Below are 72,089 nucleotides of genomic sequence, written 5' to 3'. Positions count from 1 at the left end.
AGAATGTTCCAGATCCCTTCTACAGGTTATAAGAGCATCAATCAAAGAGCAAACTAGCTGATGCATTGGTGTGATGCATACACACTTGGACACCCACTGCAACAATATCTAGATTGTCTCTGTATTGAACATGAACAATGTAGGTGGTGACATGCAGTGTCAGGTTATTGAAGGCAGCTATTCACATTTGTGTTATGGTCATGCAAGCAGTCAAGAACAACGGCATTAGACATTTACTAATTAAACAGTCAAATTTTTATCATAAATTGCATGAAATGTCATCATTCTACTTAACATTCGGCCTGCAGGGTTTACCCACACATAATATATACACATTTCCATCCACACTGGCATATTTGGTGACCTATTTTAGCTTTGTCTATTCTATTATTTTATCCATCAAAAAGAATGACCCCATCTATCATTTAACTAGTGGAAACCCTTATGGAAATATCAAGCAGAAATGATGAAACCTTTTACCAAACATGCATTTGAGTCATTGTCCTTATGACAACAAAGCTTGGTTTAGCAGGTCTCCGTTGTTAAGCAATGTCACATTATAAGAAGCACCCTTTCCTTATCTATGGCTCAGGAGAAAGAGTATCTGGCATTCATGCTCTGGGGACTGGAGAGTGGGTGGGAGTGATAGGAAAATAAAAAGGGAGAGGGCAGCTGGACTGGTCCAGACAGAAAGGCACTCAACTGTCACATTAACTGATATTGGCTCATCTATCTTCCAAACGGTGTGACCCACCTGAGTGCTTCGAGACTTAACGCTATCATACACAATTAATAAGGACTGTCAGGATCATCTGTCTGATTTTGAATAAAAAGGTGGGACAGGTTCAGGAGCAGGGTGGGAACAAAGAATGGAGGAGCTATCGAGATGAGAAAAGAGAGATTAGAGTAAGGCAAACATTAGAGGTGAGATTAATAGATAGAAGATAATTAGAAAGATTAAAGAGAAAGGAAGCAGGGTAAAAATTTAGAGGCTCAGAGCAGAAAAAGGGGTGTGATAAAGAGAATGCAGGCAGTGTAAAGTTTAATACAACTAGGTCAGAGAACTGTTGCATTCGGTTCTATATATTATTATTATGTTTGTTATGATTACATTCCTTTTTTTTTTTTTTTTTACAGTTTTAGGTGTATTAAATTGGTTTTACCTCACATGGCATCTGCAATATTTCCATGTATTTTTTTGCACATTTTTTACATAATTTATTTATCGTACCATTTTATGACTACGTATTCTAGTTATGCTGAGTTGCTAGTTATATTGCACTATTGAGTCAAATTTATCCTCAGGGACAAAATATATCTTGTGTTTATGGGCTCTGAAAGGGGCTGTGCCGATCTGGGCTGAACCCAGCACTTTTTCCACACCCCTGCGTGTTTTAAAAGCGTACGCTTTATGCAAATAAGAGCGCTTGCAGAGTCATTTAATGATTTCAACTGCAGTGTGGGAGTACACTAAATGCCCTGCTGACATGAAGCCTGTTTATGTTCAGAGAATATCTAGCACAATGGGGCTAACATGTTTTTGACAATCAGCTTCAACACTAGATGAGAGTAGTTTTTGGTAATTGCAGGAACTACCTTCAAATTGTCCTTGAGAAAGGCACCAGAATTGTTGGCCAATAAATTGGTCCATTCAGACCATGGAGTTTTACTTTATTTAGACATTCTAATCCCAATTCAGTTTTTCACAATAAGAAAGGTACAGCCTGGGATGAATATGGAGCCGTGACTAAACCTGCTTGTGGAAGCTTACTCTTGAGTAGAAATCTTCTTTGCATGAATTCATAGATTTTTCTCCATTTTGCATAGATTTGCATGTTTCAGAGATGTATTTGCATTTTGTTTTGACAACATAATGACCCACCCACATGCTATAAGAACCCTATGAAACCTGTGAGCCTTCTACATCTGAATACAACATTACTCTAGGTCTAAAAAGGCCTGGCCTCTTAGCAACACCTCACTCATGTGCCACCACATTCAGCTACAATACATCTATCAAGGCAACCCAGCAGGTAAGACAGCCCAGTGGGTCCAGTACACTGTGTATTACTGGATCCTGATACATCAGTCCAATCCACTAGCATACACACCTGGAATTTTTTAAATTGTCTAAAAAGGTGACAAACTTTTCCGTGGGAAAACCACTTAAAAGTCAAATCTGCAAGAAACTGATTTTTGTGTCATCACCTTTTCTTGGTCAAAAATGTGCACTTTGGGTTAGTCAACAAATGCACACGTTCTGTGCCCATACGGAATGAAATAATTTTCCATACTAGCAGGTGGCGTAAGTATGTATTCATCATTCAAAGAAGGAAAGGGAAGGGCAGGACTGCAGACACAGACAAAAGATCCAACCATTTTCACATCCCTCTTGGTTGGTTTTGTGATATAATATACTTCCAATCAGCCTGATTTTATGTAGCTCTGGTGTTGGCAGGCCTTGGTCTTCTGGAAATTACAGTACACGTATCAAAATAATCAGATGTGATGAAATTTTCTATGTGCACTGATAAAACTCATTTGTTGGTTTGACTATTTGTTTCTGTTGTTGTGGAACAATTCACTAAAACTAACCAGCCAGACTCGCTTAGGTGGTCAAGTGGTTAGAGTGCGTGTCACATACCCAGCTGACCCTGATTCGAATCCCAGCTTGAGGTCCTCTGCTGCATGTCACACCCCTCCCTCTCACCCTCTTTCTCCTTGTTTCCTGTCTGCCTGCTATTCAATAAAGGAGTCTATGCCAAGAAAAAATTTAAACTGACCAGCCAATCAGAGGGACTTCTCTCACCAACAGCCTCCACTGCAAATGCAATGGCTCAGCCCTAACCTGGAAAAACTGCTAACAAGGGGCAACTGGTGCCAACGTGTTGGAGACACTTCAGTGACTGGGAGGCTATGGTTGCTCACCAAACCAATAGATATTGACCAATGACCAACCATCACCCTGAGGTGACAGGCCCTCAAGTGGCACTGGTATGGAAAAGATCACACTTTTAAGTAGTCAGCACATGGTGAAAGGACACAGTGACCTCTGTCATTACTTTGTAAATGCTATGACACACAGTGGTGTTGGGCCATATGACACTATACACAGTTTCTAGCATGGAGCCATGTTCCATGTTTGGTACCAACTAAACTTCACTTGACTGGATCACATCTGATCTAATCTGCAATTTAAAAAGAAATTTTCAGAGCATCAGAGTTCAGATTAAAACAGGTAAATCATCTAGATCCACACCAGCTCAGCTCTGACAGGATATTGGATCAGGAATATTGGAAAAAGATGCATTTCCTTGTCCACTTACAACAGTAGTGAATTCCCATCATCTTTGTCTCGAGTTTTTAGGGCTCGGCTCTTTACAATCCGATTGGTGCTGTAGTGCTAAAGCCATCTGATAGTGATATAAAAGCAAAAGCACTGTTATACCTGTGCAGGGGAACTTCACCATAGAGCACTTAGTTTAGGTGATAGAGAGACAGGAAGAAGGAAATGATATCAAAAAGAGAAACAGACCACTATCTCTTCAAGGTCAGTGAGCTAGGTTCTCCAACGACTTTTCAGATGGACACAATACCAAACATGTCGGGAGATATTTTAGGGTTTATATGGCACTGAAGGCCTGGAGTATGTGGTACTGATGAATCATTAGCTAGTGCAACTGCAGCTGAAGGTGCAACCTTATGGGGTCCATAGAGCTTGGTTGAAAGAAAAGAATGCAAGTGGGGTTGTTAAACAGGGGAGGGAAATGGATGGACCTGAGGTAATTTACTCACACAGATCTAACAGTTCACAAGAAGTAGTGATGAGAAGATTGAGGCTGGGAGAGAAAAGATGCTCAGAAGGGCAATGAGGGGGAATGGAAGATATATAGCGTGTAATCAGCTTGGTGTATTTTTCACTGAGAATGGCCAGTGTTCCACAACCATCATTGCTGCAGGTAAACAGGGATGGAATGGTAGATGAGGTGAATCTGTCAAGTTACCAGCTTGCTATTACAACCGGATGACTTCAATCCATACAGCCAGGCACAGGCTTATGGCATCCCGCACTTCCTTGTCAAACTCAATACCTTGGGCTAGTACCCACACTCAGCAGTCAGATGAAGATCTTCCTCAACTCTAAGGTCACTTTGAAGCTGACATGTCAGTATCTACCATTAAGTTCTCATAAATAACAGTGGGAATTTACTTTTTTCGCCCCAAGGTTATTGGTCTTTTTTTCTGATTTTATCAGCTCATGTTATGAACACTGTTGTTACTCTGCTGAATGATGATATGTTTGATAGGACAGTGCCATCACAAAATGACAAAGCCTTCTTCAGAGGTTGCTGTCTGATCAATATCTGAGAATTGGACCAAAAACTGTGTATGCAGTTTTGCAACCTGATCATTCAAAAGGATGGTTAGGGTATCTCCACCTGTTTGTTTCTTTGGAGGCTGCAACAAAGGCATCCTTCACAATCAGACACAAAGGCATCCTTCACAATCAGACACCTGCCTTTACGACATCTTGCTAAGCAAAAATCTCAAGGTGACTTGTTTTGAATAGCCTATAGAATGTAATATTCTGGTTAAATACATTTTTACATTCCAATATTAAAGCATTTCCTGAAATTGAGGGTTGGGACGTAAAGACTCCTCTATCAGTGGATAATCTGCATGCACATACTCACGCTAATGCATCAGCAAAAGCTGGTTGTATGGCTGGTGGTGGCCACTGGGAATATTTTAACACAATAATGTCTAATACAGCGTCTGACAATTGCTCTGTAGACTTCACCCAGGGACTAAAAGAACACCAAAGCCTGCAGACTTGATTGTGCCTCTGTATGTGTACAGTATACGGCCATGATCTCTATAATGTCTTTACACTGAAGCCTTTGTCATGACAGACACTGTGAAATCATTCTGTTGACTTATAATTTGCTTTGTAGCAGGTGCTATGAGGCCGACTATGTCCTCACACATTTCCATTTAACTGCATCCCTCTGTTTGAAATGCTGGAATACAATAGCCAGGCCGCTGACTTTATACAAAGTTTACAGAAGACCGTTCTTGCTAAATGTTAGACTCTGCCAAGCTGGACTGAAAGGATAGTGTAATTAAGGAAACAAACCCCTCACTAATCAGTTTTTGTTGCCATGTTAATATTTTTCCTGTGTTCAAAGAGAACTTATCAGAATAGTACAAGAACCCATTATGGGAGCCACTCAGCACAGAGAAGTGGTGGTATTGTTTTACAGTAATTATACATGTCAAAGTGAAAATCTATGTCCATTTTAAATATTGTCCTAACCATTTATTTAAATCAATGCTAAAATAAGGTTAAAGCCAGCTCAATACAAACCTAATTGAAATTTGTAGGCATCCAACTTTAATGATATATGTATCCTTTATGTCACTAAAATGATGTCTTCCAAATCTAATCCTACTTAAGCATCTTGAATAAACAGTGCAGCAAATAAGCATGACACAGAACTTGACTGCATTTTTCTATGGAGAAACTTACTGTGCCACCGACAATCCTTCCCAGGGGATACCACGCTCTTTCATCAAACCAGTTGAGAAACTCGTAGAAGCCATTTGTTGTGAGATGGTGCGTTGATCTGTAGTTGAACCTAAAGGAACAAAAGGAAAAATAGAAAAGGCAGGGTTAAGATAGGGAAAAATAACAACCACATATACAGAGGGAAACTCTTTTGCTATTTATTTTGCAAAAGTTTAACAGCAGTTGAGATAACTATAGGAAATGATTGATCATTTTTTACCCCATGAAAGCATTTCACCATCGGCTGACATTAATTTAGAGTGCGTCCCTATGCTGGTTTCAGCCTGGATATAATCCTTCCATTTGCTCGGCATGAGAGTAAGAGAGAAGCTAACATGATATCAGCTACAGAGTAGGGCTGCAACGATTAGTCGACGCTGTAGACAAAAATCGATAATAGAAATAGTCGACAATGAATTCCATTGTCGACTATTGTCGCTAGACGCGTTTTTCCAACAGAGTGAGGCATCTCACTTGATTATAATCTCTGCAGAGATAACTCTGAGCGGTAACATACAGAAATGGCAGCGTCAACATCAGGTACGCGTACCAAAACTTCTTAAGTTTGGGAGCATTTTAGCCTGGATACGGCGAATAAAAAGACTACTTGCAAAGTTTGCAAAGCAGACCTTGCGTATCATGGCAGGACCTCGGTGATGCACGAACATTTAAAGCGAAAGCACGTCGGGCAGTTCAACGAAACGGAGTCTGACTCGCCTCGGTGAGATTCAAGTAACATTCAAGCCAATACGGTTTTTATGACATACATTGTACATTTTATAAGCGTATTTTCACTATAAAAGAGAGCTTGAGCGTTATGCCAGACTGTGCCTGACAAACGTATTTTCAATTAAATGCATGCATTCCAAACACTGTGCCTAATTGGTTTTAGATAGGACATTTTTATTTAGTTTTTGTACAAATCTGCAGTATGTTCAATAAAAGATGTATTTTTCATTGTTCCCAACTTTCTTGTGTTTATTATCATTTGCCACATAATTAAATCAACTTCATGCTAAATTTAAGAAAAAATTAATAATTATCCGATTAGTCGACTAATCGTTTCAATAGTCGGTGACTAGTCGACTATTAAAATAGTCGTTAGTTGCAGCCCCACTACAGAGTACGGTAATTTTGTATGCAGACCATACATTCAGAGAGAAAATCAATGAAAATGCAGCAACCCTTTGATACAGAGTTCTTTTCAAGACTTCCATGTTTTTATGCAAACAAAAAGTTCATACTGCTGCCAGTTATTCATTATAAAACTTGGTGTGAAATTGTTTCAGTGTATGTATCAGTAATTTAAGCCAGTTTCTAACATGAATTATATTGTTAACACTTGTTGGTCACCTAAATTATGATTGGAAATTATCTCTCCGTTTCATCTTCTCATAACAGCCCCTTAACTCAGTGAAACAATTTTTTCCCCCATCTTCAGATCTCCTCAACACTGCAGAAAGGGTAAGCTGTCATAGATACGGTGCCTTGTTAAAATAAGGAAGATAAAGGCTCTCTTTGCTATGTGAGCCCTTGTGCTGATGCCAACAACTCTCAGGTCAGTCCTCAGTAAAAAACTGGAGAGACAGAGGGCTCACACATATAACATGGCTTATTTCAGAACAAAGCTTTCTTATTGTAGAGATAATTCCAACGGCAAACACTGGCTTGTGTGGAGGTGAAAAAGACATAAAATTGATCAAAGAAAAGATAAAAACAACAACTGAGTCCAAAGATTAAACATAAGGAATATCACTGCAAACAGGCCTGTATTCACACAGAAGATGTGCTAAGCCGAGGGGGCTGGAGCGTTGTCAAACAGCAGCACGAACGAGCTGATACTGTTGAGAAGACTGCTGTCAAAGAGAACAAAGCACGCGTATAGTAGAGATACAGAGGCCTTTGGTGCACAGCTCATTCAAGTGGGCTTCTCTGGCTTGTGCTCAGATGAAGGCCAATGCACCTCATAGGCCACTTCATGCATAGTGAACTTGTAGCCCTGCAAAGCAGTTTACTAAAGGGCAAATGCCTGTTGTGACATGCTCTAATGGAGACTTCCACAGAAGAGGACAGCAATGATCATCACCACTGATCTCATTGCACATCGTTTGACTCAAATGTGGTCAATATCATCTGCTCACAAGCATAAGGATTTGCTAGCTAAAAACTTATTTAAGACTGCTTTACCCAGAACTCGACATTCAAATGAGACAGCTGCATTGTGATTGTCAAGACAAAAGATCATCATTTGTGTTTTCTTCAGATTGTAAAGCCCACCCATGATGATATAGTGTTAGTCAGACGGTTCATATTATCTTATCACAAAAATATTGTGGTATTGTTGCAGATGTTGGCCTAAAAGTGGTAAGGACTTGCAGAGGAGAGCGCTTGAGGTAATTTAAAAACTGTCACTGTTAAACAGTTTACCCTCCAGAGAGCACTGACAAGCTTGTGTTTGGATGTAAAAATTTAGTATATCTGTTGATCGTGTCTTTGATAGCCAAATTAAAATTACCTCATGGGGATTATGCAATCATAACATTATTTCAAGGCCAGCGCTACTTTTAACATGCACACACAGTCCAAATTTACTTGTATTTAATTAATCTTAATCTAGAGCTGCATCAAAATGCACTAAACAGAAAACTGGAAAAATGTTAATAGATTCAGCAAAAGTAACAATTTCTCTAAAACTCTCATTTTTTAGATAATCTAGTGATTTTACAGACCAACAAAAGGGATTAATACAAAAACACACACTCCATGGAGGGAAGATTCCATGTACCTGAATTATTTGGCTAAAATTGAGTAGAAGTATATTAAATCTTTTTGCCTTCAACATTTTCTCTAACAGCTGTTAGCTGATGACAAATTAGATATACAATCTTCTATATTCCTTGATGAAAATCCAATTCAAACTCAGATGTTGGTCAGGACATTCTATAAGTCTTATAAACTGATGTGTGCAAAGAACTTATATTGGAGTGCAAAGGCAGCCAGGTGTGAGAGAGTTATACCACAGAGGGACTTTCATTGCAGGTGGAATTGGCTAGCCACTTCTGCTTCATTGTTCTTTGGCTGTCAAATCACCGAGGCAGAAACAAAGTGAATTCAAAGAAAGCATTCTTTAAGAAAACTCTGCAAGCTGCCAAACCATTTCCACAAACCCATTTTTGAATGTTCTTCTGGACAGCCGAGCTCCACCCCAGCAGAGTGCTTTATCCTTCCCCTTAACACTTTGACAGGACGTTTAATGTAGCTCAGTCTGGCACATTAGAAAGTTAATGCAAAGGTGCCAATATGGTTTAAAGCAAGAGAGCACTCAATAACTAGTGATGCACCTGCAGCAACTACAAAGCAAGCTCCTCAGCAAGCAGCACACCTTTGACGCCATACAAACACGCTCCAGGTTTCAAAGCTGGTTAGGCAGAGGCTGAAAACGGGCCCTTGCTATAACTTCTCAGATAATACCTCAAAGCAACAATGAAAATTACCAGTGACATATTGTGCACTTTAGATAACTCGAGCCCCCCCGAAGGGATCATAATTCATTTTAATCAAGGTCCATCTCACTGATTACCAGTTTCCTGAGCCATCATCATCAGTATGACTAAGTGGGCTTCATTGCTGTTTACAAGCCAGTAATGCCTCATTCAGTATCGACTCCATAATCGGATGCATCATTGCCTTTCCCCGCAGGTGCATGATATGGTCAATGTCTAAATAGACTTTTTGTTCCAGGGATATAATCACCACCTAGACTAATTAAGCACCTCTGTTCAAACTCTGTATGGATAATGAGTGATTGCTTAGGGACTCCACGTATAAGCTTCACTCAAGGGCAAACATCACCACCAAGAACATCACACAGAAATTGCTTATTTATTTTTTAAGGCAGCAGAACAAGAGCAAGGCACACCAACAACCGAGTTGTACATCAAGGGGGCGTTTATCAGAACTACAACATACAATCACACATCAACCCTCTCTATATGTAAATAAACATCTACATGACTTCCATTTGTAATGATCAAACTCATTCTTAGTCAATGCTCCATTGAGCTGCTACAGTCTTTATATTACAAGCAGCACACAAAGGTGTACAGCTCAAACATTCCTGAATGGTGTTGTTCTAACTCGTAATACATCAGTTTTGAAATTCAAGTAGGGTTGTTTTTTTTTTCTTTTTTTTAGTTATTTCTTCAAATAAATAAAGAACAAGTGCAGAAGATCCCTGGTGCATTTGCTCCATTTCTGTACTTCATTGCAGCTGTATCTGCACTGAGGTCAGTAGCAGCGTGCATGTGCAGCACTGGTAATACACAGGAGAAGATAGCCTTTACATGGTGGGCATACTCACAAAAGGGACAAAATAATAGCAGTGAAATGCAAATTCTGCTTCATGTTAGGTCTGTCATCTGCAAACAACTCTACTTCATCTAATTTGAGGAAGCACCTGTAAGATAAACACGGCTTTGTAAGCAGTAAAGGTTTCTTGTCAGCAAGAGGACTTCTGCAAACACACAGAGGTTTCCCTAGAAAACGAATGGACCTCCAGTGTTTTATACAGTTAGTGACTCCACAAATCCATATGGACTTTCTGTCCCACTTTCACATGTACACATAGCTATGCGGTAAAATAGGCCAAAAGCTGTCACTTTGTGGTAAATTAATGAGCTTGTAGCTGATTGCATTGTGCAGAAGATGCCACCATCAACTGTGGAGTCTCCTCAAGGTAAGGTAGCACAGTACCCTCTTGATTCTATGTTCACTTTTATCACACATGACCGCTAGAGGGGATCTTGCCTCTGCCATAAGCTATTACATGCCCGGCTTGCTGAACAGCGTAAGCAACATTTGTGAAGAACGCAAATCCAACTCGTATTTAATGGTGGAAAAAGAGTGACTTTTCTCTGTCGGTACCACTTCTAAAAGTAAAGCTACTCACCACTGGTACTGGGTCCCTTAACACCTATACACAGATCTGTCCACTTGCGATCACATAACTCTGGATGCATGTAAATACCCACTGATTTGGCTTCTCAACAAGCCCTTGTTCTATAACCACTTATAGCATAGGATTACAGGAATCTACAACCGATACATTTGCCTTTTAACAGTGTGTAAATTGGATTTTCTGGTTGGATTACCTGAGAATGGCATGATAGTTTCCAATCACACTGAACACTTTCCCCTCCTAACCCAAAATAATACCCACATGCTGGTGGAAAAGGTCACACTAACTGGCTCATTGGACAGCTGCCAAAGCTTTAGTAGTGCTGAGTGTCCAGCATGGCTGCCATCACCTGACAAGATGAGAAATCCTGCCATATTATCCTGGTGCTGTATCACTTCATGCAAAATGTGGTGTGTGCGGGTGTGTTGTTCAATGACCCGGTGTGGTAATTGCATTCTGTGAGTGTGTGATGGGCAAAATTGTGCATGTTACAAGATGTGATTTAGTAAATATGAAATGACATTACTGGTCTGCCAACATATGTAGTAGGTTCAATGAGGCGCTGTCTGAGGTCTGTTAGTAGTATACACTACAAGTCAAAGTACTACTAATTTTATGGTGACTTCTCCTAACATAACATTGAAAAGTATTATGCCAGGGAGACACAGGAGACAGACACACTGGAAAGAACCTTAGTGTAAATCCTCCCAGTTGTTTCTCCGCACTGGTCAACAAGTATTCCTGCAAATCTTGCTTGAGCTTGTTTGCCCACCCAACCCCCACCTCGTATATTCACTTCACTCCCACCACTGTCTCGTTTGTTCACTCTGTGTGTGAGTGTTTGTCTGCCTGCAACAATTGTCCCTCTCTCTATTTAGACACCACTGACACACAAGTATAGATGTTAGACAGCCAACGTCATCATCAACCTGAGCATTTCCTTTCTTTTTTTTAAAGTGTGTTTTATATTGGTAATGATTTTCCATGCCAAAACTTCATAAAAAGATTCTGGATATAAACACAGAATATTTAGGCAAGAGAGACAATATCAAGACAGGGAAGGTTTCTGTTTGAGTAGCTTTGACCAATCAAAATTGCATCCACGTGTCCACAGTTCATGTGGACAAGAGTGCAAGAGAGGGAGCACATCAGTTGAAATGCAAGGTCAGAAAAATGGCTGCTATCTAATGATTTAACAAAGCCGTTGTTGTGGTTTTAAACTATTAACGGAGTATAAACTGGTTATTTTTGAAACAATCCACTCATATTAGTTGTCATTCAACTGGATGCAAACACCTCAAGTTGCACTAGAGACTGTAGACAGAGTGGCGGACAGATCAAGAAGTCTTGGTCAGGATATCCGCTGGCTATACCAGAACCTCCAAATACTGGCCCTTGTAAGTTGCAGACATAGCAGATAGGTTCAGAGTTCGCCTGGTTTGGCACATCAGCTTGCAGATTGTGAAAAAAAAAAAGAGAGAGAGAGAGAGAGAGAGAGAGAGAGCGAGCAAATTTATTACTGCACAACATGAGCCTGATGCAGAGCTCCACACCAGGGTGCAGCCGGGATACACATACAAATAAGTAAACATGGACTTTGCTGCAACTCTGCTTTCTGTGTAACCCCATATCTTCTGTCTCTTTTGAGAAAAAAAAAGAGTAATTACAAAAAGAGTTGATTAGAATGTATAAAACATTTCAACAGCAGGGCTGAACGTTTTAGGGAAAAAATCTATTTGCTATGTTTCTGACAGATATTTAATTTGAGATTTTTCCCCCCGCAAAAATCAGTTCAATAGTCACTGTGTAATAATTTTAAACCGTGATGGAACATTACCATATAATACCATCAAACTATTATCTGCTCTATACTCTCGTGCAGACTGAGAATTTATGATTGCGATAGCAACGATCACTTTGATAAAAAAAGTAAAGCCAAGAACACAAATTTGAAAAAAATGAACAGGTACAATGTAGAAAAGAGAAAGTAATACAACAGAACAAATCAGTTTTTGTAGTTTGTCCTCATTCTTGCAGGCCACAAGGTTCATTCCATTTATAATGAGGGGGATTGGGTTCAGATTTATCTATCATCACATGGATTGATCATATCTAATATCTCGTACATTTTCTTTTCAGACATGCACAATTTAAGTGCATGACACAAACAGGTACTTGGTCGATTAACCACTCTTATCTACATGTACGTTTGGCTTCAGCCGCTTCCCAAAGGTGGGTGACACCTCTCGTGTCCTGTTACGTTGAGAGCGGGCAGTCGCTGCAGCTGATCTGTTGAACCTTCTCACGTACTTGTCTCATTTCTGGAATTTTCCTTTGACTTGTGTCTGCCTCATCTCTGCTCTCTTCCTGCATGCTGCAACCAGGTAGGGGAGCCCTGAATCTCCAACCCCCACAGCTGTCCGCGCAGAACAGATCATATCATTCAGAGCTGGTTTATACAAAATCACACAGAGAAACAGATGTTTGCTCTATTAAACCAATCTCTTTAATAAAACAAGGAAATGATCATTTCGGTATTCATGGTGTAACACCATCTTTTGTTTCCAGCTGACTCAGCACCGCTTTCTGCACTGTTGTTGGTGGGTGTATACGCTGTCGCCTTGCGTCTCTTCTGATTTGTAAGAAACAACTGATATATAAGGAGCACACAAAACCCAGATTAATCACACCCTTTGGGATTGGCGAACTGCGTTGTCTAGAATTCCAATTTGGATTTAAAAAGTGATCCATCATTAATCCCAACTACTGAATATGACAAGACAAAACTTTCTGCTTGACATCCTTCATGCTTATGATCAGTCTCAATACTGTGACTCTATTTGGACCCACAACATATGACTTGCTTTGACAATACTGAACTGATTTATTGTACATTTGGATCCACACTAAAAATTGGGTTGATAACAAATGCGAGTGATCAAACCAACAGCAACATGCAACTGGCTCTTGGAAGGGTATGCATGTTGACCTGCCCAAAGGATTCAGTACACACTGCTGTATTTCTGCTTTACCTGGACAAATCATGACAGACAAATAGCTATAAACTTGCATTGTCTACCTTTCCGTTTTGTCTGTGACAGTTAAGATAAGGAGTCACACATAAAACAGTTTGAGCAGTAATAAAAGAGGCTGCTGGGAACAGTCACCCAGTTCTGAAAAGGAACATAAACTGATAAAGACTCGTCTGTGCCTAGGTGGTATTTAGCAAATGCTGAGATACTTTGTCTCTTACACTCACCACAGTTGTATGAGGAAGCTTGATGAGTCTTAGAATGCAGTGCTTCTTTGTGTGAAATACTCAGAGTCAGTGTTATTTGAAGACAATTAGGCTATAAGCTCACATTTTCTTTACATCAGATTTATAGAGAACAGTCACCACTATTGACATCCTAATTACCTTTTCACAGACCCATAGGCCATTATTCAGACCTGTGTGAAAACAGCTCTGCAGCAAAAGCCATCTCAATGACACAAAATTAGAATTCCTTGTGGGTCTAATAGAACATTTGATCTTGATTTAAGCCATTTTCTCAGCCAGAACAGACAAGAAGCTTACATAAGCTATACACAGACAAGGATAGGCATGGGCACTGGTTAATAAATTACCCAAGCAGAGTAAAGAATGCACAATGACATTTCTTAATGCATATATTCAGTAGTGCTAACACTGTCCATCTGCCAGACCCAAGGCTGGTGCAAACACAGGGGGACAGGGAGGGCTGGGGAAGCTCTCAGTAACTCCCTTATGTTTAGTCTTGAGATCCTACTGGTCCTTCAAGATGTACATTTGGTATATTTTTATGCTAAAAGAAATCATAAATCCCATTTCAACAATGCAATAAGAAATCTTAGCCCTAGCACTTATGGTGCAGAAAAGCTCAATAGCAAGAACTAGATGTAATATTAACATAAATATTGTTGCTGACCACATGGTGCACAAAATGTTAATGGCAACTAAGCTAATAGGTTTGACTGACTTAACTTTGATAAGTCTTCAAGCTTCACCTGTATTACTATGAAATAAACCAGCTATCTTAGCTTTCCATCTCAAAAGAATGTCTCTGACAGCAGATGTCAAGGATGTAAAATTTAGTCAAAACACAGGGAAAATAAGCAGTTTTCACATTTCTATTTCCCAATGGATGATGGTCCAGAAAAAAAAAAAAAATCACACACAGACTTTACCTTGACCAGAGAATTCTCCAGTAAATGTAATTGGGTCATATTTGTATTGCTTTCAGTGAAAGAAGAGATTCAGCAGGAGTATACAGTTGTCTATGCAAGAAAGGATGAAAATATCTCTCACTAATTCCAAACTTCCAAAATAAGATAAGACAGAATAAGACACCTCCTTACAGAGACAAAAACCCTTTTGCACAAAAACAAGCACAGCTTGGTATATTTCAACCTACCTTCATATTAAACAAAAGTCAGGAAGCAGACCTGATAAATTGGTGCACTTCAGTGGCAGTGGCAAAGACTTGTCATTTGTAATGGACAATGAGGGGCAAATCCGTGATCTTGTTTCAAGAAGTGTAGCCATCTGTAATCACATATGACTCCCCCAAAGAGGATGTCAACAAAATCCCGGCTGATGAATATGTTGGGCTGACAACTGACGAATGGGCTTCAATTGCAACAGATGTTTTTGTGACAGCCACTGCACACTACATGGATGCCAGATGGAAAATTAGAAGCATGGTTCTTATCATGGGAGATTAAGAGCAAGCATAAAAATGAGTGTGACTAACTGCAAAATATGGACACACTGAGTAGGTACAAAGGTATAAGATCTTTATACATTCAACATCATCGAGCTGTATTGACCTGAACAGATAATGAGGGGTGTGGGGAGTGTAATGAGAAATGCCACTCAAACCTCTAATCGTTCTGTGCCAAAAGACCGATGGCAAAAGCCTCTGAAACATATTTTCTGGCCTGCTGCAGACCTTTCCAGGCAATTAGTCAACTAGTTATCACATCTGGGATATTAATATACAAATAAATATTTTGGGGATATAAGAAAAGGTTTGAATGGCATGACTGAAAAATTATAATATAATATATAGAAAGATTGCAAGCCTTTAAAATATTAAGAAAAACAAACAGAACAAACAAAACACACAGTTTAGGAGTACATACTAGCATTAAGGGCAGCAATGGCGGTTAACTATCGTAACAACACTGGTTGACGTTAAGAGCGCCGCTTGAATACGATGGGTCAGATTTGTGGCCAAGATGACAAACAAATAAAAAAAATCATGTGAGTGGGTGGTGGGGAACATTTACAGTATTTATTTAAACAGTTTACATTAATGCTGATTGGAGGCTGAGCCAGTAAACATCCGGATCTACTACAGGATCATTTGTCCTGGTAGTGAATGCAGATTAATCCTATTTCCATTGCAGACAAAATGCAAACTTCTGTTCACAAGGACATGCAGAGATTTTATTCTGAGCTGAGCATGATTTTGTATGTGTAATATTTGATTGTGAGGGCAAAAAGCACTTTTCTTCAAATTAATTTGCTTTGATATGGACAGAATGAATGAGGAAGTGTAATATTTTGTCTCTGTAAGAGGGTGGAGAGAAACTTGGCGCTTGTCCCAACAGACATAACATTTACATACTAATAGAGGACGGAAATGCACATAAATTCGCATTTTTTTTTACAGATTTTCTGAAAATTCTATTTAAATCTACATTTGAATGAAAAACCGACTAATGTCTAACTTTTCTTTAATCACATTTCCAAAGCCAGTCCCTTCAGGTCACAAACACCCTGATAAACTCTTATAATGCTCTTAAATGATTCAGGTCCAATAAGCCAAGCTGTACAGAATGATGCCTTAAGAATCATGGTATTTGTCTTTAAAACAAGAGTAATTCAAAGGCAACTAAAGATTTGTATATGGAGTCAATTTAGAAGGCCAAGAGGGGGATAAGAAATGAGACTTTTTAAAAGCACAAAGGCACGTTTCAAAATGCAGAATGTGAATCAAAGGAAATGGATGAAAGGCATGCCAACTCCACATTTAGCCAATGAGTCCACAGGGGCAGAGGATTCGCTTTTATCATAACCCACTGTTACAATTGAGCAAAAATAGGGAAGGCATGGGGAGAATCAGGCTGAGACTGGAGACAGCCGTGAATCTCAAACATAGAGAATCATTACTGGTACAAAGAAGGGTTTGGCTATCGTGGTGGGCAACTAATCAATTGGATATCACTTTAGCAAACACCAAGGACAAACAGCAGCAATAATTACAGGCTAATCATCACAGACTGGGATCTCTATTGAAGGCATTATCAAAAGAACTCGAATCTGAATGCTTCATCATGATTTCGACAAAGAGCACCAGAGCTTTTCTCCAAGACTTTTAACATAAGATGTACAACTGTTGATTAGGTGTCTGTTTTGGTGCCACTGGGTAATTGTGTTTCTATGTAACTGTTAAATGAATTTTAAGCAAACTGTGGACATAGTAGCAAAAAAAACAAAAAAAACAAAACCTGTACTGGCTGGTTTCCATCAACTGCTTTGGAGTAAAACAACACAGGCTACATAATACTGCCAGAATATGACGCTATAAGCAATGTTACAAATGGTTTTGATGGAATCAAGTAGCAGAAGAAGAGCCATCCAACAGGGATTTACAAATATTGTATCATGAGAGCATCAAAAACTTTTGTTAAAGTGGGTCGGGAGGGGTTAGAATGTAGCATTTTGCATAAACCTCCATTTTCCATCAAAATACATTGATGGAAAGCCGGATTACTGGTGTGAATGTGCACATCAGGAGAAAGACTGCAATGTTTAGAGAGAACAGTACATTTTGCAGCTACACACAAACAAGTCACCCACTGTGAGTCTCTAGGATAAAAATCCTGCTGTGAGGGTAAACTAAGGGCAGCTGCGCACAGACATCTACAGTTTAGAAATCGTCTTCTCTATGTCCAAACACATCCACCTGCTGCTGGAGAGCAGAGAACTGTGAGAAAAGGCTCTATTAACAAACGACAACAGCAAGAAATGAGACCATAACACAGGATGTTAAAAACACAGCTGTGGACAATCAAACTGTCTACATACAATCGATTTTCCTGGACGAAAAGTTGTTATTGCTCTGCCTTTGAGCAGAATAGCTTTTCTATGTACGGTCGAGTCACAAATAGACAGTCGGGGAAGCAGGGTACACCTCATTAGCTTAAACATCAGGGCAAGGCACCGAACAAGGCTACAGTCAAGACGACACTGACCCCCTTACGTAACCACCCTCTTCCAACTCGACAATCATTAAGACAGTGCACCTAAATCATAACAAAAGTTATTGCGGCCCCAAAGCTGCCATATCTGCATGAATGGGCTTGCCATTGAGGCTACAAAATCCTGTGGGGTCGCAATTTACTGCCAGGGCTGAGTAATTATACCGCTGTGGTCCCTTCCTTCATCATTATTTCCTAACACATGACTGCTTCTGCTGCTCCATATTATATGGCTATGAGATAATGGAAGGAAACAGCATGGAGTGCCACTTCTTTTCTCTCTCCTATAGTGTTGACAAGTTAAGCAATGCTTCAGTCTTCTGCAGCAGTGTCTTGGACTAAATATGAATTTTCAAATCTTACTGCCTCCAAAGCAGACGGAGAGAACAAACGTGAAATCTACGATAGCAAGCTGACACTGCCCCCCCCCCGCATTTCTACACCACATATGGCCACCATTGTTGCATCTTTTTTTTTCTAACGAGGATTGGTGAGGAGATGAGGAGATGACTCCCTCTCATTCATCTTCATAAGCAGTTTAAATCATACACCTGAGTTAACCATATTAACAAGAAACTTCTCACTTAGGTTTGAGAATGATAATAACAGAAAGCCCCAGTTTAATGCCAACAATTAAAAGCACAGATTGAGGATTATCATTTGCTGTTTCCTCTGATGTATATTTTAATAAAGAAAATTTATTTTCACCATATTTTTCACAATTATACAGCAAGGACTAAAAGTAGAAAGTTGTGTTTATAGAAGCTTCCAAAGTGTAGATTTCTGGCAAGGATGATGAAAAAAGTACTTTGTTCTTACAATTACTGAAGTGTCAATTGCTAATACATACAGCTATTGTTTATTTCCCAGGCCTGCGTGTGCGTTTGTATTGTTTCTGCTTACCTGACAGTGTAAGGACTGATAACAGGTAAATGATTTACAGTTGCGATTCTAAAACATTTTTTTCCAAGACGCATCATTGAACATTCACCCTCAGGAATCTGGGCACTCAGTAGTTCTTTATGCACAATGAAATGATCGCAGACATGTTATGGTATCTACCAATATTCTCAGGTTGAATGATTTAATGATGCAAAATCAAAGGCAGCTGCGTTTGCTGATGAATTCTTCAGATTCTAATCGAAAAATATGCTCCACTTTTCCAGACTGATGGGAATGTGAAGTATTTCGCTATCAATATATTGCCTTAGAGAAAAAAAACACACTGTATGTGAGTTTGGATGAACAAGAATCGTCTACTTGTTTGTTCAATAAAGGCACGATTGCTTCAGTTTCTTCTCATTTGATTATATCCCATTAATATTAAATAAGAGGTATTTGCCCAATTGACAATAATTTTTTTCAGCTGCAGCATGTACATCTATTCAGATGGAGAGACAGCCTTTGAGACTCTCTCTTCTGTTTGCTGAACAAACACAGGATATTTAGATAGTTAGCTTTGAAGAGCTTCGAAACATACCTGTGATTCTTTTGCTTGTGTATTTTTACATTGATAACTGTGAAAAAAAGGGATTACCTGCATATTGGGTGTGGTGTTTCTCTTGAAGAAACAGTCGAGGTAAAGACATAACGGGCCAATGTTCCATGCTGAGCCATGAGCTACTGTTAACAAAATTCACTTTCATGCAAATTTGACTTAATCACATTGATTAGTTTAACCTAATAAATTACTTACACTTAACGGCAAAGACCTAGAGTAATTTGGGAAGTCACTTGGTCCAACACTATCAGGAATTTATCTTCCTTTGATGGCTTGTTAGGAATTTTTTACACTACAGACAAATGATATCATATTACTGCCAAACTATTTATTATTCCTCCTCATATGCATTCATTTAACTGAATATGTATTTCAAATGAATGGTTGTTTTAAAGACCCGCTGTCAAGTCTTCTTTGCAGAAACTGGAGTAACATAAACACAGAGGCGACGTGAGCCCAAAGCATCCAACCCCAAGAAGTGCTTTAATGTAGCAGCCCTTAATGATCCACGTAATCTAATGAGCAACCATGCTGAATACAGATATCACCATGGGGGGCTTCCAGACTTTGTAAAACACACAGAAAGCTACTCCGTTATAACTGTGACTCCACAAGCATAATTGCAGTGGAGGAAGAGGACATTGATTTGTTTGGGGGGGCAAAATTGATGTGATAATTTCCGGTAGCAAAAAGACAATGAGCTTTTTGATATTTCTTCCCAATTAAATGTCACCCCAGACTAAAGGTGTGGAAAATAATCTATATTAATCGATGCATAGATGTGCATGTGCGTGATGCGAGTGCATCGGCTCATTCACTGGGTATGATGCAATTGATGGGTGAAATCTAGATTCATCTCGATGCGTTGGTGTGTATCGGTAAAATCCGATGCAAGCGCCGTTTTCTTCATGTTAAACTTCACCCCATCTGCTGTTCCCCAGGAGCTATGAATGCACCATCATTATTTTGCGTATTGTATTGAATACGGACGGAAGCCGTGAGGCATAAACAATACACTACTAGTAAAACAGCATGGACGTTCGCGCGAACAGCAGCGAGGAAGCTTCTATATTTAATGCACCCGCAACGTTTAAATCATATGTTTGGAAACACTACGGATTCGCAAAGAAAGACGGAAAGCTCGACAAAACGTCCGTCATTCGCAAAGAATGCCGCGTTAGGAAGCCGTACAACGGCAGCACGACAAACATGCAGACCCACTTAAGAAGAGTACACCACATCACCGACAAGTCTACCGCCACCTCCCCGCTTCCCCGTCTAGTTCCTCGCCGGACACCGGAGAAACATTGATTGCACTGTTGAAAAAGTCACTTTAGGTTACTCATTGAGTGTTTTGTTGTTGCTGTGTACTGTACTTTTTACAGCAGTAATTATTGTTTAATTGTTTTTCTCTTTTATTGTTGCAGAACTCACTCAAATCACTGATTCTCAGTGGCCAGTTAGAAAGTCAACTCTAGCAGTTTGGCAGACAGTGTTATGGCCATTGAATGGTTTATTTGCACCATGTTAGGCCATGCATTAGTTGTTTAATAATGTGTACTGTAATATGACCCGACTAGGACAGAGCACTTGTGTGATGTAGGTTTGGGATTGGAATCCTTTAGGATTTTATTGATTCAGATTCCTTAACAGTTGCAGGTCTGTCTAATCCGTGTAACTGTACAAAACGGAACCCAAAGGACACTTATGGGTTCATTTGGTTCTATTTGTAGACTCAGAATTATGATGGTCCTTGAAATTTAAAAGTTAGAGAACCACTGCTATTGTGATTGCATAGACGATGTGAAAGTGTGAGGAAAGTTGTTGCTGTTTTAAGATGGCAAAAAGAATTTGCATGAAGTGGTGCATAGTAAAAAAGACAAACAGCACTTTTGTTGAATTTACTGCCAAGTGCCCATAAGGAATAAAGCCAAATCCTTTTTGTCGTACCATACTGAATTCCATTTTTTTTTTTAGGGCCTGAGCCAGAGGGTACTTCATTTAATTTCTTTTTTTTTCTTTGCTTATTTGCATCATGTTGAATCGCATCATATCGCAACAAATTGCATCATATCGTATCGCATTGATTTGAACTAAATGATTATTGCATCGTATCGCATTGTGAAGAGGGTAAATCGTATCGCATCGTATCGGCAGAAAATTATAATCGTTAAAAGTATCGTATCGCTGGCAGTGCATCGAGATGTGTATCGAATCGTCCTCAGTGCTGAGATTCACACCCCTACCCCAGACATGTTGTAGCTGCCACTCTTTAGAGCTTTGGTGCCGAGGATGAAAGATTGCTGGTGGCTACATGGATACTATTGCAGTTGCGTGTGCTGCTACCCATCCTCCAGGACGAGGCTTCCCAAATGAATCCCAGCACTGGGATCATTTTTTTCCCTGTGTGACTGAGACCATGCAGTGGAGTTAAAGGTCTTTTTTTCTTTTTCTTTTTTTTTTTACACAATTGTCATGTAGCGTCTGCTCAAACAGATGTGACCCATTTTGATCTCAAGGCATGTGAAGATACTACATGACTGAGAAAGCATTAGGGGATCTTCCTGTAATGTGTAACAAACTATAATAGTGCTATAAAAACATTTAAAATCAATGACCAGGGTTTGGTTTCAAAGTTTGTCGTGTCATGAACACAGACCAGTTTCCAAAAAATATGCAAAAAAGAGGAGAAAATCATATCTGTGACTGCATTTCCTTTTGACTTTGACCTTTACTTTCAAATGGACAACTTGCATGCTTCCGATGAAGAATGGTTTCAAGGTAGAATAATGATAATTTTTTTTTTTTTTTTTTAATATTCTGAATGCTCCGGTGGAGGCACAGAAAATGATATTCTGATCATAATATAGAATTTAAGGCTTACAGTAATGGGATTTTAACTGTGATTTTTTTAAGTCAGCATGAAGCCACCAAGCAGTTGTGGGGCAGAATTGGTATCACTGAGATTTTATCTTTATCTGATCCCTGTCTAACGTAATCTACCTTTATATCACTGGCCACTGGCAACCCGTCCAGGGTGAACCCCACCTCTCGCCCAATGTCTGCCCCCCCACACACACACACACCCCTCGATCCTTAACGGATAAGCAGTATATAAAATGGATGGATAGATGAATGGATATCAGTGGCCATCTGTGCCAAAACAAACATCATCATTTCATATTTCCATTTGTGCAAAAGGGTGATATTTTTAGATTTCCGTGGGTGTATGAGTCTATTTTCAAATTTCAATTTTCACATTGTCGATATTTTATGTACAGTTTGTTACCTCATCATCATCATCATCATCATCATCACTTCTCCTCACCTTTATATTACATGCTTGCTAATTTATCATTTATCATGTTGCACTACTTTTGCAAAACCTTTTGCTGCATTAACACCTGAAATGTCCTTGTCTGTAAGCCCAACAAGGGATTATCTCATCTTTTATGTTACTGTTCGCCTTAAATTTTCATTTCATTTTATTGTCCAATCAGAGCAGATTTTTATTCTCTAACCACTATGGACACGGTTATCAAATTGGGTTTTTATTCTTGTAAGCCTTCAGTTAAACAAGCAAGCTGAGAGAAGCTCATGTGACTATAAATGACAAAATATGATGAAGAACTATCAGCATTTTTTCCCCCTTTTTATTCAGCACAGGTAAAGTGAAAACTGAGTAAAAACCTGATTACAGTCCCCTGTCTGTTGTCAAGCTACCACAGCTGCCCTACCGCCTAAAGTTATCACTAAAATAAACTTACAAAGCAAATGAAGGTCAACAATGAGAGGGTAAACACATTGATACCATGCATGGCAAGGGATCAGCCGCACTGCCTCCACCACAACCTCCTGATATATGGACTGAAATTTAATCACTCTTTCTACGCTCAAAACACACAGTTGCCCTAATCCAACTTTGAAACTTCAGCAATGATTAAAAATCAAGCAGCACAAGCACTCCCAGATAAAGTATCTGTGTGAAATGCACAGTGATAGCATCTTCGTAGAAAACGGGGCTTGGGGCAAAGAGAATACATAAAAGGGAACAATGAGCTCATCCTGGATGAACCCCTCTGCCCCACCCCCTCGCGCATGCGTGCGCGTGCGCACGCGCACGCATGTGCACACACACACACACACACACACACACACACACACACACACACACACACACACACACACACACACACACACACACACACACAGCAGATTTGGATGTTGAATGAGAGCAAAGGCTTCCTCTCCCTCAAATCTCCCAATCTCAGACAGAGTGGGGAACAGATCCAAGACCTTATTACAGGGAGCATGAGAGATGTGGTTCATTTGCAGCCAAATTCAGTTTTTGTCTTGCAGGTCTCATCAAATAGGGCTCACCTTCACTTGGGGTGTCATAATGACATTTTGCCAGCTCTGGCTGCAACAAATAAAGGGAAGAGGTGTGTGTGTGTGTGTGTGTGTGTGTGTGTGTGTGTGTGTGTGTGTGTGTGTGTGTGTGTGCGCACTTGCAAGTGTGTTTGAAAAGAAGGGGATGATGGAGATGAAGAAAGAGACAAATGATTTTCTCAGCCCTGAGTCTCCTGATTGAACTGAAGCCCAGAAATGCAGAAGGGGGAATTGACGCGCTCAGTGCCAATTTTGGAATGCCCCCTATTAAGTCAAGGAGAGAGACATCTTAGTTTAAAGATTAGAATACTATCCATATTTAATCAGTCCCAGATGTTATAGAAATTGCATGGTAAAGAGGTATAAAACCAAACTCACTGGGAAAGTACGATCAATCGATACCTAGCTAAATAAAAATGTTGAACCAAATATCCCATATATGTTCCTTCAAGAAATCTGCAGAATACCATGCCTAAATCATCACTTCAGCACAATGAGCCCTTGTGTGTTTCTAATTTTCTGTTAATTTATTTATACATTTATCAACTGTTTCAACTGCTCTTCACGAAAAGGGAAAATAGACACATATACTAATGAATACAATTTTTACACTTAAAGCGGTTTCTTTGCTTTACCACAATCCAAATTTGATGATTCCCCCCAAAAAGCCATAGGTTTTACAAAACTGTTCTGTTTGTCATTTTTAAAGCTTAATAGCCTCAAACCCCTGATAAAAGGAAAATAGATTAATTTTGGCAGTTAATCTCACAGGAATTCGCATCATATTAAGTGCCAGATGGCAATGGTAAGAGAATGATAAAAAAAAAATACATTCCTTAACAACCTCACTGGCACACTGACAGAGAGTAAGGAGGTTAGTATGCCATCAATGAGAGAAAAAAAACCTAAATGCAGCTTTTATTGTTATAACACAAAGGTTTCAGGATTATTTTTATCACTAGAAAGGCACAATGACTTCTAAATACAAAGAAAGGTGACACAGGGCCTAAAGTAAATCTTATTTTGACATGAGCTGATTGGCTGAGAGGACTGGAGGGGAGTTTGATCAGTTTGAGTAAAAGACTCACTTTCTACTTCACTCAGACATTCTCATGAGAAATGAATGGAGGCATATAAAAGAAATCAAGGAAACTGCAAACAAGGTAAAAGTGACAGAAATACAAGCGCCTCTGTCAGTTTGTGAGCAAGATTGATTGGAAAAGTGTGTTTCAAGGTCAGGATAAGCAGTCATGGAGAATGAAAGTCTAATGACTGTGGTAATTGTTAAATTGCTGGAGCTATCGTGAACGGGAAATGTCAAAGTCTGCGGTCACTTATCTCTCCTGAGTGAAATCATATCTAGTGCCTAATGATCTCCTTCATATATTCCAATGAAGCTTAAGCAATACTGTTAATGGAGAGGTGCAGCTGCCATCATCCACGCTGGATTCATTCCTCGAGTATCAGAAATAACCTCCATGAAGATATCATGACTGCAGTGCATCTGCTTCAAAAGAAAGAAGCTTTGAAGGTCAGAGGTTTAGATGATAGACAGCGGAGTAGAAGATGTCTTTGAACTTGAAGTTATATGGTTGGCCCAGTAAATGAAAAGCAGGAAGGTAGTGCCAGTTGTCTAAAAGTAAAACATTAGCGTTGATAATAATCGTCCTGCCATAACCGATGCATATACAGTAAGTAAAGAATCAGAATCAGGACTTTTGTTAGGGGCTGAAGACCAATCTAGATAATTAACTACAGCTGCAATTTTTAATGGACACTTGAGGAATTTCCAGGAGCCACGAGTTGCTCTCTAAGACATGCACTCTAAAACAGCACTGTAAAAAAAGCATCCATCATCTCATATTTCATGCTCCAGGAGCCCTTCAAGCACCAGCTATCGCTTCTAACCAGAGAGGAATGAGATAACGGGGAGAAAAACAAAAGAATGTTAGAACAAAACTAAAAGGGACCTTAAAACTCTTAATGGGACTTATCTGACCAACAGTGCAATCATCCTTTTGGTGAGACCGGACCAACTGGCTCTATTTATCAGCCACAATATTCTTACTTCCCCACATACTGAACTTTGATACTTTTATGGCACCGACAGTTGGCTTTGTGTTTTCACGCTATCAGACTGTAGTGAATGTGTGAAGATGCCAAGAACCTGAAAGCTACAACTAAAATTTCTTTATTTGTCTTTATCAAGAGGTTTGATGAGAGGTTAATTTCAAAATTTGAAGATGGTGTCAAGAACCGGACAACAACTACTGGAAACAGCCTGTAACGCCACCCTGCTGCTTTATATCTTGTTTAATCACAAGTGCATTGACTCTAACATGTATGCGGAGCAAAAATACACCCTATCTGCACTCTCTGAACTACACCTGGCAAAATGCTTGGTGTTTTACCACTTCTGGTTTGCTATACTTGTATTTAAATAATTGGGTTTATTTACACATTAAAAACAAAAATTGTGGGGATGGTGGGCAAGACCTCTGTGCTCTGTTTATGCCCAACAAGTCCATTCAGGACAGGGAAATAATCAACCTACTTCACATAACAATTGGTCAGGTAGAAAAATCCTCTGTTCCATATGAAACCTCTCTGAAGATTCCATTCCTTTTCTTCATCACATAGAACCACTTCTTCTCTGACATTTCGCGGAACAAGTGCACCAACACTAAGAACACTTTTGAGGATGGATTGACAGAAAGCCTGTGCAATTATTTCCAATTGAACAGTTATCACATCTCTCTCCTCTCTATAGTGACAACGACGCGCCTAACTCTGCTCCCTTCAGACATGATGAGAGCACCACATAGTACCTAATAGCTTTAATTATTACCCAGGTACGTGAAAATGATGCTAAACAGTTAGTGGCAAGACTTCCTTTTAGCAAACATAAAAGCTTTTTGCTCTGTAAACTCAAACACTGTTTCTAATCAAAAAACCTTTTATTTCCATTTTGGCCTTTCACCTTCATAGAGAGCCGTTTGCTTTATCTGTCAAAAACTATTTAAAAAAAAAAAAAAAAAGAAATCTATGATAAACCTGTAATATTTACCAGAATCAAAAAGGTTACATCTAGAAATTGGAGATGTCTTCAAGCCTGCAAGTGCACCGATGCCTACTGTCAGTTGCCCAGAGCTACAATGAGTCACGCTATTCTCAAAGCACTCCTTAGATTTGTTACAGCAGCAGGTTAGCTGCATGCCAACAATACCCACAGTTTCCATGAGGACAAACCTGGTTTCAGTGCACACTCATATTACATTCTGCCTTCTGACACTGACCGGCATGGAGAGGATAGTGGATGACTCTGGGGCTGAAATAACACTGGCTTTAAGGTTCTGGTGAAAATAAAAACAACCACAATATCACTGGAATTTATTGGTCTTTCCCTGTGGATAAACAAGCGAATCCACTCAAAATATGACAAGAGAATATTGCTTTGATTGCAAATGACACTGCAGCTATTACCATTTAAATGACTGCTTTGTTATTTTGATTTTGGACCTTCATTCGGTGGATCATAAAATCCATCAGACCTTTTAATGGTGTGAACTGATAACTGTTTACCTGATTACTGTGTGCCATGGATCAAAATATCTAACACTGGATAATAGCTGCCACTGATTATCATAGTCATACTGGTGGTCTCACAATGTCACTTTGTGGATTTGGTGGCTCTGGCAATGAACTCACCATCTCTTGACCTACATTCATCAGAGAGTGATCTGCACCTCCAGCCAACTGAAAAGCCCCGTTGGGGAAAAACTTTGGATTTTGGGCAGAAAGACAGTGGAAAGATGGCGGCAAGAGGGCGATGGCAGCTCCAGATAAAGTTTCATGCAAGCTATGTTAGTGCTGACTCTGTTTAAATCATGCGTTTCATTTGATCTTGCTCTGAGAGGAAGCACATACAATATATACAGTTATCATTCCAAACAAGGCGCGAAAAGAGCAAGAGAGGGTTTTTTTTTTTAATCAGAATGTTAAAATGTCACTTTCCTGAACGATTTGACAGCTGTAATTGACATCACAGCGAGAGAAAAAAAAAATCAAAGAACTCTGAAGCACTTTTCCCACTCACAAAGGAGCAACAGAACTTATGAGATGGCAAACATACTTGGACTCATCCCTGTACTTTCACATTCCTTTTCTCTGACCTTGCAGATCTACGCTATAATCTAGCCATTTAATCATTTCTTTCAGCATCAAAACAATAATTGCCCTCCAACACTTACTGTTCTACTTCCAAGACATTCTCAACCACAAAGCAGGAATACATTAGTAGGTCAATTTTGATTTTCACCGTCTTTCTTCTCCCTAATTTCACTCTCTCACTCAATCCACCTCTTTCATTTTCTCACAAATTCTCCTCCTGGCTCCTCATCACACATTTATGTCTTCCTTTACTCTCCTTAAGTTTCGCTTTTCTCTCCTTCCTACCCCTTCCTCACCACCACCCCCCCCCCCCCCCCCCGGCCTGCTGAGCCCACACTTAGCAACACAACCGTTGTTCTAAGGGCACGCTTCTGAGAAATCACAACACGTCGCGGTTACAGTCCAGCCTGCTGTCATTTGTATTTACTGTTATGACGTTTGAGCGGTTAAAAAACAGAGGTGGTCTCGTACACACAGACCGTCTTTGCTGTTGGTGTGCACTGAGAACACTCTTATGAAGCCAGATTGAATCAATTCAAATCACATTTCTCACCTACTGTATCATTTAAGTTTGACTTCAAAAATTACATTTTCATATTCTTGATGTAAATTTGAACACATCTTCATTTTAATGAGCACATAATAATGAAAGTTAATGCAACCTCATTTAGTGGCTAACTAGCTCTTATCCTGAAGATTTCACCATGGATTTGACCATTGCATTAATATTTTTAACTGGCGGGACTTGCTACAAAGTCTCAGTGTGCTTACCACAGCAAGCACTGCTGCCTTGAGTGGATGATGATGAAGACTGTGTGGGCTCTGCCTCCGCAGGCTGTCTCACATGCTTTTTTTTTGGCAATTAGGACTATCCTTCTGGAAGAAAATTTAGTCTGTGGATATCCCAGTGCACAGTGCAGTTTGACTCATCAAGTTCCTCAGCAGCATCTTGGTACCCAGGGAGGGCTCCTGTAGGGGTTAGGATTAGGGGGTTAGCATCATCCATATTTCACAGCTGGTGTGGCTCTCCCAGACTACCTGCCAGCTGCTGTACTTGATAACCACAATGATAGCACAGCCGTGTGACAGGCTCATCTTTCTCAGCCAGCCAAAGATTGCCTTCTCCAAGTGTCATTCTGTCCTGCTTGACACTACTCCATTCGTCCATCAGTCATTTCTCATCCTCTGCCCAAGCTGTCTCCGACTCTCTCCTCCCTTCAACTACTCCTCCATTCATATGGGCTCTACAACTACAGAAAGTAATCCTGGGCCGTTGTCTGGTTGTCAGATGTTCTGCCCACCTGAAACAAAACCACAGCCTTAGATCATCACACTCTGTAATGTCACACCGGGTGGACCTGCCAGTGGCTAGAGTGTGAGAATGAAGTAATAACCTCTCAATGGTCTGATGACAACACAAACACAGCAGGTGAAAAATGGTCGCATCTACGCCCAAGAAACAATAGAAAAAGAATGACCAGCAAAAACGACAAAAGACCATTAGTGGGTAAACCGGGAAATATCATGAGATGAGGGCTGGCGCTTCAAACAAAATCCAGTTTTAACAAAGTTTGCACACATTTACTTAAAACTACAATGGCTTGCGCAGTAATCATAACAGAGGGATATCTGAACAGACCATCATCATGCACTCATTAAAAATATCACTCACACACAAATGAAGAGTCACATATGGGATTCTTTTAGTGGTAATCTTGAGCCCTGCTACATTAACATTAGCTTAGTCTACTGATAGGTTGAAAGGGTGTGTAAAAAGGTAGGTACAGCATAAAAAAGTGATAGTCCAAAACACCATAGTCTGACCTCTTTCTGACAGCAACGATTGAGAAAATCACAGGCAAAATCACAACACATTCTGAATATAAATTTCTACATCTTGGTACAAAAAAAAAATCGTGCCTCAAATTAAAAAAGTACAATCTCATGAAAATTATGTTTTTGTCGGGTAAGTCAGTAAATATTTGTTTTAAACCGAGATGCTCAGATTTATTAGCAATATATCAGTATCTTATATCAGCTGATATTTATGTAGTTTATTGCCATGGACGGCACCTGCAAATAAGATGACATAGATTGATGACAGTGGCCGAGGTTCAACTGTTGATGTGAAAGAAATTGAAGGTTGAATGAATTTGCATCCATTCAAAGATTCCAATATAATACCTAGCTTTCGTAATAGTCTCTTTTTGGGGATTTGATTGATTAAGTCAGCTCTTAGCAAGCTACCTTGAGATGCTGAGGATGCTTGTCGGAGAATTTCTAGGGAGTTTCTGCAAAATGTTGGAGGGATTAAATTGAAAGGAGAAAAATACTGAAGAATAAGCTGAGTTGAGCTATTTGAACTATTCAGTAATGCTTTAGAGATGCTTTAAGCAGCTGATCCTATTAAATTGGCCCTGTTGTAAGTAGTCTATCAGCTACAGAAGACATTCAATTTAACCTGAGGCAAAGGCTGACAAAATAATGAATCCCCCTATCTGCCCTGCATAAAAACATAAAGCATACACATATGTACATACAAACGAAATGATGAAGCAGCTTTTGGAGGAGCGAAATCTCTTTGGCTCCACCACCAAAACCTCCCTCAGATTAGATGCCTGGCAGCCATTCATTCCTTTTCTCCCTCTCCACCTCCTACTATCCATCCAATGTTTTTCTCACTCCTCTTTTCTTCTCCTCTCTGTATGCAGGTGCGGTCGCCCACAGAGCTGCATACTGACTCCTGTCAGTAGGACAACAGGGATGATAAGCACAGATTCATACTGCCCCCCCCCCCCCAACCTCCAATGACCTTGTGTATTCCATCCAGAGGGCATCATGGACCCCCTTCAAAGTCAATGTTTGGAAGACTAGATGGCAACGAGGCATCTTAAGCCATGTTCTCAAAGTCTCCATTCTACAATGACAGTAAACATATAGTCACCAACAGGGAGAACCAGGTCATCCCACTCTAACTTCATTTTTTTGTCCCACAAAATGAGTTCCAAATTTAGAGGTGACTCTGCACATCCATCTTCTTCAACTGTTAGTGTCACAATACTATTTTTCTACTGTGGTTCTCAGCCACCAGTAACATAAGTCTGACTTTGCAGCCACTTCCCCCACTGATACAAACCCAGACCAACTATAATTGTTCTATGTGTCTTGGTTTTCTAATGGAAGACAGAGAAGAACTTCAAGCATAGACCCAGACTGCTGACCTGGCAACCACTTGTGCTACTCATGCACAGAACATGGAAACACGCAAGAGAAAACACTTGCACAGGCATTCAACAGGAGTGCACCCAATTACAGGCTTGCATATGTTCAGTACACTCACTGGTCCTTCCGTTTTTCCACAGACAAATGGGTTCTGTAGAGCGGGTGGTCAACCACATCAAAGCGGCCATAACAACACAGCACAAACAGTCTAACAAAAGCTGCATGAACCATGCATCTCTACTCTGCATGACACATTCAGATGTGTGCATTAAGTTTATCCAGTGTTTCTGTTTGTGTTCAGCTACATTGTTGACATTTAATGAGAGCTTTAAAGTCCTGCTGACAGCCAGCGACTGTTCTCACTGAATGGCAATGTACACTCCCCTTTTCTCTCATTTATAGAGTAGGTTTGCAGAGGTGAGGGATGTTTCTGGCGAATTAATGGGAAAATTTAGAACAAATTTCCATTGGAAGTTTAGCTTTGTGCTAATCTTGCTTATTTGTATTCATTTATGCAAAGGTACATATAGTTTTACAGTGTATAGATTACCTCCAAATTTCCAGTTTATTCCTATAAAATCCCATTTATTTCGATAGAAAGTTTCCAGATGTGAATATTGTGCCTATGACTGACAGGTCATATAGCTAGTGAATTCACATAAATTACTTTTACAGTTTAAATGGGAACTATAACAAATTCAATCCTCTAATGAAACAGAGATTGTTGTCAACTCGTAATACCACTTTGCTCTTCAGGAGGTGACAGGGAGTCACTGTAGCATGAAGGGTGCTACTCAGCTTTGATCTCTCCCTGGAGCACCCAACGGTAGCGCCACAGCTGTCCAGAGACAAAATAGTTATTAGTTTTGGTGTGACAGTCTTCTGTGAAATGGCTTGTAGCTCCACTCTCAAGTATTAGAAAAAGATTGGGCCAAAATGAAAAAGCACCCGTAATGACAGAGGATGACTTAGTAGAATTTTGTTTTTAATGCAGAAAACTGGACACCATCTCGATGCATAATATTTCATAAGCTGTTGGACAGTCAGTCATCAGGGTTCACATCTTGAGCCAAGCGTCTGCTAGGAAGATCAATCTTGACTTATTCTCCATTTTCCCACACTACTGCACTAGCCAACATGTTGCTGTGCCAGCAGCCGCTCCCAGGATGGCCTAATCTACTTTGAGATGTGTGTCATGTTTTTTGCGTGTGTGTGTAAAAGAGAAAATACACATAAAAGCTGTTACCGTCACTAATTTTGATAGCTTTTAAGAGCTGAGGTGGTAACATCACTTGGTGTGTGTGTGTGTGTGTGTGTGTGTGTGGGGGGGGGGGGGGGTTCACAGCGCTTAACTTTGCAGCAGCAAAGACTAGATTATTGAGGGTCCAAGGGACTAAAACACCCTGTCCTATGCAATAACTGATATGAAAGTGTTTGAGATAATAGATAGTGGAAGGAGGTATCCACTAATGTTTCAGGAGTTGAATCACACTGCTTTTATCAACTATCAAAAGCAGGTTCAGTGCCTCCTAAAGAGCCAGTAGATTTAAACACACACTAAACAGAGCCTACTTCAACTCCTTTAAGGATATTAAGGGAACCAATGAGAGTAGCCATTACAATTTAGATTCCTCAGGGAAATTAAAATCTTGTTCAAGGAGAGAGGCAGGTGAGAAGGCTACGTGGAGACAGAATAAATAAGGATGTGTTCTCAAGGTTTTAATGTATTTTAGGCAGTTTGTTCAGAGCTGAAATTGTTATCCTAACCTGGTTGTGTTGCTGTGGTGATGGATGTGTGAACAGCAGCTGGTCTTATCGATACTTCTTCAACTCTTTCCTAAAATGCACATTCATCTCAAGGATTGCCATTTTCAGCTTGAATAAAACAGTTATCCCAAATCCTTTGTCAAAAATTCTATTCTATCTAGCATGTTACATACCAACTTTGCATGGCTACCATTGGTACTTCTTTATTAGCAATGCTATAACAGCTAAGTATTGCACCTATTACAGCATTCCAACCACATTAACAACTAACAGACAGGCTATTATTTGACTGAGCGATTAACACTGTGGGGTTTTTTTCTGTTTAAGTTATTCTTCACCGCCAGGTGTCTCCAATCACTGCATACACTTTAACCATGCAGTCCATGCCATAAGTCAGTAGAAGTGCAGCAGAAGTTGCACCAGGGGATCGTAAAGTTAAAGTTGATTATTTTCTGACAGTTAAAACTCTAAGTATTCAACTTCAAATGACATTAAGCAGCAAGAACTCCAACCAACCGTGGCTACAGACTTTACATTGACAAGATGTGAAAGTAAACAAATCGCTCTGTTGCACTATTGAAGCCCAGCATTCTCCGCAAGTTTGGACTGAAAAATGCACAAAACAAATGGGCAAATCAGAGACCTTAACAGTCAACGAATGTAGTGCTGCAACTGTTTACTTCTTGATAATTTCTTCTGTCGATCTACAGATGTTAGTTTTTTGCCATTTCTACTTATGTACTTGGTTGAGAGCAGCGGCAGCACTGCCGGGCTCCTGTGCTCTTTGAGGTAGTGTATGTGTTTTGTAAAATTTTTACATGGTGGGTGACTGAAAATGATGGTGTCTGGTGGAAAACAAGTGATTCATCAGCATTTAGTCAAGGTGGGCAATAAAAGCCAACATCCTGTAAGACACACAGCATGCATCTCCCTCGACCAGTGATGCAACGCAGCACTTCTGATACTGACAGGACACAGCGAGAGGTCTGTTTGTGTGTGTATTATACCCAAGTACCCAGCTCATTATTTGCTTGACAGAGACAATGCCTTCCCCCTCACTTCCCTGTCAGAAAGTACAAGAACTGGCAAGGCTTCCCCTCCCATACGGCCATCCATCCAGGTTTCCGTCTACTTCACCTTCAGTCACCCGTGTGAGGAAACACCACCAGCGGCTTGGCAAATATCAATACGAATGTACTTGTATAAGCAGGGTTGATGACTTACAAAAGGTAAAGTGCAGTCTAGTAGTAAAATCTTTTACAGAAACCAACAACACATTCATTGCCTGAAGGGCTCAAGAGTTTCTCAGACAGGAAAAGCTTGATCAAAGAGCGTGTAATGCATTTTTAAGTTTTGACGCAACATTTCTATTGCTGTTGAGAATGAAGAGGATTAAAAAAAAACTAACCGCCATCTGGCCTTAAAACTATCAACAAATATTAGGAAACCAAGTGAGCACATCCAAGTTTACAGGCATGCCATAAAGGGGGCTCGCCAATAGAATTAGCACAGCTTGTAATGTTTGTATATTGCAGAGTAAGCCTGACATTTAGGCACTTGGAAATCCTATCTTGATTCTTCAAATTGCCAGTTTGTTTAACATAACGCTAGGCTTTGGATAATTTCATGCTCTGCACATAATAAAATCAATAACAGCATCCACACATTCACTCTGATGACCCCAATTATGTGCGTCTAGGAGTGACAACTACTTCCAATCAGAATCCTGTGAGTCTGCAGTTATAAAATAAAAAGATGTGTTTATGTAAGTGTTTCTTGTGGTCAAAAAGGTTCAGACATAAGCATGCACAATGCAATATGGAAAGCCAAGAAGGCGATGAGGAAAATACAGGAAGAAAGAAAACACCTTTAAATAATATGTAATTTGCTCACACAGGGGTCAGTTTTTGTGAAATTAATCTACTCTATATCAAATTAGAGCTATGGTAGTGCTATACACACTGAAAAATAAATAAGATAAAAGATCAGTTCTTGGCATCCTTATGAGGACTCAAGCAAGACAGAACTTAAGGTGGCTCAATTCAAGTCAAATACATTTACGAAGTTCTGGTGCAATCTGGTTTAATTAATGGATTTTTTTTTTAAACGATTATGTCTATTTTGCTTGCTAATGTTTCGTCATATAAAATGTCACTTTGTTACTATTTGCACATTTAAGCCTCCCACCGCTTATTAAAACCGCTGCTTTGATTTAAGGGTCAGAGAGAGCGTTATGGAGAACAACAGATGTAGACCAGTCCAGCCCAGCGAGGGCTTTGGAACTTTCAAATATCAAAGACTGACTCCCCTTTGTTTCCAAAATGCTGCGCAATACTAATTCTCCGTAAGTGGAAACTGATGCCACTTTACACCCACAGCTCTTACGAAAGCTCAACTATCGTGCATTTATCGAACTTGGAATACGACCTGGTGATATGTCTGGATCACAGAAGGCCCAATACTTGCTCGGGGTCAAATGTGTGTCAAAGTACCATTGTAGTTTAAACATTGTAGTGTTACAGCGATATCCCAGCATGCAAGTGGTACGCCAAAGACTTCATAAAACATCTTTTTTTTTCTTTTTTTTTTTAGTACATATCCTCACAAAAATCCCACCTTTAGCTTTAAATGAGTCTTCCAATTAAAACGAGAATAATGACACAATTTTGATAGAAAAATGCAATGACACTTGCTATATTGGTCAATCAGATTACAGCTTATACCTACAATATTTATCTATATAATGACACACACTTTTCTTCTTCTATTCATTTTCTTTTCCTACATACACCTTGCTAATACACTTATATATATATATATATATATATATATATATATATATATATATATGTCTATAATATTTTATTATTATTTCCTAAGGTTACATATTTCTGTTCATGAATGGGAGCATTACAACAGATGAATTTACCCTCCATAGGACTATAACGTTTTGGGGATTGTGACAATCATTAGGGAAACTGCAATGAAAATGATCACAATTTTTCCGCCCCTAAATCTCAGAGCCCTTAATCTCACCATTACTACACTGGTTTGCAAAATATCATTATTAAAATACCAACTGTGTGACCACCCAGGATGATAATCGGATATATGGAGGCTATAAAGAAAGAATGCAGCCCCTCACGGGTCTTGGACCACTAGTTCGCAATACTAAGGTAATTCTTCAGAGCAGATTCAAATATCTCAACCCATGTCAAACTCGACCTAAACCTGAGCCTTGGCCCCTGGCTATTAAACGTAATCAAGTCACCAACAGAATTTAAGACACAAATATTACCCTGAACTAGATGGAGTTGTCCTTGGAATTTCATAAATGAATGCATCAGTCGCGCTGTCTGGTTGAAGCCACAGTGGAGGGGATGACAGTGCATTGTGATGACAGTCTCACCAGACCGGATAAGTTGGCTTCCGGGTTACAAACCGTCTGCTGCCATGATGAGCATGCAGCACCGGCTCTTACACGCACGAAATTCTTACTCTCCAGCATGGTTTTACACCTTTTATATATAAAATTATCAACTCATATGGTCTCAAACCAAACTTGTTAAAGTAGCATCAATCAGTCTTACATATACATGATACGGGAAACACCACTCCGAAGTGATTATCATGCCTCAAAATACTCTGGAAGTCCAGAGAAAGCACGTCCTCCTCACTTCTCCACATGCTCACCTCCTGCGAAATGAAGCTGTGCATGCGGCTAATAGTTTAGTCTTACAAGAGTGGTCAAAGCACACTCCACACTAGCTAGCTGAATGATATCAGGGACTTTAAAGGTCAAGGTCCCTGTGACAGTCATTTGATTTGGTCAGTGACCTCCTAATCTGTGTGTTTGGTCAAGGAACGGCAGAGATACTTTGGTCATTATCGGGAAAACGACCGCTTATCTTGGGTAGAGGAGCTGACAAGGAGAGCTAACAACTGTCAGTTGTTTAGTAACGTTGGTGAAAGTTACATTCACCGTGCTGAATTAATGACGTGACAACTATGAAACGTTATTACTAAATTTGTAAATGACCACCAGGAACCATTCAACCGTAATAAAAAAAACAAACACCTATCACTGCAAGTAGTTAACCAGAGAGCGTCATCTAGCTTAATGTTGCTTACCATGGGTCAAACTCGTGGATGATGCTCTCGAACCGGATCACCGCGAAAAGTCTGGAGCTGAATCCAGCCAGGCAGGCCAGGAAGAGAATGCTAAAGGAGAGTAAAGACTGCCACCCTGCTGGCTGTGTCAGTCCACCAGACAGGCCTCCTTTGCCCCCTCCTCCACCCGCGGCGCTGGGTCGGCTGTTTCCGTGCACCGAGCCCCCGGCATTGGTGGGCGCTTTGTGCTTGCCGTCGCTGGCTGCGTGGTGCTCCGCCATTTCTGCGTGCAGTGTCGGTTAGGTTTGCTAGAGCGTCCCTCCGGCCACGCTCCGGTATCTCCCTCCGCCCCGTGCTGGTGTTAACTCCTTAAGTTGGCGCCCGTCTCCCCTTGGTATCCTATATTCTGGGTCCCCTGAGTATATATATATATTTTTTAATTCACTACAACCACTCCGAGAGACAGCCGTTACATCCCGTGATGCCTACTTCTGCGCCACATCGAGTCCAGTCCGCGACAGTCAATCCGCTGGTGGTGTAATGCTGTGGACGAGTCTACCAAAAGAACAAATCTTTTGGGTGAACACGTTCATTCCTTGAAAGGACCTGTCAACTTTATTGTTCATTCCAGCTCTCCACGGTTGTCAGGGCAGGGTACCCAAACTATCTGAACTATGTCACTATTTTAGTCTAAATGAAACATTCTGCATGGCTTTTCTTTGATTCTGGAAATATTGTCTTCATAAACCACCAGCGATACTGAAATAAAACCCATATTCAGAATTCTGTGAGGAATGAATTGCATCTTTGACTTTGGTTCTGACTTTGAGGACCAATCATCCAAACATCTTTAAAAACAGCTCTGCACTTTCTTGACAGGACAGCAGTGCACACGCCAAATTCATGTGATAATTTAGCACCATATATGCGATTAGCATAACGGAACTGGATGGTGTTTATATCAACTTCCTGTTAGCAAATGCTAACCATACACGGCTCACTCTTTCATCTTTCTCAAACATCGCACCGTGCTGACCGATGTGACCGGAACATGTCTCGTTGAACGAATCTTTCTAAGCGAACGGACTCTAGTGATTCATTATACCCAAAGGGACGATCATTCAGCTCACTTCTAACCGCTTCGATTCAACACCGGCGGAAAAAGGAGGAATGGATGCGATGGGCGGGGTGTCACGAGGCTCTAGCGGCCTCTCACAAATCGACAGGTACGAGGGGGTGGAGCCTTATACCGTTGAACCAATCGGAGAGTAGCATTGAGTGGATTGACAGATGAATACACCAATGGAGACGCAGTAAAATTTAGACTTCAACTGATTGAAATAAAGATTATCCTGTTATGTATGATTTTATGTCACTCTGGCTAGCACTATATCTACGATAATTGTTTCTGAGTTTAGAGTGGAGTGAATTAAATTGAATTTGTTACATTTTGAGCGAATAACACAAAGAAGTGCACATAAAGCAAAAATCTTTGAATGAATCTGTCTCCAAGCTGCCAAAAGCTATAGACAGGTGTGTGAAGATAAATGATCTCTGTGAGAGCAATATTTCTGTTGCCCTTGGATGTTCTGGCCTGGGTGATAGAGTGGTAATAAAGATTGATGTGTCTCATCATTATTATGTCCCCCAGCAAAGACACGAGCACAACATTCATCACTCAGGATCGCACTTTCAGAACTTCCCCAAAGCCTTGAAATGGACTGTAATGGAATAAGACACCTTTTTTGAACATTTCAAATAAATGGTGAGATTTTTTTGATTGATTATATACATTCATTTTGTTCTTGCACTGTTTCATATAACCATAAGACAGGCAGGCAGGATTATTGATTTATCTGAGATGTGATTCAATCCTCGAGGGTGGAAGAACAATAGTCCAACAGTCCTCCGCAGTGTAATATTATAGAGAGAAACAACTTTTTTCCCCCTGTATACAGCAGGTCGGTGTGGACAAAAAAATTCCTCCTCCTCCTCCATAACACTAGTTGCTTGTGATGCTGTTGCTTCTGGTTCCCTCAGAGCAGTGTGTAATCAAAAAAGCCTATGTCTAAACAAACACCCTAATTGCTAATTATGGAAATGTTCAAGCAGATGCTGTGCATTTAAACCGTACTACACTAAACATCTAAGCTTGTGTTCTTTTGCCATTAGTTTGTTGTAAATAACCAATTTTCATCAAATTGATCCGAAATTCCTTCCATATTTTGAAGCGATGACGTCGCAACCCCTTCACCCATAACTTAATGATTTAAAAAATATGTATATAAATGAAATATTCATGTAGGAGAAATGGACTGAAGTTTTAGCTGCCGTGGATCATCTGGGGAGTGGAAGAGGAGATAAGAGGAAGATGAGAATGAGATGGGGAGATAACAGGGAGATGAAAGGGAGATAAGGACGATTACGAAAATTGATGGGGGTCATCATGGAGAGTGGAGCGGAGGAAGTGGACTGTGAGTTCATGACAAGCTCATGCCAGCTAAAGCTTCACGAGCGTCGGCGATGTACGAGGCATGTAGAGCTGAGCCTCAGTTCTAAAAGGTAAAAGGAACTCAAATACATATACGCCCACAGAAAAACACACATATGTGTAAAGATACAATACATGCAAAACATGTATTCCCACACAAAGGCACGTGCACACTGATGAACATATTTGTGTATGTGTGAGGATAAACCTCCATGTGCTTTTACGCTGACACATACACACGTGTACACACAGCACCTCAGCCATCCATCAAGACCTGCTTATGGCACGATGAACACTCCAACCCTTCGCCCACGACCACCCCTTTACATCCAAATTATGAATGGATGACCTTTGAGACAAATAGAAATGTAGACTGTGAAGATTGCTTCAGTCTCATCTCTTGTCAAAAGGCCAAACCCAGATGAAAGCCAGCCAAAATGAGAGCTGTTGCCAGGCAGGGCAGCTTTGCTTTCCTCTGGCTCCAGAGGCAGATGTTTGTGTTTGCTTTGTCTTTCTTTTTCACTCTCTTTCTTCCTCCCAAGAACATTAGGGAATAGCTGAGTGTATTCTTGGCATTCTTAGGTGTCTATACAGCTTTACTTTGCCAAAGGCCAATCTGGAAAAAAAGAAAAGAAAAGAAAAGAAAAGAAAAATCTTAAGATGCCTGGCAAGAAATGCTCTTTGCACCTTTATCTTTGTCATTCTCATTTTATCGAGAGCACATGTGTGAAAGCATACAAGAGAGAGGTGCCATAACAGAGGATGGTAAATTCTGTGTTTCCAAAAATATTTCTTTATGCTTCGTTTATGTTGTTTCTCAATATGCAGTGTTGCCTTGAGCTGCAGTGCACTGTGACTACCTCGGTGTACTGGAGGCACACTTGTATCTATTGCAGTCCTGTTACAAGACCTTTTATTTTTCTAAATCCAAGCTTGAATTGAATAGGTCTTTGTTGCGAATATAGATTCAATGAATTCTAGTCTGAATGTCCCCTTCCCCCATGCCAGTAAAACACAAAATACTTGTTATTCTCTTTTTCCTTAACAGCTTACAGCAATATAACCTGGCTGGCAAGAAACACTCTTTAAACCTTTCTCTCTGTTATTCAGTTCAGAGACAGATATACTGAACAAAATGTGAAAACTACACAATTCTTTTTTTAAACATTTCCTGTTTTTGTGATTCAAAACCAAGTAAAGCAAGTACACTACTACAATTCCGTAGTACACAACAAATCACCTTTTGCTAAAAAAATGTCTGCCAGTAAGAGTTAAGAGTGGTGTGTGTGTGTGTGTGTGTGTGTGTGTGTGTGTGTGTGTGTGTGTGTGTGTGTGTGTGTGTGTGTGTGTGTGTTCAAAGATTTCCTCTCAGTAGCATGTGCAACCACTGTGTACATTTCTTAGCGCAGGTCATCTCTTTCACATGGAATGAATGAGATTATTGATGGGGGCTTGTGGAATGTTGTCGTCTTCTCTTCCTCCACAAGAGCTGTGTGGAGCTGATGGATATTCCCAGAGAGAGGAACTCACTGACAGACCCGACAGTCCAGAACATCCCACTGAAACTTAGCAGGGATCATATCTGGTGTGTAAGGTGGCCACTGAAAAAAAAGGGATGTTTCCAGCTTGCAGAATCTGTGAGGACAACCTAGCATCATGAGGCTGAACATTATCACACTGGAAAGTGACATTATATTGATGGACAAATGACTCAATGGCCTTGTTTAGACTGTTGGCCCAAATCAGATTTGTGGCAAATCCTGATTGTTTTCCAGACTATTCTAAATAATAGAAAAATACAGATAACCTTTTATCTTGCAAATCAGTTTCAAACCATATTTGCAGGCGGTTGGAAATATGACACCGATCATCTTTCATGAGATGTCTCTCAGCAGACTGCATTTGAATTAAGAAAATTAGATGCCCTGGACCCTGAACTAGGACTTCAAAGTTTCGCCCCATGGATATCAGCTACCATAAATTCGTGTCTTGCTGAAAGGTCAATGTCAGAACACAAAAAATTGAATCTCTTCACTTGGAAATAATAATGCGGACAGACAAAAAAAAAGATGTGATAAGAGAAGAATCAGATTTGCCTGCAAACTGAATAAAACCAGAATGAGGTTCTGCATCTAACTGGCCTCAAACTGCACTCACATTCCCTTTGAGGATCAGGTGAGAGTCAGCTTCTCTCAGCTGGTCAAAAACTCTGCGGAGAAATCCTCAGTCCTTCATCTGTATGAGTACCTGGTCTTGGGCGGTGGCACAGATGTAGCAGATGAGCGTTCAGATTCCAAACTGGTGATGACTCGTCCTCTCATGGCATTTGGTCGGTTGGCTGTGCTGCCAAACTGCTGGAAGTGATTTCTAAGGCTTCCTATTGTTGAAAAATTAACATCAGCGGCAGCAATTTGATGAACTGGTATATCATCTTGCAACATGCCAACTGCCCCCTCTCTGGAGGATCTGTGACCAGGGGCTGAGCTTATGGCTCATTACAGAGGGTGCAAGTACCAGCAGTGGGCGCCTGGCAACTGAGCCGACTTCCCTACAGTGTGGGATCTTTGATTGAGCCCCCCCATAAGGATTCTATCTGTCCTGATCGTGACTTTTAAACAGAATCCTTATATTCAGCATCTGTGAAAGAGATTAATTATCTTGGCAAGGAAGAAGTGCTGTCAACCAGGCATATAAACAAATTCATGGGCAAATTCTGAGACAAACAGGTTCTTTGAGCACGCAGAATAAATCTTTAAGGAATCACTTAAACAGACTAAAAATATCTGCAAAAATATAAATGTTGCATTAGAACTGTATATTTTTGTTCAATGTAGAAGGCGAGAGAACGGTACAATAACTGGAGGGTTTTAGTCATTATGCCCACTTTCACACTTTTTGCCTAAACCAATGTAATTAAATACGGTGAATCAAGTCCTTCAGCCTGTCTAAAAATGCATAATAATCTCCAATCTCTCAGTCAATTGTTCATGGTGTTATATAAGCATCGGGGCATAGCAAGAGGATCCTCTGTGAATCAGTGTTTTCTGATGAAGGCAAAAAGTTGCCGTGCATTTGATTGCAAGTCAACACAGAAGGAAGGATTCTGATGTTGTAATTTGGGTTTCAGGCTCAGCCTGCAGTGTGGAGGGTTTCTGGGAAGCAGGCGCATCATCACGTAACAATAATAGCAGAAAAGATTCTCACAAGAGAATTCAAAATCCATGTAGCGTTAAGACCCACTGTTTCAATCTAGGGTCAGTGGTCATAGCTGGAATGCTTCCCATCATACACTTGGACCATGACAGAGAAACATTCTAGATTCATGGCTAATCCATCATGGAGATTACACGGATGCATTCACAAATCCCCCACCAACATCATATAGAGATTTTTATTTACTTGATTTGTGTCTTGAAAACACACGATATTATGATTTTGAGGCTAGGATACGTGTTGTCAAGAATTTATTTTACTGTTACTCAATCAGCATCTTCATCTTCCTTCCACAAATTTAGAATTGAGACTAAAAATGGGTCACAGACCCCATTTGAGTGTTCTTTTTTAACCCTTGTGGTGCTGAGACTGTGCGATTCCCTCACTCTTGATCACAGGCATGATGTTGAAATAAAAATAGGGGAAGAGTTTACAAATGTTGGTTTCCCCGCAACCATTTGAAATGCAGAGGAGAGGCATGGATGCGTTTCATGAGGGGAGCTACAAAGGAGGAGAGCATCAGGGCTACTCAAAATGATTTTTTTTTTCCTGCTCAGTGAAGAGACTTTAAAGAGAAAAGGAATGACGGCAGAAAAATAAGTCAGTCAGGTGTTTGTTATTGTTTATGTACCTTTGAAGGATAGTTGCACACAGGGTATTCTAGTACCCCAAAGAAGACTGTCACATCGAAAATGTACGCTCTTGTTTGTGTACATGACCATTTGAATATGAGCTGAAATATCTTCACTTTCTGTGGAAGGCATGGGGGGTTGTTGGTTTTGTGCATTTTTATTGTTTTTGGCAAAGCGGGAGAACTGTTGGAATCATGGTCTGAGGATGAGCATGCTAAACTCAGTTTGTCTGTCTTTAAAATCTTACAAGGTTTTGCATGTGGGCCAAGTCTGGATCCAGGGGGAGCACCAAATGTCATCTCTGAATCTCCAGCTGAAAATCTTGGGAAAATGGGAGCAAGCAAAATATTGATTCTGAAGTATATCTGAATATTTCCTCTTGTGATACTTTATTGAAACGTTGGGGGCAAATATTATATTCTCAAATGTGTTTTTTTTAAAACATCAAATTCAAATATGTTTTTGAAATAGCCAACATACAAAAAACACAATACTGAACTCACTACATTTTTGCTTTGTGCCTTTTGGGGGGTATTTTTTGTCAGGAACACAGACATTGTAATAATTAACTGTTTTGCAATTATCACAGAATTTCCGTATTGGGATATTACTATTATCATGGACGAAATATGGAGGCATCGAAAGAAATGCCTTGCAATTTCCAAGAATTGCTGTATTGTGATATTGCCATTATCATGGACGAAATATGGAGGCATTATCGTATGACTGCCGTGTATATTTAGAAACCCCTACCCTTTGCTAGTATTCTTGTGTGATCATTTGCATGTACAAGCTTACACAGCACAGCAGAACAGGATGTTTGTTAATTTTCTCCATAAAACTCTCCTCCAAGTCAATCCGTATGGTCCATTGTAACAGGATGATTAGCCAGTGCTTGGGGATTTCCATGGCCCAGACCAACCTGCACTGCAATCATTACCAGAAATGAGAGCACTTGAAGAAAATCACTTAGCATCCCAGGGAGTTGTTGCATCCACCTACCGCGAACGATCTATTTACTTGTTGGTAACGGAGAGTTAGAAAGGTGGTTTTAATACTCTCCAAGAAGCTTTTTAGCATCACGAAAAGTGCCTAAAGGTCAAGTCCTTTGTCACAAAAAGAAATCCTCTTTTCATTTTGAAAATATCTAAGTTTTCAGAGTTGTTTTTTTTTTATTTATGACAACACATTTTAATGACATGGAGTCTTGATGATGAGTCAGAGGATGAAAGAAATAATGATGTGGGGTCTTCCACTCCGAGTTGTGCCTGTGCGTACTCATCAGTGATACACCATTTCACTTTGAGCATGCTTCATTTCTCCAGCAGTCAATGGGGCACAGAGGAAGCAGCCAAATCTAGAAGTGAACATGACTCACTCAATCCCAGTCTGCACATTTGAATGATAATCTCCAATGGCTCAATTTTATCTCAAAGGGAGGTGAGCCGCGACAGAATTGTTCATTGGTTTCACTCTCTGTGATAAGATACTCCAAGGGCCCTCGTTGTGAAAACCCCCCTCATTGTTTCACTGTGCATTTATATATATTTGCTCTCTAATGGCCCTGCAAACACTAAAACTGTAAAATAAGAAAACCCAGTCAGTTTGTGCAGGCTGACTTGATCTGCAGTGCTGTGATTCAATGAACTGTTCGGAATGTCTTTGATATTCATGTGCACCACACACACACAGAAGCACAGCCGGATTCTTCGAGGAAAATTGCATGTTATGAAAAAGCACATAATATAAATTATTTTATTTTGTAACAGAATATGGTACAATCTATCATCTAGGAGATCTGAGAGCTTAGTTTATGTGACTGCAACTGTCCTAGGAATTTTCCAAATCATATGAAAAGTTGTTCCTCGCTAAGAGGCGGCGAGCTTAAGAAACAATGACAGTTCAGATTTCTCATTTGATCGCAAAAGCACTTTCATCACCTGAACGAAAGAAAAAAAAATCAATGGCATAATCTTGTCAATGAAAGCTTCCATTCTCGACAACTCAAAATAAAAAAATACACAAGGATGAATCACCGTTTCTGATAAATGTCATATCCCTGCCTCTGTATTTTACCATGAATTATGACAAATTACAGAATCTTTCATTTCCCGTTCAAATCAGGGGTTTAATCCCTATAATTCCCATTTGATCAGTAGTATACACACATACAGAAATGAAATAAGCCTGCCATAACTGATTATATGTTGCCAGCTTGGCACATAAATAACCAACAAAAGATTTACTCAATCTTTTTCTCTCTTGAGACAATTCCTTAAAAAGCATCAGCATAGAAAATGGGCCATAAACATTCACAGCCTACCATCATTCATCAAGATTGATTCTGACAGGTCGACAAAGCTAAAAGCGCCTGCAGCGCTGCTTCATATCCTATTGGTGTACTATATAAAAAGTTTATAAGAAACTTTCAATTTATAGAGTGAGAGCAAAAGAGAAAGGGAAAAATGAGGGGGAGTGAGGTACTAACCCGAGCTCAACAGAAATATCAACTGTCTGCAGGCAAAATGTCAAACTGAAATGTTGGTTTGCATTTCTACCTCCTCAGATATTCACTTGCTTTGGTTTGGTTGGAACAGCTCCTTGATGTCTTTTGAAGTGGTTTGCTGTTCAAATATGAGAAATGTAGAGCGTTAGAAACAGAGGGAGCTCGGTCTGACATTATCGCCGGAGAGATTGAAGTTTACTTCCCAATTTCCCAAATGCCCCAAACTTGACAAATGGCCCTTCTGTCACTTTCTTGAGTGGCCAACAGAGGCTGATTCAATTTAAAAGACAACAGATTTATTTGATGTTGCTTCAAAAACAGCTCCAATACCCCTCATAAACAGATGGCAAGCCAGACAACAGATCAGGTGGGGATGAACACCCCTGATGTAGAGTTTTTCCCATCGTTATAACCCTAATTTTATCACGACTTGGCATTTAACTTTGATTTTACATAGGGTAAGATATTTTTCATAATATGGCTGCGTGTCTCATTATCGATTTTTGCTTAAAATGAACTCCAGATGGAAGGGTTTTTGTTGTTTTTTTTTTGTTTTTTTTTACTTCAGTACTCTTTTTTAATGTGCAAATGCATTACATTAAAATGCCAACTCCTGTCTATTTTCTAAGCAAAGAACACTCTGTAGAGGGGGTTCAATAAAAAGTGGCCCCTTGGTCAGGCTATTGCATCTCTGTGCTCAGCCTGTGTCCAATCGATTCCCTTCCTGGTTGCCCTCCATCGGTCATCTGACAGAACACCACTCAGGCCTCCCAAATAAAATTTCACTGGCTTTTCCAATGGATATGGGAGGGACATACATGGGGGTAGGGGACCGGCAAGAAAGACAAACGTGGAGGAGTGTGAGACCACCGTGAACTGGCTTCTATAGCCGTAATACAACGAATCTGAAAACTGCGGACATATCATGGGAGAGAGCACATCTTGTTAATTTCAAAACTACTTGAGCAGCTCATTTTCTGTTGCAGGATTGATTTTAAGATTTGATCAATAACTCTGAATCCTCTCAGAGGCGTTTGCTCCAGAATATATAGCTAACCCCCTGCCTCGTATGAGCCTACATGTTATTTGTATAATATCGCACCTCGTCTTCTTTAATTTAAATCATTTTTTTTAAACTTAATTGGGATTATTTTACTGTCTTCGTGTTGGTTCACACTCAGATTGTCAGATTAGGAAATGGATAAAAAGCATCAAAACTCATCCTAACCTGGAGTGTGGAGGTAAAAAGAAGCGTCAGCACTAGTTTCTTCCCCTCTTGGTCTTGGTACTCACTTCAGTTCAATTCAGTTCTGTCAGGACTCCAAAAGGGCAGCAGACTGGTGTCTCACTGACCCCAGAACTGGCACACCTGAACCTCGTCAGCCGCATGTGTTCTTCCCGGTGACGCCCACTTTAGCAAACGGTTTAACCACACCTCTTCTTATCTCTTCAAGGGAAACCCCTCCTTTAGCCCCCACCCCCATCCCTGTCATGCTTGTCTGTTGTACATCTGTCTCACTAGTGTAAAGCATTTTTGAGTCCTGGAAATACACAATATAAGTCCTATATATTATCTTGTATTTATATGAGACAGCTATATTTTGGAAATGCAAAAATGGGAGCAAAAGAAGACTCTATCCTCCCTGGAGCTCCTAACAAACATCTTTTTATTGTCTTATGTTCAATCAAGCGCTTTGTACCTTGTTTTGAGAATTGCTCTATAAATACAGGTTTTATCATTACTATTATTGTTACTATTATGTCAATTTCTCAAAATTGTCTTACCGCCTTTAATTTCAGTCTTGTTGGAATTTGCAAAAACAACAACAACTGCAAACAACAAAGCCGCGGTAGATACGCCAGCAGCCTCGCTTCTGTCTATCACGCAGCATCTACTGGAACAGGACAGCAATCAGTAAATGATTTCTAAATGGGAAAATTAATAGCAAACACAGATTAAAGGATGATTGATGTGGGGAATTAGGTGGACTGGCATCCTCCTTGTTGGCTCAACGAATCAAATCCCTGCAGCCTTTGTTGGAGGGATAATTGCAAAAAGGAAAAATAAAAAACAAAAACAAACAAAAAAAAAAACGGCCAAGAATGGGTCTTATTAAATGTAAGCGAGCAACCCTCCCAAGATAAACACCTTCAGATGCAACATGCTGCCATTTGTGACACAGCTGTGTTTGTCCTTGATAAGCAATTTTCTTTTCTATCAAGAGCTGTTTTGTGAGGAATATTAGGCATTAGGAAATATCAGAACTATAAAATCCACAGAGAAAAATGTCTCAGGACAGCAGGGCTAACATCGGTCCATCTATGCACACAACACTCCATGAACAGTTGCTGAATGCTGCCGAGGCTCAGGGCACCTCAAGTTTCTTCGAGAGCGTCACTCATGCTGCCTCCATCACCAGAGCTGCAAGTGTTGCTTTATAATAACAACACCTAAATCTTCAGGGTGTTTGGACTTCTAAAAAAGCATCTATAAACAGCCATGCTGGAGGGGAAATCGCCTCTGACACTAACAGGGCCTGGAGAGCTGATGTTACAGCAAGAAGTCATTTGTCTTCCTTGTCATCTCCATTCTGGAGCTTAAAATATTGTTTATAGCTCGCACCAACCAACGCATTTCTCAGTGTGCTTTGATTGATATATGAGGCATTACCATGGCAACCAGCATGTGGGAATGATAAGTGATTTTGGCAGGAGAGCGTTTTCTTCTGGATTATTAAGACCACCTTAGGCTTGAGTGAGCGTTTTGCTTATTTGTGTCTACTGTACGTGCAATGATGAGCTGTTCTTGGCTAAACACTGACGGTATTTGTCGATCCACCCACTCAAACTCAGGAAACTTTCATGACTGAGCAGCTGACAGGAACACATGCAGCGCCTCAGGTGCAGAGCGAGACCAACAGAGGGTTGTTTAGCTGTGCTCTCAGCTTACTTTTAATGACAACGTGACAGGCGAGCGACAAAAGGTTCAGTGACAAATCCAAAGAATCAGACGGATACAAATTTGTTAAGTTACATTTGCCAACAGCAGCTGTTTAAATGCAATTAGGTCCCACCAGGACCCAGAATACCTTAGCGACTGGTTAATGCCCTCGTGATGGACAGATCTCTGGAGCTCAGCATCTTCATTTTCACAGTGCGTCGCTTCCATTTTTTCCATCACAGCAGAAACAGAACTCTGCACTTCAGCACTTCAACTTCTTTTCTTTCTTTTTTTTCTCCACCAGGTACAAATGATGTCTATGCGCTTTATCCAATAGAACAACCATGCCCTCTTCTGGTTTATAGAGAAGATGCAGGCAACATTCAGCTGTGAGGTTGCATCTCATGTAATTTCACAAAACAACAACCAAAATGTGACAGAGGAGGAGGGCGTGTACCAACTGACTAAAGCTTACATTATTAATGCACAGGAGACAAAAACAGTTATGAACATCCTTGAATAATAGAAAAAAAAAGTCCAAATAAGTGATTTGCTCTCTACATTTGCTAAAGCGAAAACTGAGGGAATTAATTTAGCAACGTAAACTGAAATAACTGGATTATTTGTCGACTGATTGTACGAGGCGTGCGATTTTTATTTACTCGCTGCCCCGGACTGTCAACTGAGCCGCACTGATCGAGCTGAAGCTCCAAAAGCTTATCGAAATGACGATAATATCATTTCAGCGGCGCTAACAAATGTTTCATCAGTAACAGATCACTGTTTAGGGAGGGATTCACTTAGAATAAACCTCTCCACAACATTGCCTCAGCTGCTTCAGGTGCATTGCTTTTCTATTATTTGATTCTGAAAAATGAAGACAAATGCTACTTTTGTTACTCGTGACACCCTTGTGGTAATCCATTTATAATGTAAAATTATAAATCATTTATCATCAGCATGTCTATCCTGGGGTGGTGTCCAATTTATCTGTAGCTCAACCCACACCAAGTCTGCCTGTAGCTTAGATTATGTAAATAGAGCATGTAAACTGCAAGAGGGGCCTTGGAAATCTCCCCAAAATTGTCCCGCTGTGTCTAATAAATACATACAGTTGAAGTGGATGTTTCAGAGTTTGTGCGTTTTGCGGGAAGCAGCTTCATGACAGCAGTGTGTGTGTGGATGTGTTTAGAATAAATGGAAGGTTCCTGGTCCTTTTATGACTGTTGCAAACTTACATCCATTCAAATATTCTTGATAGGGCTTGACAAAAAAAAAAAAAAGAAAACAGAAAAAGCTGAAGGACATGAAACACAAACGTGCACACGTGCACTTCCTACCTGGCTGATTCTCATCTTGCTGTGATTTATATTTCAGTCTGCCACGTCAGTTTTTGCTTGCTGGAGTCTTTTAACAGCACAGCAGAATTGATTCTCTGAGCTGATGAATGAATTATAAGCAGCTGTCTGCAGTGTAGAGAGACAGACAGGTAGGAAGGGAGACAGCATCAAACACTGTTGTCAACCTCACTCTTACCCCGACCTCGTCAAATACACATTGATGGCGTGCGAGGCTTTAGGCAAAGTCCGATCAATGACCAAAAAGAAAAAACAAAATGGTCTCCTTCTTAGGAGATATGACACATATGAGTGTTCCAAAAAGGATGCTTTTGGATTGTGGAGCACATGAATGAGGGAATGAGTGTGTGTGTGTGTGTGTGTGTGTGTGTGTGTGTGTGTGTGTGTGTGTGAGTGTGTGTGTGTGTGACTCAGAAAGAACAAAAAAAAATCCTCTGTACAGGAGGGCAAGCCTGTACATGAGGATTAAATACGGTTTGTGAGTCAGAATGATGAACATGCGTGTCACAGCGTGTCACAACTAGAACCTAACCTTCCGGTGTTGAGCCTGAGAGCCACCAACGAGCCGCTACTGTCATCACACTGAAGGAATTCTGCAGACACTGACTTCCCAAGTGAAAAATTAGCAAATGTTTCATATTGAAAGTCTTACGTGTAAAAGTGTCCTATTGTGCATTTTTCCCAGAAAAGACGTTCTCAATAAAAGGATTAAGAATGCAGAGGTCACCAGCGTCTGGAATTCACTAGTCTTTCGGTTTGAGTTCAATTGCATTTAAGTCTTCGTTCTTTAATGAGAGTGTGAGAAATGCATCCACTCATTAGGTGTATCAAAATAACTCGGCTTGTATTCTGGGAGGGGTTTGGATGGGGGCCTTGCGGAGTGGAGTGGGGGGAAGCAACAGAAGCTTTGGTGAAACAACACAATTAACGGAATACAGCCGCAAGCTGTTGATTCTCAGGTGAATCACCGTGATTAGTGACATGAAGCATGTCAGGAGATAGTTCCAGCGATCTATAACTGGATAATATTTTAATCCTTTTTTTAAAATAATGGGAATTTTGTGTCCTAATGTCACCTTGAGACTGTAGGTATGGAGCTCAAACTGATAAAACAGTCCTGTTAAAGGGATAGATTAGAAAGAGCAGCTCAGTTAATGCCAATCAACATCATGTAAAACCAAGAGTGAATGAATGAATGAGCAAATGGATGCTTTAAGTATCAACCAATGTGACAGAATTAATGACAAAACTCGACGCATCACATATAAGAACACTTTTAATTATGGCTTTACACTTTTATATAAAAAAATCACTTTGATATAGATCTTTTCCTAGCGCAAAATAAGAATTCCTGTCTGCCACACACTGCTGAACTTCAGATTTTATGGCAAAAAGATTACTAACATTCCTCACAATACATCTTTTTTCCCTTTATTTATTTGGTTATTCATCAAGTCTTAACCCTCCAAACATCCAGGTCTGAGCTCCAGGATCTCGGCTCCACAAAGCACGATGGCTGACCCCACAAATAAAGCAGGCTCTCTTCATCGAAACCCCCATCAAAAAGAAAGAAAAAAAAATGAAATGATGCCACGCACGCACGCACACACGCACGCACGCACACACACGCGCACACACACACACACACACTGTGTTTTTTCCTTTGAGGCTGATTCCACCGTCTTCATTTTGCAGCTCATACTCCTTGAGATTTGAGATTAGCGTTCCCTGCAGATTACTGCCACGGATTCTAATTCTTTGCTGGGTGTAATTACTGTTTCAGGGCAGGGAAAATTATACTTGCGCATTGAATCTCATGTCACATTGTCATCCAGTCCAGCTGACCATCGGGCCACATGGGAAAACTGTTAAGTGTGCAACGGAATAAAACGTAATGAGGATTAATGTTACACATTTCGAAACATCTCACTTTTAACTCCTCATTTGAAATATATCCTCTCTTTACTTTTAAACCTGTACTGTCTTGTCCAGATGACATCGACGCTGAATCATTTAGTGTGCATAGATATTGGTAAAGTGCAAAAAGTATTTGGTTAACAAGCTTAACAATGTGATATCCCGTTTGTTTTTGATCCAGTCACTGAAGCATGTAGGAGAAAGAAGTCCAACCATCTCTGATAGCAGTTCATCTCTGGGATTTTTCCAGTTTGTTCTTCTGTCACAGCAGTCACCATGAACCCACAGATCCACTGGAGTTTCTCTCTGGGAGCTGCTTGGTTGTAATTCCTCTATCAGCCAGGTGGGGGAAGCGTCTCAACTTAACTCTACTTCTCATCCACCACAAAGATTTCTTCAGGGATTTTCTCCTCTGAGTCGGAGCGATCCGACAGCTTTTCTAGGTACTCCATGTCATCAAAGCGCTCAGCAACACACTGGGCTGTCAGACGGGCCTCCGGGTCATGGTCCCAGCACTCCTCTATGGAGGCACACACCATCTGGATGCCCTGCAGGGGGAGCAGTGGAGCACAGATATGATCAGTCAATTATACTAACTATACTGACAATATCATCATTCCCTCAAGCTGAAAGTCTGTGAATCTTCACATATTTTTCCTTCTTTGTGTTTAAGGTGACTTTTTTACCAGAGACTTCACACACATGATAACAAGAATACAAGAACAATGAAGTAATAAAAAAAAAGAAAGTGTAACGCCAGCGACTAATAGAATGTAAATAATATCTCACATGTATCACACATGAGGGGCTAACGTTAGCATCAGCGCGCTACAGTGAAGAAGACGAGGCTGTGAGGAGGATGTAAGACAAATACACAAGTGGCTCTGATCTTTGTTTCACAGATTTCCTCATCCATGTCCACCCCTGTTCCCTTGATGCTGGTTGGGTTTGTACAGGTCCTTCAACAGTTTTGTTTTTTGGGATGCGGCAGTTGATTCTTTTCACTCAACAAACACACTCCTTCCCTCAGCCGCCTCTTCTTCTTTACAGTTATGGTCGGCAGTGGCAGAGTCATTCAAAAACCTCTGCGCTGGAGGACGGGTGGGATTATCCCTCGAGGACAGGACTGAGCGATTGCAAAATGCCAAAATGTTACGTAGCCTCGTACACAGCGTCCACCTCTACAGAAGCCACCTGCATGTCAAGTAGCTTATTCCTGACCAGCGCAGGTCACATTGTTTTGCGGGCAGCGGAAATGTTTTCAAAAATATCCCCAAACTTGCAGATTCCAGTAATGACTCATTTAATGATCCAACTTGCATCAGCCTCTGAGGCAAATTAGCAACCTCTGGTCACTGGCCTTCCCGAGTGTTTTCTGGGGAGTACAGGATGATTTCCAGTAAGACAAAAAAAATAAAGAGAAAAAAAAGAGATAATCATCCAGCTCAGGTTGATTTGGAAAAAACACTCATCCACAGAGCGTCTGCGGGGACTTGTGTGTGTGCCTCAAATCAGATCAGCTTCCTAAATGAAGTGACACTGAAAACACCGGAGCCCTTCTGAGACCGTTTGGTGATCAGGCTCCACCGTCTGCTCATTGGTAAGAACTGAACCAAGAAGCCGCAGAAAAAGTTCCTAAAGAGCTCCGTTTTCCTGCCGTGACCCCCCTCGCAAAATAATCTTGCTATGTCTGTGCCGCAACATGCGCCTTGTGGACCTTTGAGTCACTGAATCAGTGCACAAACAAAAGAAAACTAATTAACTTGCCCCAAATTAAACGATCAATGCCCCTGTGGTTTATGTCTGCCTACATGATACGGAGCCAACAGTCAATCATCTCACCCTCACCTGAGCCCACAGGAGATCAGAAAGTCTGCGGAGCTCAAACTGAAATTTGAAATCCCCAAATCTACAACGACATTTGTCATCAGTAATGTGTGTGTGTGTGTGTGTGTGTGTGTGTGTGTTAGTGTGTCTCTTACTGTGTGATTGATCCAGCTGTTGGGGATCTCAGGCCTCCCTCTGTCTCGGAGGACGCTGTCCTTCATGCTCTCTACACATGGGTGCTCCCTCAAGTTCCCAAAGGGTGGCTCATACTCTTTCACCTCTGCAGGGAAAAAAAAACCACAAAAAAAGAGGAAGGGTTACAAATTTAGTTGAAGGTCTTATCAAAATGGGACGCTAGAATTTATTTATGTATTTATGAATTTATTTTTCTACATAAAAGCACTTTGAACACCTCGTGGAAGGTACGAAAGGAGAGGTCAGGTCAGACGACACAACAACAACACCTCTCAAAGGGATCCAGTGTGCATAGGAAGTTAAAGCTGCAGGTTGCAAACTTTAAATAGTGGCACAAATGTGGCATGTATATAAAAATACATACACACACACACAAACACAAGTACATCATCACATTTCTATTCTCACCAGCACAGCCCTGGTTGTGTGTCAGCTCTCTTACACAACAAAATCCCAAATGCTTGTCAAAGGAAATTTAGCGTTTCACTCCGAGCACTATTTCAAAGCTTTGACGTGGAGGACACGGCGAAGTAAAAACCGTTGGTCAAGAGATTCCAAAGACAGCTTATCTTCACATGAATTAATGTATCCTCGCAGTAAAACAACAAATCCAATCGGCTTGTGCAAAGAAGAAGAAGGGAAAAAAAAGAAAACAGAACAAAAAAATGCTTCGAAGAATCCAGAGAGATAAGAAAAGCACGATGACGGAAAAATTTGGAAGTAAATCATTTGCTTTAGCGGGTTTTCATATATTAAAAGATGGCCGGGAGATTAAAAAGCAGTTCAAGAATCTTACAAGCAACAAACGTTACTTATTCTTCTTCTAAATGCACTTTTATTGTTGTTGAACTCAGTGATACTTCTCGGGAATTGCAGTGGCCTTTGGGGACGCCGCGCTACACCGTTACAACAGTTCTGTGACTCATGTTGATTCCTTGATTTTATTACAACACAAGAAGCGCATTTGTAACGGGAATGATGACTGATCATTTTAATCAAATCAGTGTTGTAATTACATTCCCGACAACGATGCGGTCATCATATTCCCGCCTTTTTTTTTTTTTTTTACGTTAAATGCTGTTAAGAGTTAAACTACTGAACTCGATTTGTCTTTAAATGGATATTTAACAGATGAACTGAAATCTTATTGCAGCAGAACCTGTTTTTAAGCTGCTTTTTCAGTTCTTTATGAAAAAAAAAAATCTGACTGGTTACATAATTAATTGCTGACTTATTAAATCAAGTTCTACATACACACATATTGCAAACATTTTCCTGTGCGTCGATCAGGCCCACACGGTTTATATAACTGAGACAAAGCAGTGCCAGCCGGTGATGCAACCCACCCAGTCACAAGGCAAACATGTCCTCTTCAAATAAACACACGCATCTTATATCAACATCGTTCTGCTGGAAAATGAAAGCGCTGATGAAATGAAATCTCAATTAAAGCAAATCATTAACCAGAGGCTTAAAGAGGGCTGAACCAGAGCAGACGACAGTTTCGTTTCAATACTTGTACATGTGAAAAAAAGATGCACGCAGGAAGTTATGAAACCTGCAGACGGGAATCCGACTACAGGCCAAAGGTCAATTTTCTTTTTGCCAGCACACTTTCTGTAGTTTGGTGTAAAAACCTTCAACACAGCCCCACCCAGGCCGATGTTTAAAACGATAAACTAAGCCAGATGTTTCTTTTTTGTTGTTGTTTTTTTGGAGGTGTTTGGTCAGATCCTGCAGTATTGTATAACTGCATCCTGGGCTACAAATACACATCGTAAAACTTTTGGGCAAACATGTTTATGTGTTCATCTGCAAACAATGGGTCCAAAAAAAATAATATAAAAATATATATACATACACACACACACACACACACACACACACACACACACACACACACACACACACACACACACACACACACACACACACATCATACTTCTGGGCTGTGTAAACAAAAGAGTGTATTCCAGCAGGAGATGAATGGTCAAAGCCAGAATTAAACTCCAGCAGGACCAACTGAAAACACAACATATGCAGGGCTGAGGGCTGAGCCAGCTTGTGGTTTACACACAACGCGCATCGACCAGACTTCTGTGAGGCAATACAAGATACTAACAGTCTGAGGGTAGTTGCGCCGAGAGGACATTACATTTTAACAACAAGCAGCGAGTGCTACCCTCGCCGAGTCCCCGGATGCACTGTCACGTCTCTATAGCTCGTTAGCTGCCTCAGCCAAGATGCTGTGCTCCATATATTCACACCTCAACCGCTGACTTGTGTTGATTACATCTGCGACGTTCGTTTTGGTCTCAGGAGCTCAATGACATCTTCAGTCTTCACAGCACCTATTTGGCATCTTGTAAACTGGACTCTGTTGCCCCTTCCAAGTTAACATCGGCCACATCGTGTGTCTGCCTGTGAAACAACAGCTTGACTAATCCACTCCTCGGGCTGGCTTTCATTAGGCTGCGGTGGCTGAGACACTTGTTTTGTGTTGCTCACGGGTTGTTAAAGTCATCCAGAGCACGCACACATATTCGCCGCATGTACATTACACGTCAGCGGAGCTTACGTTTCAACATATGGCATCGACCTCCACTGGCTAACCCAGCCATTCATTAGCTATAACTGATACATGGCCTTGCCTCCACCTAACCCCATTAAAGGAGACCAGAGCGCGCTTCATATTTTATCCCAAAAAATATTTGCTCTGATTTTAGAGCTTTGAAGTCCAAATATGTGTCCTCAGATGTGGACTATGTAAGACATCCTCCGACGCACATATACACAGCATACACACAGCATACACACAGCATACACACACACACACACACACACACACACACACCATGCCATCAGGCCCATCAGTCCTGGAGGGGTTGACGATCTGACATCTGGAAAGCAGCTGCCCTAACCTCTCCGCCCCCTCCTCTCTAGTCTGGCCCAGCCTCTCCCTCTGGGGACTGAAGGCATTTCTCTGTCTACCACTCCACGCTCAACACCACTCCACCATTATCCCCTACTTAGCCCCACCCGCCTGAGGAACGCCCTCATAGTCTTTCCAAGCCCTAAATCTGGACTAGCTAAATTATACAGGAGAGACATTTTGGTAAAGCCTCGAATCTTGGTTGTTTTTTTTTCCTTCTCTAGAAGGTGTGTTGATCCTTCCGTTTCCCCGCTCACTCTTCTTCGGTCTCTCTAGTCTTAGAAGATAAAGAAAGCAAAGTGAAGGCTCATGGCTTGCTGGTGCTGTCGACAGACGGCTGTGTTCTTCTTGCCTGGCAGATCTCAGATCAGACCCACAGACCAAGCAACTGTGACGGAGCGGCTATGTGGCTGCCTTCCACTGAGACGCACAGCGTTGATCAGACATCTGTCGTACACACACACACACACACACACACACACACACACACACACACACACACACACACACACACACACACACACGCAAGCGACATCAGATGAGAGAGATGAGCAGGGCTTCACCTCCATCATTAAAATGATTCCTGGGGATGTGTCACTCTGGATTCCTGCGTGTGGACACAGGTTCATATATAAGTCAGGTGACACGAGCTATTCACAAATCTCCTTTTAGAACTTAGCTGAAAACTTGCTCTCATGGCGCTTCGATCCCTGAATGAATACCAGATTACTGTCAGCATAATATGTAGAGAATTCTCCGGCTGTCAGTGGAGCGAAGCCAAATTACTGCATCTCATTTGTGCAAAAAAAAAAAAATTCTTTCCACCTTACTCAGGGTCTATCAGGGGAGGAGTTTGGGCTGTGTTTGGACAAGGTTTTAAGTTTTTCTCCTTGGGTAGCTGTAGTTAATGAACTACAGATTCCATCCCCCAGGATAGAGCTCCATCTAGAAGCTGAATACCAAGATCCACAGACTCCTCTTGCTGCCTCAGTATTCTGGTCCACTGATAGGATGGGAACCCCTCTGCGTCCCCCTCTCTCTGCTACACTTCCTCATCTGTCTATACTGGCGTGAGTAACACCGTATGGCTGTCTGGAGGGTTATGGTGCAGCGGGAGAATAATTAACTGCTGACTCACCTGCTTGAGGGGAGGAAGAAAAAGAGACAGACAGAGGGCAAAGAAACACAGACAGGCTGTCAAGTTTAGAAGTTTCTGTGCAAGGACATATTTAAAAGGCATCGAAAATAAAGCACTAAAAGGAGAGTCACGAAGAAGAAGTGAGAAATGAATGAAACGGTTGCAGGAGGAAGTGTGGGATGAATTAAGCTGTTGTCCCTAAAATCCCTCAAGGGGAGAAAACAAGTAAAGCGCAGCTCGCATTCATCCAGTCAAGCCTGGATTTCGTCCATCACTACCAACATGTATCCTGTTTGGTCCACTCCCCAGAGACATCACATCCTCGTATAAAGAAGACATCCATACTTAGTTAACTTCACAGAAACAAAAAAAAGAAGAGGAAGACGAAAAACAGCGTGTCTTGGGACTGTGCTCTTTGCAAAACAGGAAATAGCCTATTTTGTTTTCAAAGGTGTACCCACAGGGTGCGCATATTCTTGCTTTTGGGAAGGAAAACAAGTGGGATTGTGGGTCACTTGGTCGTGTGTGTGGGTTTTTTTTCTCCTGAGAACTCTTGGGCATCATAGCTATGATATACACCTCCAGCCCCCCTCCCCCCAACCCTCCCCCGCAGGGATTGTGGGGGCAAACAGGAAAACCTTAAAGGAGAAGCGTTCACTCAAACCCAGCTTTCAATCACAGCTTTGACACAATGGAGACAGACCCAGTCACAGAAACAAACTGGCCCACAGAGACAGCGAAGGGAAGTGAAAACAAATGACTTGGTGTCGACGTGAAATACTGCTCTGTGGTCTGTCTTTAGATTATCAGCCATTTCTATTATTTGCACATATCCTGACCTTGTTTTTGCTACAGAATGACAAACAGAAGTAACGCTACATTAGCAAAGTGAGGGCTGATCCTTGAGACTTCTGCCAGATCGACTACGTCCGACTCAGGTTTTGTTCTCGCAGTGATTAATGGGATGTAAACAAAACACACACACACGCACGAGCACGCACACACACACGCACACGAAGACACACACACACACACCATCTAGTAAGTGAACTCAAGGCAGTCACTGCATTCTTTATTTTAAAGTTGTCAATGAGCTTCTATTTCTTAGAGGTCAAATGAGCTGCGGAAGCAATTTTTTTCCTTTTTTTTCCAGGAGTTCTAAGGAAGCTCCAACTGGGATTTCATCAGTCAGTGCCTCTATTGATTTCCTTTACATGCAACAACCCAGGTTAATCTCTAATGTACAAAGGAAAACATAGTTATCTCTATTATTAACTAAAGGTCACAGCGACGCTCACTGTCTTCAGAGAGGGCTTCACATTATTGGCCAGTCAAACATGTTCGTATCGGCCTGGAGAGCAAACACAAGTCGTAGTGAAATGAACTGGCTGGTGCTGAGGGCAGCAAGGTGGAATACCGATTGAAGGAGCGCTCTGACTTTGAGAATTGTGCTTATTCTTGGCAAAAAAAAAAACCAAACATTTTAAACCTTTCCATAAATATTAGGTGGAAACAGTTTCCATTCAAAGCTTCTGCAATAATTATCGTAGGGCCGACTGACACTGGCCGATCTGTCCTGTGGCCGAGAAAATTGGACCTCTAAGATTGTTTGTGTAGAGTGACTGCTCTGAACCAGACCCTGGTACGGGACGCTTTCTTGGCCCTGGTAAGGTTGGAAGAGGAGAGCAACAGCAGGGAACATTTTTAAGTCCAGCAGCACCAAACCTGAACGTGACAGAGTCTACAAGAATAAATTACAATGGCATGACCAGGATGTGGTCGGCAACATAATTCACCCTCATGTGAGCAACATTAGCCTGTGCTAGTGTCTTACTGACGCCGTCTTTTCACCTCAAGTGTGTTTTCAGCTCAGTGATGACGATGATGATGATCTTTTGCCAAACTAAACTCAGTGATTGTGACGACGGGGCGAGGCCTTGAATGTCATATCTTACCTCCGATGGCGCTGCACCTGGAGATGATCTCCCACAGTACGAGAGCCATGGAGTAAACATCAGCCTGTTTGAAAGACTCAATGTTTTCCAGGTTGATTCTGGACTCCAGGACCTCTGGAGCCATGTACCTGGCTGTTCCCACCTGAGGAAATGAAACATAGCAAGAGTGATGGGTTGTACAGAACAATATCAAACAAAATTGAGCCTCCACTGGCGGCTTTTGACTTAAATGCAAAACCTTACTCGTCTCATAATCACCACCTTGGAAAATGTGTTTACAGGCACTTCCTCCAAATGCATTAAGGGCATTATAATGCATTGGATGTGCTGTGCAGCAAAGGGTGATGTCTTTTCGTAATGACTCATTTTTATAGACAACAACAACTTTAGCCTTGTCTGTGTAATGAATCCATTAAGAGTGACTCAATGTGACTGTAATAAAACAACAATCTAACACCTACAGCACTCTTTCTATCAGTGCTTCCAGTCTGAGGCCAAGATCTTGATGGATTTGAGTGGTGCAGATCAGAAATAAAGTGTTGTGACTCTTTCCAGGGTCGGATAAAATAAGTTCTTTTCATAATCAAATCAGAAACCAAATGAATCCACATTAAATGGAGGATTAGAAAGCTCATTTTACCTGCCCGCTGTTTGCCAGCTCATCCACAGACAGAGTGTTGTCCAGGCGAAGTGCGAGGCCGAAGTCACACAGGCAGCAGGTCAGGTCACTTTTCACCAGTATGTTGGAGCTCTTAATGTCCCTGTGTGCGATAGGCACCTTGTATCGACCACATGGTGTGTGGTCGCTGTGAAGGTGAGCCAAACCTTGGGCTAACGACCCCCCCAGCAGCCACAGGTCATGCCAGTTGATAATATGGTGAGTCAAGTACTCCTGAAGGTTGCCTCGAGGCTGGTACGCTGTGATCAGCCAGTACTGTCTCTGCACCTTCCTTTCCTCCGCTGTCAGGAAGTGGAGCACATTGTCATGTCTCAAGTCAGCGTCGGAGAAAATGTCCTTCTCATTCTTCCAGGACGCGTACTCCTCATAGGAAAAAATCTTGACAGCTACAGTCTCGAAGCCCTGCTCCTCGCTCACAGAGGATCCCTGCTTCAGTTTGGCTTTGTAAACTTCTGCAAAGCGACCTTTTCCAACCTGGACATCCAGTTCAATGGGCAGCAGCTCCGTGTTGTGGTTCAGGTTGTTGGCGTGCGTGGAGCTGCTGTCCGAACCTTCATCGTCTACCATGATGGCATGAGCGTCACTGAAATCCGGAGGAGGGACTTTCATGCGTTTGGAGCTAGCTCTGCGCTGGCGGCAGACCCGGTAGCAGTAGAAGGAGATGATGACCACAATCGCCATCACCAGAAGTGGAACCAGGCTCACTAGGATGACGGCAACCTGCGAATCCATGTCTGAGGGGCAGAAATCACCATGAGCAAGGAAAAAAGTAGTATATTTGAATTTAACCCATATTAAGGTGTAACAAAAACAACAACAACAACAACAACAACAAAAAGAGATCCACTTGTGCTATTTTTGGAACTAAAGACATGAAACTCTCTTAATAAATAGTCATAAAAATACACTTCTGTCCCTGTGGATTGAATCCAAATCAAGCCAAAAGTTAAACAATATTCTCTCAGCAGTGGAGGAACCTGGCTCTTCACTTCGGAATGTTTAATGTCTCAGAAAGTTAAAGTTAGTGTCTCAGCCACAAAAGCAAACTGCTCCAAACCGTGACCCAGTCAACCACATATTGTGTCTCTTTTTAGTTTTTGTCTGATTCTTATAATTTGGGAGGTGGTGCGTCTGGGTGCTTGGCTATGGTTTTTGTAAAAAAAAAAAAAAGAAAAAAAAAAGAGTGGAAGTTTATACTTGTGCTGTGTTTATGGTCCAGTGTCTGAAGCTGCGGCCATAAAAGAACATCTATAAAAAGAACACATCTCCAGACGCAACAAACGGATTGAGTAGTAAATGTACTATGAGTGGAAGATGATGGTTGAGATGGAAACAGGTGCCGCAAAGAAATCAGTCGAACATTTTCCTATTATGTTTAAGAACCCTGATGACTGAAATTAATCTGACTTCTGTGGCAAGAGGAGCTGTGAGAAGCAGAAGGGGAGGGCATCCAGCTAACTGCCCGGATTTTTTTTTTCCTAAACAGGAAACCACATGTCTGAAATCCTCAACGTGGCCCCAGCTGGTTTGTTTTGATTTTTGCAGAGTGAGAAGCTATTTCTCACAACAAACCTGTCACTGTGCCTCCTGGCCTCCCCCGGACAGCTCGGCCAGAGGCTCGCGTTGACTTTCAAATATAATAAAGTATGAGAAGAAAGCGTTTATTTGACGCTAAAACAGTGAACCGGGTTGAACAATATGTCTTTAAGTTTAGATTTGGGAGATTGAGATGCGGTGATTGATTGGCTTTCCTATGTTTTCCAAAAATGGATTGTTTATGTGTTTTATGTAACATTTTTGGTGGTGCATGGTGAGAAGATGGCCTGTCGCTATTTTGTTTTCTTTTGCACGTGATAGCTTGACTCACATTTCCTGCTCCTCAGATAGAATCTGGTGCAGCGGCTGGAATTATCACAACATAGCAAGGTGGCAAGATGGCGTCTTTCTGTGTGGATAGCATGTTCCTCCCCTGTGAATTGTGTTGGTTATTTTCCGGTTCTGGTGAGGATGGGCCAGAGGGTTGATCGTGTGGATGAAAGGGATGGAGAGTGGGGGGAATATCTAGTGAGCGTTAACTCAACATCCCTCCATGGTTCCTGGGATGAGAAGATGTGCTCGGCCTGGTGTGCATTTCTTTTGTGCTGGGAGGAAACTGAAGCACGAGGTAAGACACACAACACGGGAAGCACATGCAAACTACACAGAAACATGGAATAGGTGCGTGATAACAGTGAAGATCTGCGTGTATGGTGCACTTCTGTAGGTGCGCTCAAGTGCTCAGAACGACGAGGCAGAGGTGGCTGAAATTGAGTAATAATAACTTCATTAAAACATTACAAACTGTTTAATATTAGTTCCTGGGAAGTGAGAGGGAGAGCACAGACATTCCCAACAGTGAGCGAATGTATTTCCATGACGTGGTTTGCACTGTGCAGATGCTTTCAATTTGGCTCCCTGTACGGAGCCAAGTCTCGGAAATGTACCTCGCTGTTATTATTGCCTGGATGCTGTAGTCAAAATACATCTGATTCCAGAGCCCGTGTTGTAACTGGACTCTACTGGCTAATGTCTGCGAAGGCTGTTTGTAATCGGGGATCTGGAGAACATTACGGCGCACATGTGCTAGCCCTCGCGCGTGACGGCTAACATGACGAGCTGATAGGAACTGGCGTGATAATATGGGGTCAGCATGACGTTAGCATGTTCTGTTGGACAGATGTAAGAAGCGTGAAGTCACACTTCTTACATGCTTAATGGGCTTTTGATCTGCTGCTAAAACAACAGTGCTGATGCAAGACATATGCACTAATAAGAGACTTCTGCAGTGTGCTAATAACTGAAAGCTGCACTAATCAAGATTTCATGATTAACTTCTGTGCTGCAACTTTATTGTTCTGGTTCGTTCTCATCAACCTTGTTTTCATCTGCATCTGCTTACTTCTCTCGGTGACCATGTTGTGAACCCCGCCTCTCATCCAATGACAGCTGGGATGGGCCCCCCCCCCTCCCTTTAATGCAAAAGCGGTATAGAAAATGGATGGATGGATCATCCCTCTATATTTGTATAGTTCTTCATGTTAGGTTCTTGTTATTCTTGGAAATATTGCAGTTGCATGCAGCAGCTGAACAGGTCAGAGCTAAAAGGAGGGTGAATCCAGACTTCTGAATGCTGGTGCTGCCGTACACCTGCAGCAGGAGTCCTTTATTTAGCAGGTAAAACTGCATTAACTTACAGTAGTTAAAGATGATGTCCTCGTTGCACTCGTCCTCCGAGCAGGAGCAGATGAAGAACAGTGAGCCCATGCCCTTTCTCTCTTTCATCTCACACTTGCTGGTGTTGTAATCCTCCAGGACCAGGCCGTACAGCTTGTGTGCTGGGTTGTGGCAGACAGTATCAAAGGTGACATTGTTGTCTTTCTTCCTCCTTGGAAAGAGAAAAAACACACACAGAATACACAGAGATGTACCGACTTCAGTTGGAGCTTTTCCTGAGTTTTCAGATATCTTGTAACTAGGGGAACAACTGGCACGCCAGCAGTTGTGCAAATAATGCAGTCTTCAGCCGTACAGTGATAAAGTTTTTAGTGTAAATGGCATATTTTTCTCTGTCAGCATTCCGCAGGCTCAGCAGTATGTAAATCACTACAATACAGAGATCACATTTACAAACGGCAAACAAACAGGAAACAAGGAAAACCCTGAACCTGCACAAATATACACATCTAAATTGTGCTTCCCCACTGAGGGGTGGCCGCCACCTGGTTATAGGAAACATTTTAAAGAGGCACTGCCGTCTATGTGCCATTAGCTTTCTGCAAACCTCAGCTCATAACATGCCCGCTACATTATATATAATGAGAAACAGCAGCACAGCCTTAAGCTTTTAACACCAACACAAATCTGCTTCCTGCAGCTTCCTGCTGCTTCTCACATTCAGAGTCAGATTCAGTGTTGATGGCTGGTAAAGAGCTGGTGTGCTGTCATAATCCAGCCAGCCTGAATACTAAATAGCAAGGTGTTCAGACAAAAGGTCATTTCAAAGTTTCAAGGCTCCTGGGAGGAAATGTGCCACTAGTAAAAGTAGTGTGACGCTATTCGGGTTGAGTACGCACTCTGACCGCCACACCATCATGACTGGCTCTTGGGCCTTTTGAGGGTTCTGAGGATTTTGTACTTCCTGGATCCAAGAGGAGTGACTGACCTCTCCCTTCTCTACAAAATCCCCTGAGGTGTGATCTCATTACCTGTTTTTAATGAATTTATTAGACAATATAATACAACTGCACGCAGCTCACACACAAAATGCATGAATATTTCAAGTCAGAATTGAAAAGGAAAAATAAAACAATACGTAGGAAGGGCTCTGCGTGGAGTGGAGCTTCACCAAGGTCAATGTAGAGCTCATTTTTGGTACTACAGAGCCAAATAAAATGTCTTTTTTTTGGCTTATGCTATTATGTAGTGAATTTTTTTTTTAAATTAGCGCCGAAGGAAGTCATGTATGGAACCTAAATACAAATACATAGAAAAATATGAACAATGTATGCAGTATCAAAAGCAGATGCAATTTTCTACTTAATCTCTGGCTTTAATCAAGACAAGATATTTTGGTTAGCATCTGTCCTGTTGAGGGGAGCGGCCTCTTACCAAATACTGACACACACGTCGTCATCGTGGGGGCAGATAGCTGTGATGTCACACTCCACCTTGCAGCTCCCCCAGCCGCTGCAGTTTGTTGCCTGTACGTCACAGAACCTACACAGCCTTCTGACCTTCATTATCGTGGCCTCTGCAACACACACACACACACACACACACACACACATACACGCACGTACACAGCAAGTTAAAAAAAACATTGAGACTCTGCATGCAATATGATTAAAAAAAGGCTTTGACAAAAATAACTGAGAGTCAGACATGCTAAACACTTTCAAGACAATCAATAACAGGAATATTGGATACTTATTAACATGAAAGGAAGAGAGGAAAAAAGAAGATCATTAAAGGGCACATGGCTTTTGGAATTTGCTCCTAAGTAGAAGCAGATAATCATCATAACCACAAGAAAAGCCAGACTATGTCTTCCAAAAGGGGTGTACAGATTTTTGGTTTCATCCCTGGAGTAGTCTGAACAATAAAGAGCAGCCTGCAATGGCATCCACCTCCTTTGGTCTTGTTCAGACTTGACTTTGCCGGCAGGCCGACTCATATCAGAAAGACAGACAGGATTGTGCGATGAGTGCCTGTGGCTTTGATAATCATCTAAGGAGACAAATGCCAGACAGGCAAGAACAACAAACAAAGGAAACACGGATGCATCTCCTCCTGAGAAGTCTGTCGTTTGTCATGAGTCAACTCTAGAAAGATGTCGTGCCCGGTCTGAATGTAGAAACTCATATGAAGTCTCGGTGTCTATGAATGTGTGTAGGTGTCGACGATGTCATGCTGACAGAAACGTGCGGGGCGGCACCAACAAAAGCAGGTGAATGATCCGTGCTCCAGCTGCTCCCTTCGCCGACTCAACCGCATTAAAACGTGAGTGAAATGTGAATTTTGCAGCGTTTAAGTACCGGAAAGGATCCTAAAATAAAGAAGACAGATCTGGTGGTGGCCGGATCATCATCGTGGCTTTTAGGAAATTTAAAGTTCATACAATACAACTGCAATGCCACTCGCTCAAAAAGATTTCCATGAGGTAGGAGCTGCACCACTGGAAACATTCCAGATCTTTAAAGTTTATGTTGAGATCTTACATAACTTCAAATTGTGAACTCAGAGTAAGAAGATGACAAAAACAGAGGAGGAGGATGATCGTACAGCTACAGTCAAACCACAAAGGGCATGAGGGCACTCCACTTACACAGGAAGTCGAGCCTGCTACTTGCATCAGAACGTCTAACCAAACCAAAAGAGAAAGTGGCTTCATTTCCACTGACATAAACAAACAGCGGCCATGTATCTGTGGCAGCCGCCGTCTCACGGCAAATCGCGCATTCCTCGCTTTTAGGTTTAACAGGGGAAATAATGTACATAAATACTGAAGTACGTGTGCAACAAGTAGCCAAGGGGATATAAGAGGTCACTTCAAAGAGTTAAAGCTGTAAAAAGACATAAATATACCTCCAATCAAGAAATCTCACGTGTGCGCGCTTTTCTTGAAAAATGTTCATCCAGACATTGAAAAAAATATCTATATATGAATATGTATATATATATATATATATGTCAGTATCAGTTCAGCTTTGCTCAAATTACTTCTTCTTTCCTCAACATATGATGAGGAACAATGTGAGAACTACTTTATGGATTTATGGGCTTTTCTAAATGCTCCACACAGAAAAATGTGGATTGCTTCCATTTTCGAATGGAGCGAATGAAACATCATACAAGCTTATTGTTACAAGACCGCATCGATGTCGGGAAATATCTGCGAATGGCTAAATCAGTTGTTATCAACAATCCGATACTGTGTAATTGGCTCTAAGTTGTCGCGTGTCCCAATTTGTGAAGCGCTGCTGTTAATCACACAGCAACAAGCAAGAAAAGCCTGATGACGCAAATTACAAATATCGGACAACGTGGTGAATGAGTGGGACAGAGGGGAGACCGGGAGAGTGAACTTTAGGTTGGATTTAAGTGAGGCGTGTGTGTTCAGGCCTCTGACGCGCGTCACTCCAATGCACACTGAGTAACAGCGCTCCTTATTTGCTCCCCGTGTGGATTTACACGCAGCCGATCCCGTGTTCACATCTGTCCTTCAGCCAGGAAGCCTAATTCATAGCAGACCCCTTGACAGTTCGGTGTCTGTTTGCATGACTTCACACTGACTGGAGGAAAGAAGGTGCTGTGTTGGTACAAAAGCCCTCTTTGTCACTTCCCTCCTGCCTGTAAGGGCGGAGTTAAACATTAGGCCTCAGCCGTAGAAAATACTGTACAACCTGCAGCAGATCTGGAGCACCGCGTGCATTAATGGTATCCTGTTCCCGCTGCTTCTCACACTGCGCCAGAATGCATACTTTCACTGGCAGGATATTACTGACGGATATTGCTTTCTGGCTTAACCAAAGAACTCCCTCACAAATATATATTTATATATAAAACATCTAAATATTACACTTGAACTCCAGACTTGACAGTGCAATCTCAATGGCGGCTGGGTGCCTCTGAAGTAAATCAGAAGTGAGGGGATGCCTGCATGCTGGGAAGCTGGTTGAGCCTGAGTAATTATATCATTAGAGCAACCTCCAAAAGAGCATGTCATTTCAACTCAGGGGGGCGGGCTGTGGAGGGGATGGGAGTAATTGTCACCCAGGGCTACGTCTAATTGCAGGGAAGGGGGGGGGGATTAGGAGCAGCAAAATCCATTTGGAGCCACTGGGACAGTCTGAGACAGATGAAGGTCTTCCTGGAGGGTGGGCGCACATCAAAGGTGGAGAGGGGAGCTCGCCTGAAACAGGTAATTAATTGTAAAAGTAGCATTCAGACTGGACGGTTAGTCAGAAACTACAGAGGCATTAGAAGTGGACAAAGAACGAGAGAAGATGGAAAAAAAGTGTTCACAAATGAAGAAAAGATGTGAAACGTTAATTGTGCCTGTGCGTAAAACACCTGCGTAAAAAAGCCTTCAAAGTGAGAGAAAACGATGACGTCGTCGCGCTCGCATAGTTTTCAATCAAAGTTCTTCTCCGGCCAACAACTTTTCATAGTTGAACTCACCCGCCTGCTCGAGCTGAATACTACCAAAGAGTATCGTTCCACACCAGAAAGCGGAAAACCGAAGTAGCTCCATTTAGAAACGGATCGTACGCCCCTCTCTTTCTCATTAATTTACCGAAGCCTTAACAACCGAGGGAATATCCAGACTCTTCGAACTTTCCTCGGTCGGCTTGCTGCTCCCTCAGACGCCTTCAGAGCTCCGAGCAGAGTAAACACAGCAGCAGCAGCAGCAGCAGGAGGCAGGCAGGACTTGCCTTATATGACTCACAGTATGTGCACAATTCATGAAACAGGAAATCTTCAGAGGGGTTGGACAGGTTTTTTTTTTCTCTTCTTCTTCTTCCTCTTCTTTTTTTTCTCTTCTCCCGGTCATGTGGCTCACAGTGTCTTGACCGTGTCATTAGTAGACTTGAAATGACATGCCGTAGAACAGTTCCTCCGGAGTCTTTACGAGGCTCACTTTTTTTTTTTTAAAACAAGTCACACCTTTCACAGCTTAAAATGTACGCGTCCTCTTTTTAATCACAAAATGATTTTTTAAAAATGTATTTATTTATTTATTTTTACACTTTTAGCAGCACCTTAGGTGTCCATGTCAAGTCACTAAATTACACCCCTGGGCTGCTTGTATTCTTGGAGTGATTCCAGGTTCACACTTAATCAAGGGTGACATAGGAAGTGGTGAGAGTCGCTCCATATCTCACAGTGTTGGTTTTTATTGAAGACACACGGAGGTTAAGTCCACTATAACACCAATAAATTACCGGTCTATTGCTTGTGCTATTTGAGACATGTGTTTTTTCTCCGCATACTCAAGCCGTGATGTCAGGTTTCAGTCCTGACCCCGTGACCCCGGAGATTATAACTCTCCACACAGAACGTCCGCTGGTCCTCCCACCGCCGGCTCTCTCAGGTTTTATAACAGCCCTTCTATTGCTTTTGGCGAGCCCGGCCCTCGAGAATTTATGATTCAAGATACAGATATTGCAGGCAGATTTCACCTGTCTGTCACGTTAGTAGGAGATGTCATTTATTCGTAAATTAATAAGGAATTACCTCTGTAAATGGAAGGAGGGTTTCTGGAGGGCGGGGCCAGACATTTTCATTAAAGGTTCCATAAAATAAGAACTAAGTGCCAGTATCAGTGTCCTAAAATCACTGTCTCTTCTCTTCCTGTACACAGAAAAAAAAACCAACTCAAAGTTTGAGGACTCATCCTGCACCAAGGGGCGTGTGCTAATTTAATTTTCACATCCTTCCTGCATGACACAGTGTGCTGAATGGACTCATTTCACGATGCCAGTTTCAAGTCTGCAGGGGAACAAAATTACATTATTTATTCATATTGGAGTTAGCAAAGAGCTAAACCAGAGCTAGCTTCCTGGAGTTCCGTAACGTCAAGCTGCTGCGGTGGTAACAGATGGATGGGAGGTTTTGAGCGACACACAACCCCTGGAGAGAGGACAGTTTGGTTTATTTGGTCTGATAATTTTGCAAATTCTGAAACCAAATGAGGCTCACCGCACAAAAAGAGAAGAACGTGTTTGTTCAAGTGAAAGGTGGCAACATTTCCCCCGAGACTCCTCCCACCCTGGCGAATGAATCCTGTTCCAGTTTTACATATCTCGCCTTTATGTGAGCAACTGAATTTTAATGTTTACTCACCTGGTTTATTACCACTACAGCAGACGTCCTTCATGACGACACAATGACGGCTCAGCTCAAAACTGGGGAGAGCGCAAGCCGGTTCAGTAGAGACAACCACAGTTCAGAGAATCTTGAACGGTACGAGCTCAAGAACCCGCGCCACTTTGGTGAGAAAAGAGTTTTGAGTGTCCTTCTTGTTTTAATTGCCCCCCCCCCCCCCCGTTGTGCGCGTGTGCTCAGGCTTGTGTGCCAGCATCCTCTCTGCACTGCAAGAGGGGATCCAGGCCACAAGGTGGAGATCCGACAGCACTGTGAGCCCACAATAGCCTTTTCCCTGCTGACCTCAGCATCTGTGGGAGCCCAGAGGGTCACGACATCCTCCTCCCTGACCACAAGACCCAAACAAACGTTCTGATACACTCGCTCCGTCTGCTTCGGCTCAACACACACCAGTGTTTCCAGACTGTTACAGACAGGATTTTTGAGCACTTGTGTTTTCACTGTCACTTTTCCCGTTGCAGGTTGTCCTGTCTTTGAACATTTTTTTCCACCTCATTGCACAAGCACAGATAAACAAGTGCCAGACAAACATCCTGAACGGTATTATGTTCAATAGCAGGTGCTTGGCTTTCCCGTAAGCTGCTTTGGTCGAGAGGCAAAGCAAACAGAGCAACGTGATGACAAATCTCTGGACGCATGCCTTGAGATAACACTCATGACAAACAAGCGCAGCATGAAGCACATTACAAAGGTGTTCTGGGATGTCAGTCGCCCTCCTTCGGCATCACAAATCCAGGCCTCCCTCACATACGGGAGTAAAAGCACAAGGCTATGCACATTTTTCATGTTCATTATAGATCTCTCCTGTTGTGCAGTGCATCTCATGAAGGAATGCCAGAAAATCCACCAATTCTAAAATAATTTCCTAACTGTATTAGCCGATTTCTTTTGCACAAGAACTTAAGAACATTTAATAAATCCATTCAAATTTGGACTTGATACTTTGCATATTTTCTATTTTTATGTGTCCTTGCGGGTTGAGATTCTGTTTTGTTTTGTTTTAATTACGCCCCCCCCAGCATTTTCGAGTCTTCATAAGTGCAGGAGCTACTCACGTGAAATAAGTAGGGATGAAGTGAGGTTCTGTTGAAGCTGCCAGCAAATCCTCCAGCAACATAGGCATGTTTTTGCACTCGCCAATGTAGCTCACAGCTGTGAAGAGGAGAGGGAGAGACCATACCGGCGTTTGCCCCCCCCTCTCCAGGAGAACTCTTCATTTCACTTGTTAATATTACAGAGATATATTTTACATTTCTTGTTAGAATTTGATTTTGCAAACAAGCCAGGAATCATAAAAGCTTTATTTATCATAGGAAAATGACTTTTAATATCCGTCTGGCAGCTCTGGCTGTTAGAAGTTGGACTAACAACAACCAAAAGCTTTTTCGTGCCTGTCAGCATGTTTTGCTTTTTTTTTTTTTTTTTTTTTAAGTCTCAAGAACAGGTGAAATATTACCCACCGTCCACTTTTGGCAGACAGGTAATATGTCTTTAATTTGTCTGGGCCCCATTTCTGCGCCCACAGACTTTTTAGATTTTAGCTGCTATATGGAGAAGTTGAATGATTAATCTTTTGCTTATACATCAATAATAATATGTCAAGGCTCTCCTTTCTGTGTGTGGAGAGAATCTCTGAGAGCAGATTTGTTTGATCTGAGACATTCTGGTATTTTATTCATCAACACAAAGAATTTATCTCTTCAGGCTCTGTGAATACCCTCCTTGTAGGTGCTTGGAACAGTTATCTGATCATATTCATGCTCAACACAGAAGCTTCAGTCAGCGATGCGTGTGTGTGTGTGTGTGTGTGTGTGTGTGTGTGTGTGTGTGTGTGTGAGAGAGAGAGTGTGTGTGTGTTTCTTCCACAGGCTGGCAAAAGAAAGCTACTGAATGACTGCACCACCTCA

At 41.3% G+C, this 72,089-nt stretch overlaps 2 protein-coding genes and 1 long non-coding RNA gene across 3 annotated transcripts in view; all 3 read right to left on the bottom strand.

The window, feature by feature from the left end:
- LOC147240722 (dolichyl-diphosphooligosaccharide--protein glycosyltransferase subunit STT3B) overlaps positions 1-37,503 on the bottom strand; it is a 69,050-nt gene extending 31,547 nt beyond the window's left edge. Inside the window, exons 1-2 of the mRNA XM_086192989.1 lie at positions 36,994-37,503; positions 5,531-5,639 (exon numbers count right to left, since the gene is read on the bottom strand). Of these exons, the coding sequence (XP_086049115.1) occupies positions 5,531-5,639; positions 36,994-37,253 (369 nt within the window). The 5' untranslated portion in view covers positions 37,254-37,503. The remainder of the gene's footprint in view (positions 1-5,530; positions 5,640-36,993) is intronic.
- Positions 37,504-40,704: 3,201 nt separating this feature from the next.
- Positions 40,705-47,181, bottom strand: LOC147240721 (uncharacterized). The gene is made up of 3 exons (XR_015111280.1): positions 47,043-47,181; positions 41,711-41,840; positions 40,705-41,064 (listed from the first exon to the last, which is right to left on the bottom strand). It is a non-coding gene; the product is annotated as an uncharacterized LOC147240721 (long non-coding RNA).
- Positions 47,182-51,191: 4,010 nt separating this feature from the next.
- tgfbr2a (transforming growth factor beta receptor 2a) lies at positions 51,192-68,827 on the bottom strand. The gene is made up of 7 exons (XM_086193738.1): positions 68,476-68,827; positions 65,404-65,545; positions 63,990-64,180; positions 60,718-61,490; positions 60,078-60,219; positions 54,013-54,137; positions 51,192-52,578 (listed from the first exon to the last, which is right to left on the bottom strand). Exons 1-7 carry the CDS (start codon positions 68,546-68,548, stop codon positions 52,399-52,401), a joined length of 1,626 nt encoding a protein of 541 aa, XP_086049864.1. The 5' UTR covers positions 68,549-68,827; the 3' UTR covers positions 51,192-52,398.
- Between the last annotated feature and the right edge of the window lie 3,262 nt (positions 68,828-72,089).

This window comes from Aulostomus chinensis, chromosome 22 (genome assembly GCF_037954235.1).
Source record: "Aulostomus chinensis isolate RoL2024-O1b breed Wild chromosome 22, RoL_Achi_v1.0, whole genome shotgun sequence".
Taxonomy (NCBI): domain Eukaryota; kingdom Metazoa; phylum Chordata; class Actinopteri; order Syngnathiformes; family Aulostomidae; genus Aulostomus; species Aulostomus chinensis.
Note: the sequence above shows the minus strand (reverse complement) of the source record. Positions and strands in the feature narration are given on the sequence as shown.

Excerpts from the sequence above, each read along its gene's own strand:
- tgfbr2a (XM_086193738.1), bottom strand. The coding sequence starts at position 68,548 with ATGGAGCTACTTCGGTTTTCCGCTTTCTGGTGTGGAACGATACTCTTT. Across the intron at positions 61,491-63,989 it reads GGACATCATCTTTAACTACT|ACATGGATTCGCAGGTTGCC; the intron begins GTAAGTTAATGC and ends TCTGCCCCTCAG. Across the intron at positions 52,579-54,012 it reads ACAGCTGGATCAATCACACA|GGCATCCAGATGGTGTGTGC; the intron begins GTAAGAGACACA and ends CTCCCCCTGCAG.